At 39.8% G+C, this 62,236-nt stretch overlaps 7 protein-coding genes across 9 annotated transcripts; 2 read left to right on the top strand and 5 right to left on the bottom strand.

The window, feature by feature from the left end:
- Positions 1–2,213: 2,213 nt before the first annotated feature.
- On the bottom strand, positions 2,214–17,469 carry LOC136355338 (ABC transporter G family member 41). 2 transcript variants are annotated; one of them, XM_066307802.1, is made up of 22 exons: positions 16,856–17,469; positions 16,692–16,776; positions 16,363–16,522; positions 16,199–16,275; positions 10,650–10,703; positions 10,458–10,548; positions 9,713–10,014; positions 8,865–9,146; positions 8,009–8,322; positions 7,514–7,674; positions 7,275–7,378; positions 7,025–7,178; positions 6,746–6,883; positions 6,599–6,627; positions 6,070–6,402; positions 5,637–5,927; positions 4,945–5,028; positions 3,805–3,938; positions 3,351–3,584; positions 3,048–3,219; positions 2,675–2,929; positions 2,214–2,570 (listed from the first exon to the last, which is right to left on the bottom strand). In XM_066307802.1, the coding sequence occupies exons 1-22, from the start codon at positions 17,434–17,436 to the stop codon at positions 2,301–2,303; spliced, it is 4,305 nt and encodes a 1,434-aa protein (XP_066163899.1). In that variant the 5' UTR covers positions 17,437–17,469; the 3' UTR covers positions 2,214–2,300. The 2 variants fall into 2 exon arrangements, with proteins under 2 accessions (XP_066163899.1, XP_066163898.1); XM_066307801.1 differs by having other exon boundaries at positions 6,599–6,672.
- A 2,310-nt stretch (positions 17,470–19,779) lies between these two features.
- On the bottom strand, positions 19,780–20,484 carry LOC107276566 (autophagy-related protein 8D-like). Its single transcript, XM_026023463.2, has 3 exons — positions 20,295–20,484; positions 20,106–20,224; positions 19,780–20,016 (listed from the first exon to the last, which is right to left on the bottom strand). The coding sequence occupies exons 1-3, from the start codon at positions 20,372–20,374 to the stop codon at positions 19,925–19,927; spliced, it is 291 nt and encodes a 96-aa protein (XP_025879248.1). The 5' UTR covers positions 20,375–20,484; the 3' UTR covers positions 19,780–19,924.
- Positions 20,485–34,420: 13,936 nt separating this feature from the next.
- On the top strand, positions 34,421–38,744 carry LOC4329537 (neutral/alkaline invertase 3, chloroplastic-like). Its single transcript, NM_001416633.1, has 7 exons — positions 34,421–34,518; positions 34,756–35,376; positions 35,842–36,007; positions 36,100–36,311; positions 37,387–37,880; positions 37,966–38,014; positions 38,170–38,744. The coding sequence occupies exons 2-7, from the start codon at positions 34,786–34,788 to the stop codon at positions 38,476–38,478; spliced, it is 1,821 nt and encodes a 606-aa protein (NP_001403562.1). The 5' UTR covers positions 34,421–34,518; positions 34,756–34,785; the 3' UTR covers positions 38,479–38,744.
- Positions 38,745–40,712: 1,968 nt separating this feature from the next.
- On the top strand, positions 40,713–43,091 carry LOC4329538 (SNAP25 homologous protein SNAP33). Its single transcript, NM_001416634.1, has 6 exons — positions 40,713–40,824; positions 41,043–41,450; positions 41,892–41,985; positions 42,089–42,210; positions 42,317–42,414; positions 42,745–43,091. Exons 2-6 carry the CDS (start codon positions 41,085–41,087, stop codon positions 42,842–42,844), a joined length of 780 nt encoding a protein of 259 aa, NP_001403563.1. The 5' UTR covers positions 40,713–40,824; positions 41,043–41,084; the 3' UTR covers positions 42,845–43,091.
- Positions 43,092–48,242: 5,151 nt separating this feature from the next.
- On the bottom strand, positions 48,243–50,259 carry LOC4329539 (probable glycosyltransferase 2). The gene has a single exon (NM_001416635.1). The coding sequence runs from the start codon at positions 49,978–49,980 to the stop codon at positions 48,538–48,540; it is 1,443 nt and encodes a 480-aa protein (NP_001403564.1). The 5' UTR covers positions 49,981–50,259; the 3' UTR covers positions 48,243–48,537.
- Positions 50,260–51,799: 1,540 nt separating this feature from the next.
- LOC4329540 (60S acidic ribosomal protein P2A) lies at positions 51,800–55,028 on the bottom strand. 2 transcript variants are annotated; one of them, XM_066307013.1, is made up of 5 exons: positions 54,923–55,026; positions 53,999–54,287; positions 53,646–53,734; positions 52,458–52,684; positions 51,853–52,096 (listed from the first exon to the last, which is right to left on the bottom strand). In XM_066307013.1, exons 3-5 carry the CDS (start codon positions 53,731–53,733, stop codon positions 52,070–52,072), a joined length of 342 nt encoding a protein of 113 aa, XP_066163110.1. In that variant the 5' UTR covers position 53,734; positions 53,999–54,287; positions 54,923–55,026; the 3' UTR covers positions 51,853–52,069. The 2 variants fall into 2 exon arrangements, with proteins under 2 accessions (NP_001403565.1, XP_066163110.1); NM_001416636.1 differs by lacking the exon at positions 53,999–54,287 and having other exon boundaries at positions 51,800–52,096; positions 54,923–55,028.
- A 705-nt stretch (positions 55,029–55,733) lies between these two features.
- On the bottom strand, positions 55,734–60,078 carry LOC4329541 (ent-isokaurene C2/C3-hydroxylase-like). Its single transcript, XM_015768673.3, has 2 exons — positions 59,125–60,078; positions 55,734–56,528 (listed from the first exon to the last, which is right to left on the bottom strand). The coding sequence occupies exons 1-2, from the start codon at positions 60,037–60,039 to the stop codon at positions 55,902–55,904; spliced, it is 1,542 nt and encodes a 513-aa protein (XP_015624159.1). The 5' UTR covers positions 60,040–60,078; the 3' UTR covers positions 55,734–55,901.
- Positions 60,079–62,236: the final 2,158 nt, after the last annotated feature.

Genomic DNA, 62,236 nt, shown 5'->3' on the forward strand with positions numbered 1-62,236 from the left:
ACCTTGTTTAGCAATGTTGGAACCAATTTATAAGGTCTTTTCTCTCCAACTATATTACTCTCAGGTTAACTATTTTACATGAAGCGAGGATGAAAGTGTATATAAGTGGGTGGTATATGTAAGTGGGTCCACCTGTCGGATGGGCTAGCTACGTGGTTATAGAGGGAGGGGCTGAGATTCACACCCCTCTGCGACAATGGTATACACTTTTTTAACTTTGTTCTTCAAGGCAGCAGGTGTCTGCCTAAAAGCATAGAGTAGAGCAGTAGTTTTTAATAATCACTTCAGCGGACGGCCACTCATTTATCATATATCAACTAATAATGTAGGGTTTAGGGTTTATAAAAAAATCAAAAAAATGATACGGTAGACTAATATGTAATATATTGCTCAACAAACAAGTACAAATTGTAATAAAAATAATAATTTTGACTGCGAATATGCATATACCAATTAAAGTTTATTTTGTTATTTTTGTTGTAACATGTAGAAATCGAATTTGACTTTAAATGTTTATGGACTGATATAAAAAAATTTTCATAACTATTTAGTTGACATGCGATAAAAGAGTGGACGTCCACCCAAATGATTAGAATCCCTCTCCGCTCTCAGGGTCCATGTTTCGAAGGGGAAAAGTAAAAACCGGTAAAATTTTGAGATTTCAAGACGGGACATAATCATGTTTCGAAGCAAATTTTAAATATATTTTGAGAAATTAAAATTTAAAATAGTAAATTTTAACAAAATTCCATTGGAATTTGTTAAAAATTGATGGAAATTGATGTACCACCAGGGTCAGTATCCGGCCATCCATGGGAAAGGTAAACTCTCATACTGCTAGAGAATGCTAGGGGTAGAGATACGATGCTGCGGTTTTGGTCATTTTTGTTTATTCACTTTTACTATGCTAATATTATATGGACTTAGAAATTTTATGGGTGTGTTTTGAAACATTAGAAAATTTATGGACTTTTATAGCAATTGGTTTAATTTTTATAGAATTAGAAGAATTCCCATGATCCAATGAGCCCTTAATACTTTACGATTTTCATGACACCCCACTTGTCCACAATATTTTGCCTTTGCTTTACTAGTATGAGATATTACGGCATATCAATCCTACTTTTAATCGTACACACTTCTTAATACGAGTACACTAGTCCAAAAGTTCAAGTAAATACACATGGAAAAAGATACTTCCTCCGTTTCACAATGTAAGTCAATTCTAGCACTTCCCACATTCATATTGATACTAATGAATATAGATAGATATATATGTCTGTCTAGATTCATTAGCATCAATATAAATTTGGGAAATGCTAGAATGACTTACATTGTGAAACAGAGGGAGTATGTATCTATTACATGTCGTCCATGCAAATGTGTGATAGTTAAAAAAGAAAAAAAAATAAGGGAAAGCTCTATATCTATCTCTTAATTAGAGTAAAAAAAATATCTTTACAACATGAAAAATGGGTGTTTTGTAAAATTTTAGGAATTTAACATGTTTGAGTATAGAATTATGATTATCCCTTGGATTTCTTGGTACACCTTTTTCTCAACCCTTCCTAACTTTCTAAACTAGTAAATTTTAGAAAACCCTATATTTTATTGTCAGTGTTGTAGAAAACCACTGGTATGGTCACTTGTCGCATATAACCACAGGTTTTATGGTCTAAATTTTGTAAAACCCCATCTTTATTTAAATCTTGATTAATTTAACCATATCTGAAACGATATCTTTCAAAGTAGCAAACAGTTAAACTATCAACCTTAGTCAAGAACTCAATAATTAAAAACAATTCAAATACACTATGTTTTAAAGTGCATAGAGTAAGGTTTGTGAAACTTTACAACCATAATACCTAGGGTTATGTGCCACTGGTCATAATATCTAGGGTTTTATGCAACTTTGAAATAAAACATGGGGTTTGCTAAGTTTTACTCCTTTTAAATTTATCTGTTTCTTTTTCTCATCAAATGATTGGACCAAAGGTTCATGAACAACTTTCTAAATACTAGCTAATGCCCGTGCTTTGCTACGGATAAAATGAAAAATATCACAATATTTTCTAAAATAAATAAATCATATTTTTCATGAAATGTGTTACCCACATTTTTCCTATAGGAAATAGGGCTATCCATTTAGATTTAGTTGTTATGTAATATTAAGAACTAGGAGAGGTGGTAGGTTCAATGCCACACCATTGGAGTGAGTATAGAATCTTGGTGTGCCCAATTGTATATTTATGTATATGTGCCAAAGGAATGAAGCATGTCATATGCCACTTGTATGCTATTTATCGCCTTTGGAAGTTGAGCTTGGAGATGCTGAGACCAAAAAGGATGGCAAACAGGATGGGAAACATGGCCAAAATTATGGCTGCTAGTGGCAGTAGGTCATGGCGGAAACCGAAGTAATCCTTAATGAAGGCGGCCACAGATTTAGTCTCTCCAAATACAGAAATCTCCTTCTGATGCTCATCCCCAAATTGTGTGGTAAAGAAAACGTTGAGTGTCCACGACAATGGGGAAGTGTAGTACAACCATATCCACCATCTTGGAATTTGCTGCCATATCAGTAAACCATATATTTATGCATTTTGTAATGCTATGTATACATACTTACATTATTAAGCAATAATTATTCAGGTGAGATGATGGTTTTGCTTACTGGTGCAGGCACGATGAAGCCAGACATGAGGTTCTGCAGGGTGTAGAACATGGATGCCAATATAGATGCCACTTGGATATTTGGGGTGAGTGACACTATCATCATTCCAAAGTAGAGGAAGTACAGCAGCGTGCACGCTATGGTGTACATGAACCAAAAGAACTTAGCTGCAGTCCATGCATACCCTATCATGGGATAAGCTATGAACATGATCAACAATATTTGCACCAACACATAAGGGATCTCCATTGCAACCTACTCCAGCCAGCCCCAAGATGCAAAATGAATAACAAATAGAAAGTCATATTAAGCCCAAGCATAATACAACTAAGTCTTTTACATATAAGGTTAAGGTCTTGAGGACATAAGATACCTGTGCCAAGGAGTAGGCCCAAGGAGAGTACATTCCTGCAAACCTCTCCCTATAAACGACAGAGCGCTCAATGGATATGAACGGTATCACCGATTGGCAGTTATTGATGCCAGTAAAAAGAGTGGTGCCGTACATGCACCCTAGTATGGTGAATAGGCCTTGTTGGTCATTTCTACCCACCAAGGAAACAAAAAAAGAAATGAAAAAAGGATCAATGCAAATCATATCAATCATATGCATATGAACATGCTTCCTCTATATCTATTTACAAGGATGGACATAGTGATGGTTCACAATACATACATGTGGTTGATGTCACCTTGCTGCCAGAACAATACACCGAAGACAATGCAGGAGATTGTTATGAATAAAATTCGCACTAGGTTGTAGGAAGGACTTCTCCAATATGACAAACACTGCTTCCAGATGCAAGCCTTTAGTTGCTCCCTAAACTTCTGTGGAAACCGTGTTGGGAAATGGAGATCACTCGTGCCTAGAGCTGGTTTGCTCAAACTCTTCACTAGAGCATCCTTGTCCCTTCAATAACCAATTACTTACCATCATACCAAGTTTGTTTTTCCCACAGGTAAGAGTATTGTTAATTACAAGTGGCGTGATGACACACGTAAGTATCATTTGGTCAATTATTTTATCAAGACCACTCTTGGCACCCAAGCCCCATTGCATTTTATGTGTAACTTGTTTTGGATATATAAATGGCACTAGATCCAAATGTGATGGGTTTTTAAAAACTTACTTGCACATGGTTGATTCCCTGTAAATTTGGGCAAAATCTACCCCCAATTGAGCTTCCATAGATGCACAAGTAACTTCGAGCATCCATGTTGATGGGTTGTAATTATCCTTGATCTTGGGTACCCCGGGAATTGTCTGAAAAATCAAAGAGAAAAGGTTAGGTACTCCTCCCTTTTCAAAAGGGTGGCTCTTTGCTTTCATATCTTATCTTTTGGCAATGTACTGGGGTTTATCCCCTAAACTCTGTTCTTGCTTAATAATATGTTTGTGTGTTAAAAAAAAGATATATTCTTATTCTACGGTTCAAAAGAAGTGTGTTTATGATTATATTGCACGTCCCATCATCTACTACAGACATTAGAAATCATGACATCCAGAGAATAAATTTTTAATGACACGTAATATATATGTAATGTACAATGTACATTGGAAATAGTGATGCTTGGAGAAGGGAATTGTAAGAATAATGTGACATAAATAAATTAATTATTGAAAATACAAAAAAACATATATTTATCAAGGAAATCAAAATATCCACATTGCTTGCTTCATCATATGCAATGTACATTGGAAATGCAACATCTGGAGAATGGATTTATACGAATAACGCGCTCTACATATACAATACCCAATTATATATATACGTAGAGAGAGTTGAGGGTGATGATATGTTCTTCACCCACGCCCATTTAAAAACCTTTATGGCTGTAAATATGTAGGAATATGTGTATTGTTGTAAAACTTTTGTAGGAAAGTATTGCATCTTTGCATATGTACATACATTTCTGGTCAACTTGCCTCATAATTATGCACACATGTTAAGGATTTAATGGAATATAATTTTGTAGTTTAGACTTAATATATATTAGTTTGGATCCGTTAATTATAGCACATGCACATGATGCTAGATAGAAAATAATGGACTGGAAATGCAGACAAAAATCATAACTAGTGATTAGTTTGTAACTTCTTAAAAACATATAGGTCATGAAAATAATGAAATCAGATGTAGCTAGCTAGGTCAACTTTAATTGGTTTTCATCACATAATATGAATGGTGATACGAAACAAATTTTATTTATAGCTAGATACTTTTGTACAAGCAATATACAATGAACAAGTTCAAGTTATTAATTGATACCTCGAAATAGTGGATGACGTTACATGAATGGAGTCCAAGAGGCCCAGCATATATCAACTCTCCACCCCTTTTCATTAGCATAAGCTAAATACATATTTAAGATAATTAGTTATAAGGTACTTCACTTTTATTTTACTCATGCAAACTAAAGAATTTTAATATCACTAATGCACATTAAATATACACAAAATATCTCCCGTTATTATTGAAAAAAATATGGAAATTTCATGCTTAACTTCTCCAACACCATGAATGCTTAAAAAGGTTACAGTTGTATGCTCTTAGCCCAGTAAATTAAGCCGTAAAGATCTATGTACTATAGCAAATTAAGAAACTTTTGGTAATGAAGACATGTAGAGTTATCAACATGATGTTTTTGTCTAGAAAAGTAAATGAATACTCCATAGAAGTTGTAACTTGAAATACCCCTATATTGTAATCATGTTACATGTATTGTTGACGTAGTAAGTTTACGTACAAATATGTATCATTATTTTTTTCTTCATATCTAATATAGTAATAGAGGGTGTGTGTAGTTGAACAAGTCTGCTAAAATTCCTATGAATAATTAATGTAATGTATGACCACTTTAAAGCGTATTTTTTATTCCATGAGAGCTATCCTTTACACTTCATAGTTAGTCCTAGATAAGACTATTGAGCTATATATGTAACACAATAACTTGAAAGTACCTCATCAAAGGCCTCAAATATTTCAATACTTGGTTGGTGAATGGTGCACACAACTGTTCGACCTGTGTCTGCGACATTCTTCACCGCACGCATGACAATAGCAGCTGCTCGTGCATCCAAGCCTGATGTTGGCTCATCCATGAATATGACTGAAGGATTGGACACAAGCTCCACTGCAATAGTGAGACGTTTCCTTTGCTCTGTAGATAGCCCACTTACCCCTGGTAGTCCTACTAAAGCATCTCTAATATCATCCAACTCAATTGTTTGAATAACTTCATCAACAAATTCCTATGATGGCAAAAAAATATGTATGTGTTAGGTCATAGTTCCATCTCAATTATGCAATTTACACTGTAATAATATTTTTGTATTGATTTACACATGTATATTTCATTTTTTTATAATTTGTTTCAACAATGAAATAACTCACTCTTCTTGTTTTTGAATCGACTTCTGTTGGTAGCCGCAACCAAGCTGAATATGCAACAGACTCCTCCACTGTGATTTGTGGGGAATGGACATCGGTTTGTTCACAGTAGCCTGATATCCTTGCAAAAGTTTGTTGAATTTTAGGATAACCTCCTACTCGTATATCTCCTTCAATAACACCACCAGTTTTCCTTCCAGCAAGAACATCAAGTAGAGTTGTTTTTCCTGCTCCAGTAACTCCCATGAGTGCTGAGAGAACCCCTGGTTGGAAAGCTCCTGTGATGTTGTGCAATAGTTGTAGCTTTCGCTCCTTGTAACCTTGCTCCCTCATTTCCTAAAAATTGAGAATACACTCAACATTGATTTCAGCCTATTATACTTCTAAATATATGGGAATAACCATGAAGCACATGCTAATAGAACAAGTGAATATATTGCTCTCTTTGACTACTGAAATTCATAACAGTCAACAACTAAGCATGATTTTCTTCCACTAGTAATTGTCTTGACTATTAGGAGTTTAGAATTACCACGGGGGTGTCTACATAGTAGTTCACATCTTGAAATGATATTGTAAGTGGTGAGAAAGGTAACACCATCGTCCCTGCACAAGATCACATTATTGATGTATTTAATATGAGATGCATTTAGTCATAGAATGTATATATTGAACTAACCAGTCTTGTTAGGTGCCAAAGCATTTCCTACTTGTAACTTAGGCATCCTATTGTCCATGTCCTTGGACATGTCTTTGCCTCTTCTATCAAATGTGGAAAACTTATCACGAGATATAATTGCTCGGGAAGTTCCTGTAGCTGAGGTCCATATGGTATCAGAATAACGCTTGAGAGAATGGAACTATTTAAAAACATCAACATGAACATATGCTTTGATAAATATGGATAGTGAAGTGCTCGGGATGTATTATTTAATGGTATTTCACATATCATACTTACGTTTCTTAATGGTCAAGCCAATGGCATAACCTACATTAAGCAACAAAATAAACCCAATCAATGCACTGGCGGAAATCCAATAAAAGTAGCTAGAGAAGTCTAGTCCTCGATCCATTAGTACCCTCCTTCCAAGTGTTACACCAGACGTTGTGGTCTAATAACATAGAAAAAATAGTCTTTTAATGTTGGAATCTAAGTAGAAGGTACTCACCTTATCTAAAAGATAGGCTAAGGATGCAACAACACGTACCTTTAGCCATCGTGGTGCCAAAAACTCATTTCCAGTCAACCCTATCTCAGCATATGACAATGGAGAGATCCAAAATCCCCATTTTAGCCAATTAGGCATAGATACTGTAAAATATGACACACATGGTTTTAATTAGCAATGATTGTTTAATACATAACCATGTACACAAGAATTAGTAGAAATTCTGAACGATGTCTTGTTAGCATAGTAGGGCTTATGGAAAAGAGACAGCGGCTTACGCCGAGGAATGATAAAGCCCCCAAATAGAAGGATGACTAGAAATGACATGGTACCACCAACTGAACTAGCCACCATTGTTTGACAGTATGAGGCGACACATCGAAACAACGATAATGCTCCAGTGTGGACGAGGAATAGAATGAGGAGCTGGCAAAAAAACCTAACACAGAAATTGAGTATGTTAACACACAACATAGTCATTGCATCTTAAAGATGAGGTAATACGAATAAACACTAAAATAGAGTCTAGATAGTTTTATATAAAGAAATCCTGTAGTCTTATTTTGGTAGCCAACATCATTGAAACCCAAATAGTAAAAATAAATACACCTATGCATATCTTGAATAGACTGGAAAAATGTTTGCCCTATATATGGTGGCCCTCGTAGGTATGAAAGGTTCACACATAAGAACAACCGGAAAGAGTTGATAATATATACAGTCAAATGCGTACTTCATGTGTACAATACTTTTACAATAGAGTGTAATTTAACCTGGATGCTTCTGGAGTATAGCCAATGAGGTAGTAAGATATTGATGTCCAAGTTATTGACTCAACTAAAGAAAGTGGAATCTTTAGTATAAAAGAAGGTATTGCATAAGCCCACGCCGGATAGAAATAGTAGTCTCTTTGTTTGTAAAAGACGGGAAGTCTGCTAACTGCAATAGCCAACTCAGGGAAACCATTAACTAAAAGAAGAATGAGCGCATAGAAGAGGGAACCCATATAATAGTCAGCATGGGCCCTATCGACCCCCATATGTGTCCGTAGAAACACTGTCCCAGTAATAACAGCAAGTAATCCAAGCTGAAAAAAATGTAATATGTTAATTTGTTGAGAAAATGCAAAAACTAAAGTTTTGGCTCATCCGAATTCTAAACAACTATATTATATACTACTATGTCCCATAAAAGGACCAATCCTAGCTACGAACCTAGACACAAGGTTCATAGCTAGGATTTGATTTTTTTATGGAACGGAGGAGGGTATTATGCAAGATACACTCTTCTAACAAAAACCTCAATTCCTTGAAAAAAATAATAATGCCAAAGTTAATATAATTCATGTGTCAATTGAAATATAGGAAGCATTTTAAAGATATCAAATTTCAACTGGAAACCTTGATATATTACAACCTCCATTGTTTTTGGTGTTGATATAGTACTATATGTAGCCTAAATTGTACATAGTAAACATGAGAAAACTTAGCTACGTGACAATGAGTGTAACATCATAAATCAGGTGTCAAAAACCGGATGTTTTGTATCATAGAATGCATTCATCTATTCTCAAAACTATGAACATTTGAACTGAAATTTTCTCCAAAAGAGATATTTCTACTTCCTTACCTGAACAACTTTTGTTATGTAGATGAAGGCATTTCTTCTCATGAGAAGAATTTCCCTTGCAAAACATGCCTTGAGGAGATCCCACTTGGTTAGAGAGTAGATATTTAAGGACAAAGCATTATTGTATACTTCTGATTTATCAAAGGGATTCGCAAGCTCTTCAACAAGATTTTGACCAACTTGAGATGCTTTAAATTTCTCACAGAAGTGATCAATAGTAACAAAGTTGTATGTTTCCTCAGTACGACTCCAGTATTGTTGTTGGTCTTTCTTAGATAAAACCTATACGCAAGTTTAGAAGAGAAATAATAATAAGAAAGTCAAAGACACATCATACTAACCAATACTTAACTGCTTAATATTAAAAAGTTGTATCTTGAACTTGTACCAACATTGTAAGTACATTATACAAAATGCAGAGACTAAGTAAAAGAGCATGTCTCTATAAAACAATGGCTATTTGGAATACTATAGAACCTAAAATGTCCAATTTAGTTTATCCATATTGCATCGAACGAAATCCCTAAGTAGGACAATTGACATGGTAGATTCTATTAGAATTATGAAAGCTCAAATATGCACTTCTTATCATGCCTGACTAATTTAGATAAAATGCATGGCTCAAGTGTCTTGTATTTCTCCTTTTCTTTCTCCAATATCTTATCAAATAAACCATTAACTCATGTTGTTTCAAGTTGGGAGCTATACACACCAACTCAAATACACACACTTAAACTTCAAGTCATTAATTTCCAACAAGTACTTGATGCTGATAGTGTTCATTTTAAACAATCTCACTTCGCTGTTTAGTCAAGACTTTTTGAACTAATAATACTTTTCTCATGTACCTCCTGTAGAAAATCAGCTGCTCCTTTTCTTTCCGGGCACTTGAACCCGCATGATTCAAAAAAATTCATAATGCAACTCTTAGACCCATGGTATACAATTTTTCCTTCAGCCATCAAGATAATATCATCAAAAAGATCATAAGTCTCTGGTGCTGGTTGAAGGAGAGAGACCAGTATGGTAGACTCTGAGATATGAGCCACTTGTTGGAGGCAAGAAACAATTTGGAAGGTGGTAGAGCTGTCCAACCCAGTTGATATTTCATCCATGAATAGTGCTCTTGAAGGTCCAACTATCATCTCCCCTGGTTCCAAGATGATGTTTCGATATAAATAAAAGGAAAACCAAGCATCTTGCATTGAATTAACAACTTGACTTGTCCCAAAAAAATTGAGTTTGTATGGCATAAATGAAGATAACCCTATTCCTTTTGTTTTTTGTTTGGAAAAAACTTGCTAGCCTGATACCTTTAGTTAGGTGGCTAGCATACATGTTTTTGTGAATAGAAAGTATACATTACCTATATTTGTTTTTTTATTGGAACACTACCTGTATTTGTTGGTTAGCTAGAGTGTAGTTCTATAGTATTATGTTTAGCATTGGAATTTACAAGGGTGTAGATCCTCCCATACATAATTGCGGAATTTTAGTTGTTGAATTGAGTGTTTTAATTTAATTACAACTATATTTCAATTGAGATGATACAAACGCCATCCTGGTATTGGTATATATACACGGTTAAATCACCTGTGGTTAGTCTCTTCTTTTCACCACCTGAAATACCTCTTCTCATTATATCTCCGACTATTATGTCAGCGCAAATGTCAAGTCCCATAATCTATTAAGCAAGAGATAGATTATACATAAGGTTAAAAAGTTATGTACTAAGATCCCTGAGCATTGATCATTGGACTGAGCATTCTTCATTGGACCAGTTACCTTCATAATGTAATCTGTCTGCATGCTCCTTTCTAAGCCTTCCACAGATATTGCCTACAAAAATACAAAAATACCTAATTGAATTGTAATGGTAGAGCTTATGCCATTTAGATTACAAATGGCTAAACACCAAACTATTTTTTCCAACACCAAACTGAATGAGGAAAATGAGACAAGTTTTCACTGTTGTTTAGATACACTATCCAAATACCAATGTGTTGCAATGAAATTTAAAAAGTATGTTATAAGTTTTAAATTTGAAATGTCTTATATAATTCCTAATCAAATATCAGTTCATAACATATTAAGCTACACACACAAATATGTATTTGTCCTCAAAAGGTCCCTTCAACTCGAGAGGTGGTGGGAGTGGCAGAGTCACCACCATCACTATTGGCTTCTTTTACACAACTAGCTAGGTGGCCCGCGCAATTGCGCGGCTAGCACCCAAACAAAATCATATCTTTAACGGTCATAGTGCTTTCAGGCGATATAGCAAAACAGCCATAAAGACTGTTCATTGTCATTTTATGAATGAATTCTAAGGCTTTTATGTTTCAGTTCGCCAGGTTGTCTCTTGCCTGCTCATGGATTCAGCAGGCAGTTCAAAAGGTTGACCTATTTGGGAATCTCCGGATCTATGCTTATTTTCAACTCCCCGAAGCATTTCGTCGCTTGCTACGCCCTTCCTCGTAACCCTTTTGCTTTTCCAGCAATATGTACATATCTAAGTAATTGTCGTTCTGTCATACCATCATGAAAACGAAATTTCCGTTTTTCTTCTAGACGACTGTATCAGCACCTAGTTCATTACTCTTGATGGAGGGGGAGGATCTACCTTCTTAGATTTCTTTTTCTATTTATTTTTCCATCTAGGATTAGAACCGTATACTTGGTAGATTATTTTTCCATCTAGGATTAGAACCGTATACTTGGTAGATAGTAGGAACGGCACATTATGGCAAAAAAAAAAGTTTGATTCAGAGAGAGAGGAAGCGGCAGAAATTAGAACAGAAATATCATTTGATTCGTCGATCTTCAAAAAAAAAGATAAGAAGCAAAGTTTACCCTTTGAGTTTGAGTGAAAAAACGAAAATGCGGCCTGACTATTCTAGAGGATTGTGCGATATTATTGCGGAATACTGAGCAGAGGCTGGAACAACCCATAGAAGTGTAGGGGCTGCTTTTACTTCCGCACTTAGCTACTCTAGGTTGGGGAGTAGGGCCCGGGGGAGAAGTTCTAGATACTTTTCCATACTTTGTATCTGGAGTACTTCATCTAATTTCCTCCGCAGTCACTAATCTAAAGAAAAACAAAAAAAGAATTCCATTGAATTGTATTTTTATTGATCAATTAGAACTGCCTTCTAGAACGTATAATTGTCTCAAAAGGGAAATGGGAAAGGAATTATTCCTTTAGAACCATGGAACCCCCGAGCGGTTGTGGTTGTACCTGTACTTGCAGAAATCCGTGTCCCGCCCAGCAAGAAAACGGCTGCGCATTATTTTACTAACGCGCGACGGAGCAAGAAAACGTATGCGCGTGTACGGAAGCGCAACGGCTTTCGCGCTCATCCCTTGCTTCAAAACTACAGGTTTTAGCCCAGAGTTTGCTGGTCGCCAAAGACGAGAGCTTCGCCTTTGGAAGCGCCAGTAGCGTGCTTGATAAAAAGGATCTAGTGTCTATGCCAGGTTGGTAAACCATATAGATCTTTCCCAAACAAGGAGTAGGGGCTAGCTTGTAAGCCACGACTTAGTACTACAAGGATTCGGGCGTTGGAGGGACCGTTTTGTCTTTTGTGCCGAAGCTATTTATAAATCACAGGCCGAAACCGGTGAACTTTGACTCGTCATTCAACACTGCATGTAGACTGAATTCTTCACCATATACAAATGGAGAAGAGACAATAGGGTTACTTATCTCTTATTTATGTAGATTTACACCACATTCCGTGTAGATTTACCTTTGGTATCTATGTGCGTAGCGGCACAAAATCGACGAAGATTACCATATTGATATTCGGGCGCATGATAAACATCGGTACTCCAGTGCATTTCCCCATCTGATTCGGAATAAATATGTTTTTGTACCTTTTCTTTAAAATGCAAAGTGGGCGTTCCAGCACGAATCTCCGAGTTCTCTCTCCTCCGACTTTCCTAGAGCCTCCGGTAGCACAGCCGAGACAGCGACGGGTTCTCCACCCATACGGGGATGGAGCGACAGAAGCATGCTTCGTTTGCTTTTTCCTCTCCATGGACTAAGATAAGACTAGTTGTTGGTCGTAAATCTGGGAATAGTCCAGACTGAGAATATGCATCATCTCGTTAGAGAAGGAAACTCACTCTAGTAAGATCAGGCAAGGCAGCATATGATCCAAACATTCACTCGCTCTAAGCACGGGAATAGAATAAAGGTATGGGTCCCCCACCTTACCATCCGTTCTGTCAGACCAATTGCTAAAGAGTTTTATTCGATTTGAGAGTTTTTACTACTCAAAGAACTTCCCTATGCAATGGTGCTTTCTAGTTCTTATCTGCACCTACATTTAGGATTAACCCTATTCTTGATAATGGGAATCACGAACATTTCAGTATGATTTTACTTAAGATTTATTAAATAGCTATCCCCGTATTTCTAATTATATAGTTTTTAAAAGTCACACCAGCTGCTACCCCTTACTTCTGTCATATCCTTCTTTATTTTCTTGCTCGGTCTACCACTATTTCTATTCATTCTCCTTGAAACCTTTAAAATTTGGATCTTATATAGTTTTTTGAGTTTATTATCTCGTTGGGTTTCGTTTTTATAATTTCTAGAAGTCCCGTCAAACGAATTATACTCCTCTACGGCCCGTCCGCTGTCTTTTCTCTTTATTATCATTGGGATTTTATAAATCGAACATAATTATCATTCCGGTTCATTTTTTACTTTCTATAAGTCTCGCCAAACCTTCAGCAATTTTGCCATTGTACTCCTTTATGGCTCGTCCGCTGCCTCCCTTCTTTATTGTCATTGAGATTTTAAAATCGAACATGATTAGCATTGTTTTTTTTACTTTTTAGTAGTTCCGAATATTTAAAAATTGGACCTTGTAGTTTTTATTGGGTTTCATTTTTTATAATTTTTAGAAGCCCCGTCAAACGATGCCACTATACTTCTCTACGGCCCATCCGCCGCCTATTATTTATTGTCATTGGGATTCTAAAAATCGAACATAACTATCATTAGAATTCATTTTTTATTTTCTAGAAGTCCCACCAACCATCGGCGGCTCTGCAACTGTACTCCTATACACGCTGCACGCTACTTCTCCTTTTTGCTGTCATTAAGATTTTAAAAATCGAATATGATTATCAATGGGTTTTTTTTACTTTCTACAAGTCCCGGCAACTGCCTTACCCGTTTGCTTCACGGCCTGCCTGTCGTCCCTTCTTTTAATCATCATTAGGATTCAATTTGGTGCTTTACTAACAGTTTTTATATGTCGTATCAACCGCCACCACTCTATTCTTTTATAGGCCTGTTACTTAATTTATCTCGTCATGTGTTTTAGATGGTCATTTTTTTTTCAATAGTCTTTATTTTTTATCATCAATTTTTGTTATTTATAAATTGTATTCCTAATTGAAATCTTTTTTATTTTTTAATTTCAGAATTTATTTTTTTCAAATTTTAATTAATACCGTATAGTGTTCTTTTTAATATTTTTATTTTTTGAAGTCCAGTTGTTTCAAAATTGTATTCCTACTTGAAACCTCTTTTCATTTTTCTAATTTTGGATATTATTTTATTATGAATTTTAATTAATGTCGTATTGGCTTCTTATATGGACTTTCAATATTGCTTATTTTTAATTATGAATTTCAGTTGATTTTAAATTGTATTCCTACTTGAACTCTTCTTTTCTTTTTGCTAATTTCAGATTTTATTTTTATTTTTATTCCGAATATTAACTAATCTCGTATTGGATTCTTATATGGATACTTCTTTTAATATTGCTTATTTTTAATTCCGAATTTCAGCTATTTTTGAATTGTATTTCTACTTGGACTCTCCTTTTCTTTTTCTCCGATTAATGTGAGAATTTCTAGCCCCCACAGCGAACGTGGTGCCTCTTTTCAAAGCTGTCTTAATAATATAATTAGCATGGTGGCCCGCGAAGATTACGCGGCTAGCATCGTTATATTTTCTCTTATATAATAGCATATATGTTTTATCATTTTATTATTCAAATATATTAAAATGACAACATAATTTTAAATTTTGCAATAACTTTACAAAACTACTAATGTGTAATATTTATATTTTATTTTATATACGTGTTAGTTATTAATTATTTTTAATATCAAATTTTAGTTATTTGTAAATTATATATATTCCTGTATGGACTCTAGACTCGTCTTTTAATATTTCTTTTCTTTAATTCCGAATTTTCTGTAAATTTTATTTCTATATAGACTCTATGCTCTTCTTTCAATATTATTTATTATTATTTCTAAATTTTCATTATTTCTAATTGTATTTCTATGTGGACTCTAAACTCATATTTCAATATTCTTTAATTTTTAATTTCGAATTTCAGTTACTTCTAAATTGTATTCCTATATTGACTTTAAACTCTTCTTCCCATGTTTTTCTTAATTTCGAATTTTAGTTATTTGTAAATTATTTTTTTATACGGACTCTAAACTCTACTTTTAATTTTATTATGTTTATTCCAAATTTTAGTTAGTTTTAAATTCCTATATGGACTCTATACTCTACTTCTAATATTCCTTATTTTTAATTCCGAATTTCTATTATTTCCTAATTTTATTTCTATATGGACTCTATACTCCACTTCTAATATTTCTTATTTTTAATTCCGAATTTCAGTTATTTCCTAATTGTATTTCTATATGGCTCTATACTTTACTTCTAATATTCCTTATTTTTAATTCCGAATTTCAGTTATTTACTAATTGTATTTCTATATGGACTCTGTACTCTACTTCTAGTATTCCTTATTTTTAATTCCGAATTTCAGTTATTTTCTAATTGTATTTCTATATGGACTCTATACTCTACTTCTAATATTCCTTATTTTTAATTCCGAATTTTAGTTATTTCCTAATTGTATTTCTATATGGACTCTAGTCTCCTCTTCTAATATTCCTTATTTTTTAATTCTGAATTTTAGTTATTTCCTAATTGTATTTCTATATGGACTCTAGTCTCCTCTTCTAATATTCCTTATTTTTTAATTCCGAATTTGAACTATTTCTAAATTGTATTTCTATATGGACTCTAGTCTCCTCTTCTAATATTCCTTATTTTTTAATTCCGAAATTCAGCTATTTCTAAATTGTATTTCTATATGGACTCTGCTTTTTCTTTTTCTCCGATTAATGTGAGAATTTCTAGGCCATGAGAGCGAACGTGGAGGTTTCTTTTTCTATTCCTTTAATAATATAATAGATAGATAGAGATGACAAAAGAAAGCATTCCTATAACAGAGACAAGGGGAAAGAAAAAAAAAAGAATACATAAATGGGTGGTTAATGTTTACCTTCATATATGTATCTATGTCAGGGTCAGGGGTAATCCCGGCCTCCTTCTCCCTCCTAATGACTTCCTTCATGATCTCTAGTTTGCACAAGAAAAATAACGACACTTGGTTAAGTTGAGTAAGTAAACAAACATGAGACAGATAATTAAATGTGCTATATATACCTGCTCTAGTGCCAACGCCCTGAAACCTTGCAGAGAAGTCAAGTGTCTCTCTGACAGTCATCTCAGGGACATGAAGATCATACTGAGAAATATAAGCTGATGTCTTCTCTGGAACAAAGGTATTCAGATTGGCACCATTATACTCAACTTCACCGGTCACCTGCAATGCAAAATGCATTATGCAATGCGATGATATGATAATACAGTGAGTAGCCGATTATTGATGATCAAAATATGTCGCTGCAGCTAGTAGGCTGGTTACTTGTGATTAGATACTTAATTGGTGGAAGGATCACATGCAATTGGCTGGGAATGAAGAAGTAAATAACCTTGAGATTTTTGTCGAGCTTTCCTGCAAGGGCGAGCAAGAGGGTGGTTTTGCCGCAGCCGGGAGGTCCAAGGAGGAGGGTCAGCCTGCACACAACACATACATCTCGATGGATGATCGATCACCTCGCGATGACCATGCATGAGAGGCTAATATCAATAGTACCTGGAAGGCTTGAGGATTCCGGTGACGTCGTTGAGAATGGGGATCCTCGCGTGCGGCCGGCGGCTCAACCCCCGCGCGGTGGCGAGCACGGTGTTGAGGAGCGTGGGCAGCGGCTTGCCGGAAACCACCTGGCAGTCCGCCTCCACGCGCACGTTGCGCCACCGCACCTCCACCGTCGGCTGCCGGACGCCCACCCTCTCCATCCTCCGCCGCTGCTTGCGGAGCAGCCTCAGGTTGTCGCGCTGGATGTCGGCCACCAGCCTCTCCACCAGCACCCGCCGCTGCGCCGCCCCCAGCCGCCGCACGTCCACCGCCTCCGACGACAGCACCGACGTGCGCATCCTGTCCAAGGTGGGCAGCCTCTCGATGGCCGCCCATCTCAGCTCAGCTTCCTCTTCGTCGTCGTCCCCACGATGATCCCACCGCAACGACGACGACAAGGACGACAGGCTCCTGCAGGTTGCCGCAGCTCGCAACGATGAAGGCACTACTGGTGCTTCTTCTTCTGCTTCTGCTTCTTCTCGTTGCTGCTGCTGCTGCTGCTTCTTGTCCTCCATCTCAACCACCTCTAATTGGCTCATCTTAATTTCTGGATGCTGCTGCCGCTAAACGTTGAGGAGAAATTTCAGTTGTACTGAATTATTTATACTGATGATTGTTGTTGACAGCCAGCATCGATCGACGTCATCCAACCATACATAAAAAAACGAGCAATTCTACTATGTTTGAGGATGTACCATGAGATACCAAAAATTTAGTGTAAAAATTTAGTGTAAAAATTTGGTACCTTATGATAACTCATACTCTCTCTGTTTCAAAATGTTTGACACTGTTGACTTCTTAGTACGTGTTTGACCATTCGTCTTATTCAAAAAATTTAAGTAATTATTTATTCTTTTCATATCATTTGATTCATTGTTAAATATACTTTCACGTACACATATAATTTTACATATTTCATAATTTTTTTTAATAAGACGAACGGTCAAACATGTGTTAAAAAGTCAACGGTGTCAAACATTTTGAAACGGAGGGAGTAGTACCTAGATACCAAGAGATACCAAATTAATTTACAATAGAAAAAGTGCTATCTCATGATACCGCCTCGAGGACCGTAAAAAAGCTCTAAAAAAAACATGTGTTGCTTGCTCCAGAGCAACTTCCATTTTTTTTCCTTCTTTGTTGACAAAACGACAATTAATTGATAACATATACTATATATCATTATTATGGGCATATACATATTGCGTGGACAAAATACAAACAACTCGATCGATCGATTTGTACATGATGGGGCTACAGGTCAAATTAACAAGTTGTGTCGTCGTCATGACACTTGCATCGATCTTCATCTGGATGTGTTGTTCCTGGATTTTTCTAATCGATGCTATTGCTAAGCTAAGCAATGACGCCATCCGCACATGCATGACTCCTACTACGAAGTATTTCCGTATATATATACAGTATATTTCAGGACCGGCTAGATGCATGCATGATCTAAGACTAGATCCATCCGGTCATATATCTCAAATTAGCACATGCATGCACGCCTTGCATTGTTCGTTCCTGAAAATTAAATCAAACTTATGAGATCAGTGGACTATTCAAATTAAACTAGAGTACTTATTACTAGTATATAAAACATGGGGATTGCTAGTTGGCGCACGCGCCAGCTGCTCCCGGGCCTCCCGGCCCATCAGCCATTTTTTCTTTTTTTTCGCGATTTGTTTTTTCTTTTTTCTTTTGCGTTTTTTTCGGTATTTTTCATTTTTTTTCTTATTACTTTTTTTAATCTTTAGCACACTTATTTTTTTCAAAATATTTTGAGTTGAAAGTTTTCGAATCTGAGTGGAAAGTTTTTGAATCTTGAGTCGAAAGTTTTCGAATTCGAGTCGAAAGTTTTTGAATCTCGAGTCGAAAGTTTTCGAATTCGAGTTGAAAGTTTTCGAATCCGAGTCAAAAGTTTTCGAATTTGAGTCAAAAGTTTTCGAATCTGAGTCGAAAGTTTTTGAATCAGAGTCGAAAGTTTTCATATTTTTTCAAATCTTAACTTAAAAAATTTTCAAATCTGTACTTGAAAGTTTTCAAATCTTGAGATGAAAGTTTTCAAATCTGGGTTGAAAGTTTTCAAAATTTATCTTACACATTTAAATTTCGAGTTAAAAATTTTCAAATTGAGTTTTGAAAGTTTTTAAAATTTGCTTCAAAAGTTTTCAATCGGTTAGTAAAAAAATCTTCCGGACAAAAGAAAATCATATCTTAATTACCGTCATTATCTACTAATCACTTAGTTAATTAAGCTAAACTATCGGAAACTCTCGCCGCCAACGCGCACGCGCGCGTTCGCTTTTCCGATAAAACATACACATATATACATGGATGCCATTTTCCAAGTTGAAGTCAAGCATTGTATGTACAAGCAAGCTTATGATAGAGTGCTCGCCTGCTCGGACAAAGCTCTTTGGAAATTTAAACTCTTAAATTCTCTGTATCCTGCTTTGAAAATGAGTGATCTATGCCTGTGTTTTTAGTTCCCTTCAAACTTCCAAAAATTTCATCACATCAAATATTTGGACACATGCATGGAGCATTAAATATGGACGGAAAAAAAACCAATTGCACAGTTTGCATGTAAATTGTGATACGAATTTTTTGAGCCTAATTATGCCATGATTTGACAATGTGGTGCTACAGTAAACATTTGCTAATAACAGATTAATTAGGCTTAATAGATTCGTCTCGCAGTTTACATGCGGAATCTGTAATTTATTTTGTTATTAGTCTATGTTTAATATTTTAAATATATATCCGTATACTTTAAAATTTTTACACCTAATCAACTAAACACGGCCTATGTTCTTCTTAATTTGCCTCACAAATTTAGGTGGGATAATTAAGTTCGGTATGAACCTTTTCTCCTCCTCCTTGTAACACTTCATTCACATCAATCAATGTACAGTATATAAAACACATCATTGTAATTTCTAATCATACTAATATATATACATGCATATATTATTGACGCCCGAGGTAAACCTACAGCAAAGCAGATCTCCACGGAGGAGTTGGTCAACCGAATGTCTTCTCGCTGCTGTAGCACAAGTAGAGGAAGCCATCGCCCTCATCTTTGTATGACTCATACACACTGCCCATCAGCTGAGCTGCAGCCACAACAAAATTGTATGTCTGAAGCTTCAACAGAGGTTCAAGCGGGACAAAAAAAAAACACTACTTCATATGCAAAACTCACCAGTCTGGGGCAAAGTGTTGTTGACAAACACAAACAACGCTGTTCCTGGAGGCAAATGTAGCCTGGAATGAAGTATGAAAATAAAGTGCCCAACTGGCATGTTACATGGAACCAGGTACCTGCAATTACCACTGCTTTTCAGGCTTCCAAATTCAACCAGCTTCTGAGAACAGGAGACTGGCTACTTACTTGCGCTTCTCCATTTCTGGAAGATTACTCCTCGAAAATTTATCAACAGAATGACCTGACAACATGGATACTACTAGCATGTTAGCATAAAATTCAAGCAACACATAAACAAACTAAATATGGGTTAATTGGATCAATGTCATTAAAAATATGTTGGTTTCAAAATAGTATTTGGAACCGTGCCATTGAAATTTTACACATATTTGAGATATGCCACTACTTACCCCTTATAGCCACTACTTACCCCTTGGATTCATTTAAAAAAAAATGAACCAACCTGTGGCTTTTCCCCTTCTTCCTTCTTTCCCTTTTTCCTTCCTCCTCTCTTCCATGGCGTGAGAGACAGGCGATAGTTTAGCAACGGCAGCGGCAAGCGTGACCAACGATGGACAAGGCCACCGCACCCGCCATCTCCTTCCTCTCCGGTGCTCCTTAAGCCAGGATGTCCGTGTCTCCCTGCACCTCGTGCCGCCACTGGCGTCCTCCTACGCAGAGCTCCACACAAACGACAACGTTGCCATGGGGCCCTCAGTCCCCATCGCCGATGGCATCTTCCTCCAACTACTCCGACAATGTGGCTCCTCCCTCCCCTAGTCCCTCTCTGCGGCTAGCAAGGTGGAAACGGGGAAGATGGAGGCCGATGCTTGATGGAGATGGTGATGATGGTATCCTAGATCCGTCCGCCTCTCCTCGCAGCAAGGAGCCCTGGGCGATGGCCACGACAATGCCGAAGCAGCAAAGGACCAAGGAAAGAGCGGTGAAGAGTGGCCACTTCTCCTCTCTGACGAGCTCCTGCACCTCCCTCACCACGCTCGCAGCTGCCCGATGCGCCATCATTGCCTTCTCTGGTCCAGCAACTGCCTCTTGATCCACCTCGTCACCGATGGCCACCTCGATGCCCGAGCCCGACGCAGTGAGGACGGCCTTCGTGAAGAGCACCGGTGGACCTGCACGGTGTTGTCCAGTGCCGCGAGCTCCGGCGGCGGATGCAGACGGGTCGACCCAATCAGAGAGCAGTAGAGAAGCATCGCCAACAACAGGAGCAGAGGAGCATGAGCAGAGAAAGAGGAGAGGACAAGGGGAGAGAGAGGTAGAAGATGAGGGTATTTTTGTTTAATACATGCAAAAATACGTATCTTAGTGGCATCACTGAGATTACAAACCAGCATCAATGGCATCGGTACAAATACATAAATAGTAATGATATATTTCCAAACCGACAATTTTTAATGTTACGAATCTAATTAACCCGAATAAATATGGCCTTCAATTAATGGCCGAACGAAAAGTAGTCGACTAGTCGGTGATTTAGTCTCACGTCTCATCAGTTTCAGTGTATTTCCGTGGAATTCAATGATCCATAAGGTCCATCTAGTACTTAACAAACCAATTCAGAACAGAGTTGACTGAAGCTAACTTTGCTGAAAAGAAAAAAAGGCCGGCAGTGAAACTTAAACTATTTATATATAGGATATAGGAATACCGCAAGAATGGTGTTCCATATATACGATTTGACCCTGAATCCTAATTCACTGCAACATAAAACAGCTAAGAAATATAATGGCCAAGGTCAACAACTCGCAAATAATAGAAGCCACCTACCTACCCTTTTTCATTTTGTACAATGGTATCAAAATAGAAAGTGTGTGATCACAGCCTTGTTGATAGATGAATAAAAATAGAATATGTAATGAAGCAGCACATCCATCCTCTTATTAAAAGCTAGATAATATTACCCAAAACCGTGGATCGCATTCGCATATACGCTCTGCCATGAAACTGCCACACGCAAATGTGCACTTGTGTTGGCAAGAACTACTAACTGACACAAGGGAGAACCATATACAGGCCTGGTTTAGTTCTTAACTTTTTCTTCAAACTTTCAACTTTTTTATCACATCAAAACTTTCCTACACACACAAACTTTCAACTTTTCCATCACATCATTCCAATTTCAATCAAATTTTCAATTTTGACGCGAACTAAACACACCCTGTATGTCTGATTTTTTGAGCAATCATCATCAGTACGGTAAGGGTAAAGCTCCTATCCTGAGTTTCTTGTGCCGCTCAGGAGAAGCTTGAACGAATTTGAATAACATCTTGAACAATCACATGATTATATGATACGCTATTGTGGCACAATGATGAGTCTCATACTCCAATGATATGTTTATAGAAGTGCATGTGAAGAAGAAAACATACAACAAAAGAATAACATGCCGCCATAGCAGTCGGCTGGCACGGATGAAGGGAATAAGCAGGTCAGGTGTTTGTGTGTGTGTGTGTGTGTTTTTCTGTATGTAGGGGTAGCAGCAAGCACGAGGAATTTGCAGTGAAAATTGATAGCAGTGATGAAGCACTCCTTGAAGGGCTTGGGCTTCATCTCTATAGAGGCAGGGAATGAAGGAGTTTATTGCCGAGGTGGTTAGTACTAACTCCGTCCCAAAATAAGTGCAGCCGTGGAAATCCGTGTCCAACGTTTGACCATCCGTCTTATTTGTAAAATTTATGAAAAAATTTTAAAAAATTAGTCACACATAAAGTACTATTCATATTTTATCATCTAATAGTAATAAAAATAGTAATCATAAAAATTTTTCAAATAAAACGAACGGTCAAATATTAGAGATGAATAATGCAAAACTACACTTATTTTGGGACGGAGGGAGTATTGGTCAACTTCGGCACCGGAACCTTGTGCAGTTGCTTGGATATTGCTGGCGGATGGGTAAGCTACTGTTAGTCTATAATTATATGCCAAATGATAGTCTTGATAAGTATCTGTATGCTGAGAACAGCAAAATCATGAGTTTGGCTCAAAGGTTTAGAATCATCAAAGGCATCGCATCGAGTATATATTGTATCTCCATGAGGATTGGGAACAAGTCGTTCTACATCGAGACATCAAGACAAGCAACGTGTTGTTGGATGCCGAAATGAACTGTCGACTAGGTAATTTTGGCCTTGCAAGGTTATATGATCGTGGCACCGACCCACACACCACACACACGTGGTCAGCACAATAGGGTACCTAGCCTCCGAGCTAGGGCACACTGGCAGGCCATCAAAGGCATCCGACATCTTCGCCTTCGGTGTGTTCATGCTAGAGGTTACTTGCGGACGGAGGCCTGTCTCACAAGACACGAACACGGCGGTAACCTCTTGTTGGTGGACATGGTGCTGGAGCATTGGCGGCAAGGGACGGTCACTGACGCTGTGGACCCACCGCTGCAAGGCGACTTTGCCGTGGAAGAAGCAAGCCTGGTGCTGAAACTATGCTTGCTTTGTTTACATCCTCTGCCCAGTGCTCGTCCGGGCATACGGCAAGTCGTGCAGTTGCTAGACGGTGCCATGCCACTCCCAGAGCTATCACAAGCTCATCTAAGCTGTAACATGCTGGCTTTGATGCAAAATCAGATGGGCAACTCATGCTCTGTTGGCTGTTGCGTCGTCGGTAGCTGGTAATATCTCTGACACTCCTCGAGCGAGATGACCACAAGGTTTTAGTCTCTTCGCTATAGGATTTGACCATAGTGATAGATTACTCGGTGAAAAGGAAATATTGTAGATTACTCTTATGCAATTTACGATGCAAAAGTTTAGGTAAGACTTGTGAGATGATTCTAATCACTCGGATAGACGTTCATTCGTTTATTACATGTTAACTAAATGATTATAAAAAATTTTAAAAAAATATTCAACATATATATTGACAACAGCTGATTGTAACAACAGACAGAGTCTAGTAGTTATTTATTGTTTGCTTGTCAAGGTAGTGTTTATTTAAAAGAGATTTATCTTCAGTTCAAAGATAAGAATTCGTCCAACTATGTACTGTTATTAAATGTATCTCTCGGATTCGATTATAAATGCGATTGATCACTAGTTCTGAACACCATGGTGAGAGCCCAAGACACTAGACATAGTTTCTATAAAACTTCACATTATCAAAAAATTAATACTAGACACTACTCTTTCAATGCGAACACCATCTTTCCATACTTAAATTTAATGTATTTATTTCATATAATGTCTTGAATGTTGCGTAGAAACCATATCTCATGCAAGACCTGCTTTTTTTCTCTTTCCTCATTTACTCAATTGCCATATCATTTTTTATTTTAGGTGGTAGCTTATTTAATACTATGGATATCATACTAGTCATTGGGTTAGGAATGGAGTATATGACTTTATTCATTAGGTTCATGTTAAAGACGCGGAAAATGTTTCTACTGGTTTGTTGCTGCGTGTGCGTGCACATTTTTTTTTTGGACCAAATGTGCACTACATGCATGCACCTCCTGTTCTCTTTGTGCAAAGCTCACCAGGCCAGCCCCTCCTGCATGCATGAATCTTCGTTAACTTAAGGCTGTGTTCGGATATGGGAAGTTGGGAACTAAACTCCTCGCACGGAGAACTGAGCAGTCCATTAGCGCGTGATTAATTAAGTATTTGCTAATTTGTTTAAAAAATGGATCAATATGATTTTTTAAGCAACTTTCGTATAGAAACTCTTTGTAAGAAACGCACATTTTAGTAGTTTAAAAAGCGTGCGCGCGAAAAACAAAAGAGGGATTGGGAACATGGGATTGCAAACACAGCTTTATCCGGTACATAATTAGTTTACACTATTGTATACATTGTAATTAAATATTTAAGATATCATATAATGGTATTTTGATAGAAAAAATATTCAACATATATGTTACTGTGTTTCACATATTTTTCAAATATTTATATGACTATTTTATTTTAACAATGTATAACTTGATGTTCCACTAATGGTCAGCCGCAATATTTTAAACATCCAATTTTTTTGCACTAGATTAGACACCGGGCATCTAGTCACGTCCTAAACTTACACGTGTGTTTTCAGTAGGATTTTAGTGGGGCTAAATTTTACCGTTCGCTTCTATCATTTTGAATGAATACTAATAAGTGGGTGTACATCGTTGTAATCGGAAAAACAGAATGTGAATATACGGTGCTTCGTAAGCAGCATTATCAAATAGTTTTCTTGACTAGTTACCGGTATGCAGCGTGAGCACGACTGTAGAAAAATTTAATTTGTTGTATTTTTTATGTTTTTTTATATATTATATCAACCCTTTTAAGAGGTATATACAGGAGTATATAGAAGATAAAGACTTAGACTATAATACAAGTAATAGTAGATTTATCTCTAGGATTCTATCTCTAGGACTCTATTTTATCTCTAGAATATATCTTATCTTTACATTGTATTTGACTATTTTCTCTAACTAATATATCTATACTTCTATTAACGACATTGTTGAACATCCTTGCACATGCAAGTATGCTTTTTTTTTCTCGAACGTACAAAAGGATTGCACGTCAATATATTAGAAGAAAAGAATATTTGTTATACAACACATTAAAGGGGTGTTTTGATGGGACTGGAACTTTTTAGTCCATATCACATCGGAAGTTTATACACTAATTTGGAGTATTAAACATAGACTATTTACAAAACTAATTACACAAATGAGAGCAAATTCGCGAGACAATTTTTAAGCCTAATTAATCTATAATTAGATAATGTTTACTGTAGTATTACATAGGCTAATCATAGATTAATTAGGCTCAATAGATTCGTCTCGCGAATTAGTTCAGGGTTATGGAATAAATTTTGTCATTAGTCTACGTTTAATACTTCTAATTAGTGTTAAACATCCGATGTGACAGGGACTAAAAAGGTTTAGGGACAAAGTAGTACGTAAGAAATATTGCCAAAATTTGGTAAGATTTATTTTGGTTACAAACATGCCCCTCGAACCTTAACTGAACGATGGTTTTTTGATAAAATTTCAATACAAATTTTTGTAAAGTTTACTGTTTCAAACTTGAATACTCGGAAATCGTTCGAAATGGTATTAGGAAACTGCTTTCGTCCCGCGTGGAAAAGCACACCGAGTGGTGGCCTTTTGGCCTCGAAATGCTTTCTGCTGATTCCAGTTCACTGTATTTTTAACTGAACTTTAGGAGCTTTTGAACGACTCTACGCCTACGATCTACGAGCTTACTCCTAATTGGCACTGCATTATTGCCAAGATGCTGCTAGCTGACAGCCTGATTCGTAATTTAACTCCAAATGGTTGAGCGGATCGACGACGACGCTGATGGTGGAGTAAAGAAAAGAAAGGGAGCTGCGATCTTTTTAAACAAATCAGTTTAATTATTTTAGCATCACAAGAACAGAGACCGAAAGAGGAGTTCAGGCTACGTACGCGGCTACGTGCACCCGTGCCAATCACTTGCCGCGGCAGTCCGTGATAAGGAGGAGATCGATCGATCGATCGATTGATCGATAGGATTAGCTATCAATCGCGTGATGACAGTGACGCTGCGGATGGATAAAGGGGAAGGAGATAGTCGGAATCTGGAAGACGTGATGTTAAGGTTCGTGGCCTCAGTATCGCTGGTCCCTATGTTTTTTTTTGGATAAAAACTCGAGCACTATTGGCTGGGACCTCACTACTATCAAAGAGGTTTTCACAGGCGTGCTAAACCTGTTTTCGCTGGTAGACTAGTTGTCCGCATGTAAATGAACGCCTGTGAAAATATGCGTATAACTAGTCTGCCTGCGAAAAGAGCTCCTAGCATTAAAAAAATTGGCATCCATTCCCCCATCTAATCTAGTTTCCATTCCCCATCAATCCAAATCAAATTCACAAAGCATCACAAATTGTTTACAATCAAAACAAGCACATCACAAATTAACATTCATCGTCACAAATCTAGAAGGAGGGAGGACAGACGCCACCGCCTCCACCATTCTCGCCGTCACCGCCAGATCTGGGAGGGAAGGAGGGCAGCCGCCGCCGTCCGCCCCGGCCCGCTGCGCCCCGCCGCCGTCCGCCTGCCATGTCGCGAGGGATGGGAGCGCCGCCGCCATGTCGCGATGGAGGGGAGCGTCGCCGGCCCTGCCCTCCTCCGACCAGATCTGGGAGGGAGGGGGGAGGGGCCGGGAGTTGCCGCCGCCCGCCGCTGGGAGCCGCCACCGCCTCCGGCTGGTGACCGGGGAGAGGAGGAGAGGTGAGGGGAGGGGAGAGGTGAGGGGGAAGGGAGGGATGCGCGCGGGAGAGGACTGAGGAGTGAGGGAGGAGGACTTAGAAAAAAGTCGCCCCTGGGTTGGCTCTATTTATATTCCAAATCTATTTTCGTAGGCAGACCACATAATTGGTCCGCGTGCAAAAATGAAGGGTATTTTTGCGGTATTTTTGCAGGTGGATAGATTTTCGTAGGCGGACAGCGAGCATCACCCTAGTTTACATTTTTGTAGGTAGCTATTTGGCTCCCAGGGTCATGTCCACCTGCGAAAATAAATACCCAACATCAGCGAAAATGCTTTTTCTAGTAGTGCCTGGGGTCATTCTTTTGTTTTTCCTGTCATTTTTGTACTATCTAAGCGCTTAAACAGAAATTTAGATGACTGATCTGTATGTTCTTTTCACGTTATTTATACATATAAACAAATCGTATAGTGGCTTATATGTTCAATGATTAACAGCTAATAATCAATAATTTGACTATATATTTTTTTAAGGAAAACCTCAAAAGAGGTTAGGAAGTTCATGTGTTCATTAAGAAAAAGAGACTTGCTCAGTTTATGAGGAGCACTAGGCTCAAAAATCTTATACCCACACGGTTAATCGAGAAAAACCGACAAAAACCCATGCAGAGAACAAGTCATCATTGCCTAGCTAAACAAGTAGCTCCAACTTTTCATAACGAACAACAGTCTTAAAAACCCGAACACACGAGGCAGGGCTTTTTGGGCGAACACTCCGAGGAGGAAAGTATCTTCTAAGATACTTACAAAGCCCGTCTGAACACCGGAACTAAATTTTCACCTAAAGAAAAGTGAAAAGCAAAAAAATAACGACTTTGAGAAGGGAAACGATGCCCATAGACGTTGACATCGTCGACACCAGTCCTAGACTAAGCAAGGTTTTTGGCCAAAACTCCTACTACATGCCTACTACAGATCTTGACAACCATTGCCAAGATAAAAGTAGTTGAAGGTTATTGTTACTTGTCATTGCCATCCCCGGTAAGTAGCTCCGACTCCACCATAACAAGTCAGTGCACAGCCACCGAAGAAACCACTTGCACCGCAACTTCTTAGCGTCCCCAAAACTAGAATAATTGAGGGTTATCATTGTCGAGCTTGCCACACTCAGCTAAATAACTGACTCTACTCTAACACACCAATGCATGGTTGAGCCATGGAAGCCTCGTGCACCGCATCTCCACCAAATGGGTTAGCTCGCTACCACAAGACCTTTCAAAGCATTGTCGATGCTAACATCTACTCATCCTCCACCAAGCATAATACCTCAAGCCAGACCAAACATCACCATGGAGCTCCCCGTGACCAGAGTCCGGAAGTAGACCGACCATTAGAGAGGAGGAGCTCCAAGGAGGGTAAAAGTGGTCCAATCTATCAAAAGAAACTTGCTAGCCATCATCCAAGCCGTTGTCCATGCCATTGCTTACCGTGTCCTCATTGCTTGAGCCACTACTTGGCCTTTCGCCCAACAAGAAGCACCAGCAATCGTGCGCATCCGAGTCACCCTTCTACGGTGTCTTCTCCAAGCGCCCCTCTTATCTCTCCATGCAACCTCTTCATGTTGCCTCTCCAGCTCTCTGCCAGCTATGTCTATGACCGTGCCCCACCTGCCAACCATGTGTCCATGCCGACTCCACCCTACTCCAGTTCCACTCCTCCGCAGCCACCTTGTGTCGACGCCACCTGCACCGCCACCTTACCACGCCTACATAGCCATACTTGTGCCACTTTCGCCCCCATCGCTGCCACACCTGACGCATAGAGATGGTCAACATTGCCAGATCTGGTTTCCTTGACCATATTTGGCCTAGGAAAACTAGATCCAACTATCCCCTCGCCTCTGGATGCACACACCTTAGTCGTTGCCACCACCTCTAGCCTACGCCACCGCCATGTACCTAGGCGGTTGACCTTCTCACGCACGCTAGATCCACTCCCTATCCTCACCATGCTAGTCCTAGGGCACCGGGGAAGGGAGGAAGCCCTACTACCGCCATTCTTGCCGTTGCTCAATTTTCAGTGTCCAACTCCGACGACGGTGAGGAGGAAAGGGAGGACTGTGGGGGAGGTGGCGTGGTGCCCTAGGTTGCCACCCATTTAGCCACTTAGGAGCGATGTAAGGGACCAAGCAACATGGAGTCCTGCTGAAATTATGGTTCTTTTTGATAATTTGATTCCATAAAAGGGCATATATAATTGTCAGGGTTATGGATACCACATACCTAATAGTAGTTGACTAAATCTCGGCATGACCCACCACATACCATGTCCTATACGGAAATAACCTGCGGATATAGGAGGAGTTCCGGATAAGGAAAGACAACCAGAGTTCTACGTGGAAACGACAAGGACTACTCGGATTGTATCCATATTGGTTTCCCTAGTTCTACTTGGACAAGGGGACACCTATGGGTATAAATACAAGCTCCCCTAGGAGGAGAGGGGGAGGATCAACACCCAACACAATCGACATAGAAGCCACAACATAGAAGCCTACATATGCCAAGACACGCCGCCGGATATCGACTTCAGGGATAAGCACGGCTAGTACCCTACGGTGTCTCCGGATACTGTCAGGAGAGACGAAAGCGCTATCTCTGATCTCGCCGGGCACGGATTCGAGGTGGAAGGCTACCCTGTTGTTGACTACGAGTCAGATCGTCAGACCGCCATGTCGACAATAGTTAGATAGGCTACCCCAAATATTATACTGGTGTGATTATCATGAATAAGAGCAATACCGGCTTCGGCCAACAGGATGTAGGGTTATTACTTGACAATTCGGGGGCCTGAACCTGTATAAAAATCCCTGTCTCCGTCTCTTTTACCTCAGTCTCGCGTATATCCTAGCACCGACGATCCCCATACTATGCAAATACCAGAATTGCGACATCAAATGTCGACAGTGGCGCGCCAGGTAGGGGGATTTTGGTGCTTCAGGATTTCGACGAGATGGGTTTAAGAGATGGACTCTCCGACAACAAGCTACTCGACGACTTCGGCTGTGGGGAGATCCAACCTGTCCAAGTACATCTTCCGACTAGATCGGAACCATCATCGTCATCGACAACTTGGTCTATCGAGATCATCCAAGCCTCAAGCTCCGCGGCGTAACAAAAGATGTCAGATTGCCTGATATCGAACGAGTACGCAGCAAGGTAATTGGTAGATTGGTTTTTTAAATTGATCTACTAATTTCGTAGATACATCCGGCATGTATCTATAAAGGTACGCAATATTTTATCTGCAATTTATCGTACCTATTCAGATCATACAGTATTGTCAGATCCATAATTTATTATGTTTACCCAGAGCATGCTTTTTATACAATAATACCTGTTGTGCGGGTGTCCCCGATGTTAAATCGACTACGATCTAACGCTGGGGGCTCGCTCTGTCTTCTTCTGTATAAGTCATGCTTGTTTACGGTTTACATAATACCTGATATTTACATCTGCTCGTTATATCCTAATAATACTAGAAGATCCATGCAGTTTTTGAGTACATACTCGATATTCTCTGCTATATGTCTTGCCTTCTAGAAAATATTTTTCAGAAACATTTGAGCACTCGAGTAGGTTGTGGTCGAGTACACCCCACTATCGAGAACATTCTCGACAAATGCGGAGTCGTCGCACCCAACTTACCAACGAAGACCGACGACCTATCTCATAGCACCGGCCATAGCTGGACTACTCGAGAAAAGGTTGTTAACGGATAATTCCTCGTAAACGCCGTCGGTTTGATCACCCGACATGATTGCGAGCGGACATCCGGATATGCTATAAGTTAGGTATGTGAGTCATGCTGGCCACATGATATGCACATGTAATAAACTAACTTTAGCGCCCCTATAGGTGATTAAAAGACTCCTACTTCTGGTTCCCGAACCAGTAAAACGTAGTGATCTCTCTCGCCTCACTTTAAGTGGTCGAGTCACGACTACTGTCTGGTCCTCGACCAGCGATGTGGCGTTTCTCCCACTACTTCCACTTTAAGTGGTCGAGTTACGACTACTGCCTGGTCCTCGACCAGCGATGTAGCGATTCTCCCATTACCCCTGCTTCAACAAAGTTGATATCAGGTGCACAAGATTGCCAAGTGTTTTACCCAGAGATCCCTTACCACAAAAGACACCTAGCGTTGAAACCTATCCTACTGTCCCTTTACGCCGTCTTGACAAGGCCTCCGAGGAACCTGAGGGAACTTCGGCTGGGGACGCCCAGAGCCAATAAGGCCTTGTCGGATCCTTCAGAGACGAAAGACCATGTAAGATCTGGTCGTGTAAGAGTTCTCGCCGTGCGTATTAACCAAGCCGTGTAATCGGAAATTGAGTTTTCTAACTTCACGGCTGGGGGCTAGGATCAGTGCTTGTTCAACCAAGGCAGGTCAAAGGTCCAAGAGCCCTGTCATCCGAGAACGATTCTCCGACGATAAGGCTGGGAGCTAGGGAGAGTGTATAACTCTACAAACTGACTGATCGGAGTCGGTAAGAGAGAAGACGCTCATATACAAAACACTGGTCTGTACATTCAATTCACTAGTCTGTCATATTATAACATGTCACCCTTTGAGCATTCGCTCGAGGGCTATTTCTATCTAATATTCTTTTCTGAGTATTGATTTCAAGAAAATTCTATTCGACATTGTCGAAAACTTCATGTCTCTATGGTTCTACACCAAGATCGACTAAGGCGAGTACGACAAATGTTGACAAAGCTCCGTCGTAGACTCTACGCCTTCTCAATCGCTCGAGAACGGTTGCTAGATCTCGACAAGGAATACGGAATGAAGAGATGGTGTACCCGCCGAGATAAAATTTCTTGACTTCAATCCAAATTCTCGATTACGGCAAGACAGGAGACTTAGTCGTATGCTCTGTACCTTCTTGGTTGACATCGGAGATTGACTTAGAAAACCCTTTAGGTGCCCGCACGAGGCTAACAAAGGAAGTCTAATGTTATCTCTGAATTCACTAAGAACGGTCACTTGAGCTCGATAACAGTCACTCCATGGTCAGCGGTTGAGAATATGAATTCGTACATTTGCATTGAAGTCGGGAGCTACTGTCAGGGTTATGGATACCACATATCTAATAGTAGTTGACTAAATCTCGGCAGGACCCACCACATACCATGTCCTACATGGAAACAACCTACGGATATAGGAGGAGTTCCGGATAAGGAAAGACAACCAGAGTTCTACGTGGAAATGACAAGGACTACTCGGATTGTATCCATATTGGTTTCCCTAGTTCTACTTGGACAAGGGGACACCTATGGGTATAAATACAAGCTCCCCTAGGAGGAGAGGGGGGAGGATCAACACCCAACACAATCGACATAGAAGCCACAACAATAGAAGCCTACATACGCCAAGACACGCCGCCGGATATCGACTTCAGGGATAAGCACGGCTAGTACCCTACGGTGTCTCCGGATACTGTCAGGAGAGACGAAAGCGCTATCTCTGATCTCGTCGGGCACGGATTCGAGGTGGAAGGTTACCTTGTTGTCGACTACGAGTCAGATCGTCAGACTGCTATGTCGACAACAGTTAGATAGGCTACCCCAAATATTGTACTGGTGTGATTATCATGAATAAGAGCAATACCGGCTTCGGCCAATAGGATGTAGGGTTATTACCTGACAATTCGAGAGCCCGAACCTGTATAAAAATCCCTGTCTCCGTCTCTTTTACCTCATTCTCGCGTATATCCTAGCACCGACGATCCCCATACTATGCAAATACCAGAATTGCGACATCAAACGTCGACAATAATAGGATTAATTGGATTCGTGCCATAATAAATTTCGTGGTTTAGAAATATACCATCACTATTGACCTATTTACAACCATGCCATTACGATTTTACAATTATTACATATATACCACTGCATACCCTTCACAACATTTTCTAATTTATTAGGATCAAATTACCCTTTTCTTCCCCTTCCTCCTTCCCCCTTTCTACTATCCTCCAGGATCCAGCCGACTAACTCCGACGAGCTTACGTGCCAGCAACACGTTAATGCCGCTCTCTTTCGCATTGCTTCCTTTCCTCCACTACCACCGCCTGTACTTCCAGCTCAACCTTTGGTTGTCACTCGTTCTTCGTCCCCAGACGCTTGCTCCTACACTCGCTACTGCTGTCCTTCCCACCATTGCTCTGCAACCTGCCGTCACCGCCACTACTCAACTCCCTTTGCCGTGTCCGTTGCCGTGTTGCGTCCCACCCGTCACTCTATAGCTCCTCGGTCTCCTCCACAAGCACAACTTCCTCCCAAACATCGCGTCCTACTCACACCTCCTCATGTTGCTACTCGACACGCTGGACTTGCTCGACGCTGCACTCCTAGTAGCGATACGAACCCTGATTCTCCTCCAACGATTGCTTCTTCGAGCTCAACGCCACCCTCTTCGGCTGCTATTCTTAAGTCCGAGCGATGAGATGAAGATAAAGACAGGAGAGAAGGGGTGAGGAGAGTTTAGGGGTGGAGAGATTATTCATCACTCTTATTATTAGATGTTAGCCAAAAACAATAGAATAGAAACGACTCGGTGGATTCGGATGACAAATGATCAGAAGTCACTTGAGAGAATGACATTTGAGAATAATCATCAAAGTGGATGAAAAACTCAAAGAAAAAAGAAACCTGCCTATACGTCACAAAATTCAAACGATGCGATTTCGGACCTTGGGATATTTGTTGTTGCCGGTGCGTGTTCGCGTTGAACTCGAAAAGATTCCTACTACGCATGTGTAAAAAAAAAAAGGAAAGAAAAGAAGAAAGGAGATGTGAAAAACGGAAAATAGGATGCGTGGCGAGACTTGCGAGAGATGGGATGGTTGGCGTTGAGGCCCCGGGCGGCCAGGCCTCCCCCGTTTCGTCTCCGGTCTTCGTTTTATCCCCTTCCTTCGTCTTCCTCTCCTCCCTATTCTTTTCCTTTCCTCTCCTTTCCTTTCTCTCCTCTTCCCCCCCCCCCCCCCCCCCCCCCTCCGCGGCGCGGCCTTCTCCTCCGCGGAGGCCACTCCACCCAGTCCCCCTCCCCCCCGCCCTTCGCCGCCGCCTTCTCCGGCGAACCGGTGGCCACTCGCGCTTCCCAACGTACCGTGGCGGTCCGGCCGGTGAGTTGCTCCCCCCCCCCCCGCCTCCTCTCCTCCTCGCGCTAATCATTTGCGCCACTTGTTCATGTGATCCCTCGCGCGCGGCTGTTCTTGCCATGCTGAGCGTAGCGAACATGGAATTTGGGTTTGGTTTTTTTTTCTTTCGATTATCGCGGAATTCGTTTCGGTTTGGGATCTTCGTTTCTGGTGGTTGTTAGCTTTTATCTAACACATGGCCGTGCGCGGTGCTTCTTGCAGTCACCCATTTGAGTTGGGAGCACGGTGGCAATGGGGATTGCGGAGGTGGCCCTCCACAGTATGCCGGGGGCATTCGCCGCCCACTCCCCGGCATCCAATTTGCCCCTCGCGGCCGACGCCGCGAGGGGCAGGAGGAGGAGGAGCGCCAATTCGTTGCACAGCTCCAGGGCGCTCCAAGGTCCGGTCAGGTTTCCGGGGCTGCGGGCCGCCGTGGAGTGCCAGTGCCAGCGCATCGATGACCTTGCGAGGGTCACGGAAGGGAACGGGGCGTGGGTTAAGGATGCGGTGGACAAGGCAAGCCATGCTCTCGGTGATGTGAGGGTGCCTGGTCAGGCTGTAGGTGGCAATGGGAGCGTAAACGGGAGCGCCGCCAAGCCTCCGCCCCAGCGGCGGAAGGCGTCTTCTGTGGAGGATGAAGCTTGGGAGCTCTTGCGGGAGTCCGTGGTTTACTATTGTGGTAGTCCGGTCGGGACGATTGCTGCCAACGACCCGAATGATGCCAATCCGATGAATTATGATCAGGTGTTTATTCGGGATTTCATACCATCTGGCATCGCGTTTCTATTGAAGGGAGAGTACGAAATTGTGCGCAATTTCATTTTGCACACCCTTCAGCTTCAGGTACTTGCTTCGTTGCTTCCTCATTGTTGCATCGTGTTTTAGATCCAGGCCTTGTATTGATCGTGACAGTGTAAATGAACATTCCGGTAATAAAATTATTTCACATGAGCCAGCTTTGATAATTTCAATTCATGTTGTGACCATCTGAATATGTTGCTCTAGGTTTTTTTCTTTAGACATATAATAGCTTGATCTCTTGAGGAAGTGCGCACGATGGTAAGGCCTGTTTCTTATGAGCTGCTTTGGTCCACATAAAATTGTTGACAGAAAGTTGGCTGTGTGCTTGCTTTCTCATGTAAAAGTCGATGCACAATGATACAATTACACATCTTAAATGTGTTGGCTTACTGAGATTGCCATCCTTAAAGTTCTTGGCAAATATCTCTTCTAGTTACCGTAGCAACAAAATGAATTTGTATGCCCTATCCAAGGTGTAACAAGTTCTGCTGTCATTTTGTTATGTAGAGCTGGGAGAAGACAATGGACTGCCATAGTCCAGGACAGGGCTTAATGCCTGCTAGCTTCAAGGTGCGAACAATTCCACTCGATGGAGATGAAGATGCAACTGAGGAGGTCTTGGATCCTGATTTTGGGGAGGCAGCAATAGGCCGTGTGGCACCTGTTGATTCAGGTAGAGCTACTAATGGAGATAGCTAGCACATCCTCTTTTTTGCTACTCTGCTTCTACTAACTCTTAACTGGATATGTGATTGATGGTTTCAGGTCTATGGTGGATCATATTACTTAGGGCGTATGGAAAGTGTTCAGGAGATCTGACAGTTCAGGAGAGAATTGATGTTCAGACTGGAATTAAAATGATATTAAAGCTTTGTTTAGCTGATGGGTTTGACATGTTCCCTACATTACTGGTAACTGATGGATCATGCATGATTGATCGTCGAATGGGAATTCATGGGCATCCACTTGAAATTCAGGTTTTTTACGATACTCCTGTCAATTCTGTGTCTTTTGTGAATGGATTTTATCCCATTCAATCAAAAGCATGTGTACCCTCAAAAGTTAAACCTATCTTTTCCAATCCCCTGAGTTTTTTCAGCGATCTCCATATGAAAGTGGCTCGCTAAGATAACTGAAAGCTGACTTGACTCAAAACGCACAAAATGGTCATTTTCATAGCCACTTAACAGTCAACTCACAAAATGGGCATGGAAATGATAGAAGTTTAAAGTCAGGAGCATGTAGAGCAAGGAACTTAATTTTAAAACTGAAGCAAGATTCATCAATTAGAAAAATCTTGTAACATCATAATATCTAACTTTTAACACACAGAAGATTTATATAGTTTTTTTTTCATTTAATTTTCCAATTCCAGTATTTCCATTTCAATGATTTGCAAAAACTATATGGAAACATGTAATTTTCTTGTTCAGTTCCTGCTGTATCATGTGTCACCCACATGGCAGTGAGGTATGAGTACTAATTAATCTGGGTTACTGTTGGCATATCAGAAATTTCAGCTAAGGTAGTTATTTGGATGATTAACAAATATAAACTTTTGAAATTGGACACTTCCTACAAGTTTCTCACGATCAAAATTAAAAACAATTGCAATTAGCCATAGTAAATTTCTGTTGCAATAGAGTATATTTTCTATTTAAGTTTCGTAATAAGATATAAGGACCAAAGTCAATCTTGAAAAAGTTTGAATGCAACAAGATGATAGGAATAACTGTGATGTCGTCCTCAACAATGTTAGTTCATAGGTGTGCACATTGAATAATCAGCATCAATGATGAAGAGGATGGCCTGCTTCTCCTGCTGATGCTCCTAATAACTTTCCTCTGCCTTATCCTAGTTTAAGTGAACTGAATACATTCATCACCTTAATCCAAGGCCTCACTTACATTTTATATTCAGACGTAACTTTACAAGGTAAGGGCTATAATAATATTTTTCAAAAAAAGGGGCTGACATTGAGTATTCCTGTATTTTTCATTACAGCTTCTCTTTTGTGATAAAGCAAACTCACGTAAATATTGTTTTATGTAGGCACTGTTCTATTCAGCTCTCCTGTGCGCGCGTGAAATGTTAACCCCAGAAGATGGATCAGCTGATTTAATACGTGCTCTAAACAATAGGCTTATCGCACTGTCCTTTCATATTAGAGAGTACTATTGGGTTGACATGCAGAAGCTGAATGAGATTTATCGATATAAAACAGAAGAATATTCCTATGATGCTGTGAACAAGTTCAACATATATCCTGATCAGGTTTCTCCGTGGCTTGTTGAGTGGATACCTCCTAAAGGAGGTTACTTCATTGGGAACCTGCAGCCAGCTCACATGGACTTCCGGTTCTTTTCTCTGGGGAATTTATGGTCCATAGTAAGCAGCTTGGCAACAACTCATCAATCCCATGCCATTTTGGATCTGATTGAATCCAAATGGTCTGATTTAGTGGCAGAGATGCCATTGAAGATATGCTATCCTGCTCTAGAGAACCAGGAATGGAAGATCATTACTGGAAGTGACCCAAAGAATACGTGAGTTTTCGGAATAATTATCTTTGCATCTATGTACATGTTCAAGTTCCAATGAGCATCTTCTTAGTAATATCTATTGATTCAGGCCTTGGTCATATCATAATGGAGGATCCTGGCCAACATTGTTATGGCAGGTTCGTTATTCTGTAACAAAGTTTTTTTTTTTTGTGGTTGAAATTGCTGACTTTGTTTTTACCTGATGCAGACAGTTTGTAGTAACAATTGACAATTCACTATGATTTGTTTGCTCAACATATAGTTGCTGAGAAATTACTTTCTTTGCGTGCAGCTCACAGTAGCATCTATCAAGATGAACAGACCAGAGATTGCTGCAAAAGCTGTAGAGGTAGCTGAGAGGCGAATTGCTATCGACAAATGGCCTGAATACTATGACACCAAACGAGCACGCTTCATTGGGAAACAGTCTCGTCTTTACCAAACCTGGTCTATTGCTGGGTACCTTGTGGCCAAGCAACTGCTGGACAAACCTGATGCTGCTAGAATTCTTTCGAACGACGAGGATTCAGAAATTCTTAATGCTTTGAGCACAAACAGGAAAAGAGGCAAGAAAGTGTTAAAGAAGACATTCATTGTATGAGTTCTTGAAGCAAAAGATCCATCACTTGGTTCTTTAAGTTAGCATTTAAGTTATAGGAAATATCTTCCTGTATATATACACGAAAGGATATGTTTGGACGGAGAGATGCCTGCTGTTGGATGCTGTTATTGTAGATGCATCTGGCTTTTGCAAGAAAGCACTTGCCTGGGCATTTCTCAATTGTATCCCTTTCATCAATTTTTGTACACTAGACTTGCCTCTTGTAGTTTACCATATACTCCATTTGACATGACAAATTCTGTGCCAAGCAGTATGATCCCATACTATTGACTTACAGTTATATGCTTGTTTTGCTGACGGTGATGGATAGTGTTTTAAATTGTCGGAATCACTATAGTTGGGACTGAGATTCCGCCCAAGTTCGATCTGGGTAGCTGAATGGATACTGATGTTATGAATTTCTACACACTGATTCCAAAGCCTATGGGAGTATCTTTGCAGTACCTAATATTGCAATAGGGTTGAGGTTCCAAAATGTTTTAAAAAAAACAACTTACTGTTAAAGTGAGAGTATATTGCCAAGGATCCGGCGCTGGTGAAAATGAGAGACTATACAAGAGAAGATCTCCGAGACTCCGATGCCCCACATTTGAACCTTAACCTAGTTAGTATTCTCACCACTTCTATTTATACGTATTTTCTGGATAAAGCAAAGGCGGGAATAAATTCTATCATTCAAAGGAGTACCTATTTTTGGACAACAGAATGAAATCGTAATACTTGTCTCGTTAACAGTTCAAGCTTTGGAAACCTTTTTCTTTCACATTTTGGCAAGAAAAACAATACACAAGACATTAGTTATACATGGTAATATATGATCAAATAACCAGAGAATTTTCCAGAAATTCCGTTTCTCATCATAGATGAAACACAATAACACAATTCCTTTTATATAAACGCACTATAAACACATATACTTACAACACACACACTCATCTCTACGAACATACATACAAACAACCTATCTCAATGAGCACATGCATCCGAAAGAGTGAGCCGATATATCTTGAGATTAGCGAAGTCACCACAGATGCCTCAATATCGATGGGTATTCTATCCTAGTATAAAGTTATCCTCCACTAACTCCTTAGGCTTAACATGCAAAGATGACACATCATCATCCACTAATAAGATACCACATCATCTCCACTAATTAACAAGATGCCACATCATCATCCACTAACAATCATCACATTTAAACATCATGCAAACATGCTATATCTTTATAGTTTTTATAATTTAAGAGCTTTTCAAATACAAACATGTTAAATTATCACCCAACATAATTCACATAATGTTTCAATGTATATCTTTATTATGTTTTATGATATCCTATATACTCATATAGTTCATCCTCACTTAGTTAGTGCTTAAATGATTAATCTATGGTACAAATTATCTTTCTCCTTTTTTCCTCTAATTAAATCATATCACATCAATTGTTTTTAGTCTTTAGATGATTAATCTACGGTCCAAACTATCTCCCTACTTTTCTTCTTCCATAAAGTCATACCACCTTACTTTTTTACGTTTGAATCACCATTCTACACACTATTTAGATTTAAATTATCATGAACCACATTAATCTACTTAATATGATATTATCTAGCTATCTTACACATTATTTTTTTTATTATTATCATACTAAATTCTCACAGCAATGCGCGGGGTTTCACCTAGTATCTTAAATTAATGTGAGCGCTCGTGAAATCTAAAACTTGAACTTAGAAGAAGATGTTTTTACCATAAGAAACGTAACCAGTTGACACCAGCACACTTCTCATGCTCAGGTAGTCTGGTCCAGCACCACCCATGCATGCAACCATGAGTTAATAGAATGTTCTAAATCAGCTATATCTACCCCTGAATATTTGCTAAGCTCAAGTTAAGGATACCACGAGTAAACATAATCATGGACAGTAGTACCTTCTCTGCATAAAATCGGCATCAACTTATACTCTTAAGAATGCAATCTTTTGCTCCGCTATATCTTGAAAATGCATGCTCACAATCTTATTGTCGCCTACATTCTTGCACGTCATTAATTGGACTAATTAATTAGCATGTGATAAATTAAAGAAGCACGTTCTTTCTAAAACCCCCGAATATAGTCGTGTCTCCAGCACCGATGGACCATGAGAGTTTCCCAAAAATAACACCTCGTTTGGTAAACGAGGCCACTATATAAGAGAGAAGGATTTGCATTGCTAAAAAGAAGTTCAGTTTCTAATAAAGGGAGATCTATTGCCTCCTCTTTTGCCCTCCAAGGGGGAGGAGGATCAGGGAGAAAGGGAGGGCCAAACAATACAAAAAGAATTACTGCAGGTTTAATTTGGCCGATCTCTCATGCCAATTTCTCGTCTTGTAATTAATATCTCCAGCAGTTCATGTATTTGCTTTGTTTAATCGTTCGTGCTGTGATGGTTCCTTCCTCTTTAATTTTATCCATTTTTTTTGTATGGGAAAATTTCTTCATCTTTGGAGTCTTTTTTTTTTTTTTGCAAATTTGCAGTGTGACATGCATGGGCTGTTTGGTTTTGCAGGAACCCTAGGGATTATAATTAGCGAGTTAACGGCAAATTAAGATGCCGGTGTCACGTGGCGGCAAGGCCGCTTCGTCGAAGGCCGACCCCTTCGACTCGGACTCGGACTCGGACCTGGTCCCGAAGAAGAAGCCGGGGGCGTACACGGCGCCCAGCGGCGCGGCGAAGGCGCGGTACAAGGACGACTTCCGCGACTCGGGCGGGCTGGAGCAGCAGTCGGTGCAGGAGCTGGAGAACTACGCGGCGTACAAGGCCGAGGAGACGACCGACGCGCTGGGCGGCTGCCTCCGCATCGCCGAGAACATCAGGGAGGACGCCGCCAACACGCTCGTCACCCTCAACAAGCAGGGCCAGCAGATCAGCCGCACCCACGAGAAGGCCGTCGAAATCGACCAGGACCTCTCCAAGGTCAATAGCTTGATTTTGAATCTTTTTTTCCCTTCTGAAAAAATGATCATGCTATGTACTTCATCCGTTTCATATTATAAGTCGTTTGATTTTTTTCTTAATCAAACTTAATTTTTAAAGTTTGATCAAGTTTGTTGAAAAATATAGTAGTATTTTTAACGCAAAACAAACATATTATGAAAATATATTCAATGTTAGATTTAATGAAACTAATTTGATATTTTAGATATGCTACTATATTTTTCTATAAGTTTAGTCAAACTTAAAAAAATTTGAAAACAAAGTCAAACGATTATAATATGAAACGGAGTGAGAAGTATAATGCATTGCCGTCTTGATTCCTGACAAAATTCAGTTAGCATTGCCAATGTCGTGCCAAAGTTGAGGATTTCATGTGAGAATGTATGATGGTTTTGATGATGGCTTTGCTCTTGTGTATAGGGCGAGTCGCTTCTGGGGAGCCTTGGAGGGTTCTTCTCCAAGCCATGGAAGCCCAAGAAAACAAGGCAGATCAAGGGTCCAGCCCATGTCTCGGGTACGAACTCAAACATATATCTGCATCGAAAAATTCAATTCCCAGTTCGATCATGTGCTCTCACTGTTCTTTGGCATATAAATGGCGATATGATATGTTTCAGATGATTCCTTCAAAAAGAAGGCGAGCCACATCGAGCAGAGGGAGAAGCTAGGGCTGAGCCCTAGTGGGAAGTCGGCTAATCGCAGCTACGCCGAGCCTACCACCGCCATGGAGAAAGTTCAGGTTTAATCTCGATCTCTCTGCCGCCATCGCAAAAAAAATAAAAAAAATCAGAGATTTGTCTAGCATAGCTAGCATCCATTATCTTCAATTCTTTTTGGTTTTGCAGGTGGAGAAACAAAAGCAGGATGATGCCCTAGATGATCTCAGTGGTGTGCTTGGGCAGCTCAAGGGCATGGCTTGTGACATGGGTTCAGAGCTTGATAGGTGAGTTAACTCCTTAATTTATTCAGAAAAAGACAGATTTTTTTTTTACCGGTGAAATATATATTTTTTTCAAGAACACAAAGGCAGAAGCTCTGCCTCATTTTATTGATAAAGAAAAGATACACATAGACTTAAGAAAAGATTCACACTAAAAACACTATCCTATAAGCATAAAGATCATTCCCCAAAGCTACACTAAACCCCTGATAATAACAAAGCAACCAAAACACCTGTAACACCCAACACCTAATAGTTCAAGATAGGATAATACTCCTGTTCTGCTAGTGGTTTCAAATGGAGTTTCACTATGTTAACCAACATACATTTCAGGCAAAACAAAGCGCTGGATGATCTGCAAGGCGATGTGGATGAACTCAACTCGAGGGTGAAAGGAGCAAACCAACGTGCACGCAAGCTAATCGAGAAGTAGGCTGGAAACATGGGACGATCAGCTTTGCCTAATTGCCTTGATCTGCAGTGCATTGGGGAAAATGTTAAAAGAGTCGTCCTCGCTGGCACAGCTTCTGCTTATCAATTAACTGGGTTTTGTTTTGTATTACCGGGGGCATATATATTTTTTCTGTTTCTTAATTTTCACGATGGCTGTTTTCTTGACGATCAAAGTTGTATACTGTATGTACATATATGAGAAAGAGAAATTACATATTGTTGACATCAAAAGATGCTGTCTTACTGAAGTTCTTCAGTGTATGTTCTCCAGCCTCCAGGACAATAAAAGGCATTTCTATATCCTCAACGGAATTACCTTTGGAAGAAATTAGAGAATACTGCAATCTTGCATAAGATTTTAATAGACAAGTAATATCCTCAAGAGTGTTACTTGAACTTATGTAAAAAAAAAGAAAAGAGTGTTACTTGAACTAATACGAATACTCTCACCGCTTTTTCGGTTTTATAATAACTAGCTGGGTGGCCCGCGCAATTGCGTGGCTAGCCCCCAAACTAAATCATATATTTTTCAGTATGATTTTACTTAAAATTTATTAAATAGCTATCTCGTTGTCTTAAAACTTTGAAAGACCAAACCTTATCATCCCCGTATTTCTAATTATATAGTTTTCAAAAGTCATATCAGCTGCTACCCCTTACTTCCGTCATATCCTTTTTATTTGCTTGCTCGATCTACCACTATTTCTATTCATTCTCTTTGAAACCTTTAAAAATTGGATCTTATAGTTTTTAGAGTTTCTCGTTGGGTTTCGTTTTTATAATTTCTAGAAGTCCCATCAAACGCTGTCATTATACTCCTCTACGACCCGTCCACTGTCTTTTCTCTTTATTGTCATTGGGATTTTAAAAATCGAACATAATTATCGTTCAGGTTCATTTTTTTACTTTCTAGAAGTCCCACCAAACCGTCAGCGGCTTTACAATTGTACTCCTTCATGGCTCGCATGCTGCCTCCCTTTTTTATTGTAATTGACATTTTAAAATCAAACATGATTTTAGAAGTTCGGAACCTTTAAAAATTGGGCCTTGTAGTTTTTAGAGTTTATTGTCTTGTTAGGTTTTATTTTTTATAATTTTTAGAAGTCCCGTCAAACGATGCTGCTATACTCCTCTACGGCCCATCCACCGCCTACTCTTTATTATCATTGGGATTCCAAAATCGAACACAACTATCGTTCGAATTCATTTTTTATTTTTTAGAAGTCCCGCCAACCGTCGGCGGCTCTGCAACTATACTACTATACACCCCGCCCGCTGCTTCTCCTTTTTATTGTCATTGAGATTTTAAAAGTCGGATATGATTATCAATGAGGTCTATTTTCTTTACTTTCTAGGTCCCGGCAACCGCATTGTCCGTTTGCTTTCACGGCCTGCCTGTCGCCCCACCTTTTAATCGTTATTAGGATTCTAATTGGTGTTTTATTAACAGTTTTTATATGTCGTATCAACTGCCACTACTCTACTCCTTTATAATTACTTAATTTATCTCGTCATGTGTTTTAGATGGTCTTTTTTTCCAATAGTCTTTATTTTTTATCACCATTTTTAGTTATTTATAAATTATATTCCTAACGGAAATACTTTTTTCTTTTTCTAATTTTAGAATTTTTTTTTCAAATTTTAATTAATACCGTATAGTGTTCTTTTAATATTTTTATTTTTTATTTTTGAATTTCAGTTATTTCAAAATTGTATCCTACTTGAACTCTCTTTTAATTTTTCTAATTTTGGATATTATTTTATTTTTTATTTTAAATTTTAATTAATCTCGTATTGGGTTTCTTACATCGATTCTTCTTTCAATATTGCTTATTTTTAATTCCGAATTTCAGTTAATTTAAAATTGTATTCTTACTTGAACTCTTCTTTCCTTTTTACTAATTTCAGATTTATTTTTATATTTATTCCGAATATTAATTAATCTCGTATTGGGTTACTATATGGACTGTTCTCTCAATATTTCTTATTTTTAATTTCGAATTTCAGTTATTTTAAATTATATTGCTACTTAGACTCTCCTTTTCTTTTCTAATTTTAGATTTTATTTTATTTTTATTCTGAATTTGATTAATCTCGTATTGGGTTCTTATATGGACTCTTCTTTCAATATTGCTTATTTTTAATTTCGAATTTCAAGCAATTTTTAAATTGTATTTCTACTTGGACTCTTCTTTTCTTTTTCTCCGATTAATGTGGGAATTTCTAGCCCCCACAGCGAACGTGGTGTCTTCTTTCAAAGCTGTTTTAATAATATAATAGATAGACGACGTCTTGACTTTTTCATATCCGTTTAACCATTCATCTCATTCAAATATTTTGTGCAAACAGTTAGTTTATGTTGGTGTAGGCCATATTATACTCCATCCGTTTTTAAATATTTAATATTGTTTACTTTTTAGCACGTGTTTGACCGTTCGTCTTATTCAAAAACTTTTGTGAAATATGTAAAACTATATGTATACATATAAATATATTTAACAATAAATTAAATGATAGGAAAATAATTAATAATTACTTAAATTTTTTTAATAAGACAAACGGTCAAACAAATTTTAAAAAGTCAACGGCGTCAAATATTTAGAAACGAAGGGATTATATCAGATGATTACTTGTAAACAGACGTCTATCACTGCTTACCGGCTAACCAATGGTGTATAAATAAACAGTTTAATTCAACTGAATGTTATCCATCAATATCCTGAAGCTCCTACTCCTACCTACTATTAATAAGATACTACTACCTCCATTTCAGATTATAAGACTTTCTAGCATTGCCCATATTCATATAGATGTTAATGAATCTAGGCATGTGCGTCAAATAAGAGTTGGATGAAGATTAAGATTTTCGTAGCACGCTTTTCAAACTGCAAAACGGTGTGTTTCGTGCGAAAAATATTTATATGAAAGTTGCTCTAAAATATCATATTAACCTATTTTTCAAGTTTGTAATAATTAAAACTCAATCAATCGTATATTAATGCCACCTCGTTTTGAGTAAAAAACTTAATCTTCATCTTCAGGAAAAAAGAACCCAAAGTATTGTCTCTGCTAAAAATATGAGATTTACCTTTTCTTTATGGTTTTTGAGATGCGATTTTGACCATATTTTTTCTGTTAGATTAAGTTCATAAAACCTAACAAGTTTATAGATTATGGAAGCCTTTTTCAAGACAAATATATTTACATCATTTTTATGTTTTCAAACTAAGCATTTTAAAATACAGTTAATGTTTGAAAAGTTTGACCGGATGTTGACCTCTCGGATTCTGAATTTTGATTGGAGATTCAAAACCCTTTTGTATGGGGGCGTTTTGGCTTTCATAGGACAGATGATGCACATGCTCGGGTCTTCTTCTCAGATCGTTGCTGGCAGTTTCTTGAGATCCATGTCCCAAATCTCCATGACATCGAGTATCTAGCAGCAGTCGAATTAAGGCTGTGTTTAGATCAAAATTTGGATCTAAACTTCAGTCATTTTCCATCACATCAACCTGTCATACACACACAACTTTTCAGTCACATCATCTCTAATTTCAACCAAAATCCAAACTTTGCGCTGAACTAAACACAGCCTAACCCAAATCGAACAAATCACAGCTGAAGTCTCCAGCTAGAAATAGCTGCTTTGCATGATCAGATCCTGAGCTAGCATAATTAGCGAATTAGTAAATATTGATCAGTGGTTTAGTTGGACCGTTGACTTGCTTGCTGTCCATGATCAAATCAGCATCTTGGGTTGATTAAATTATTAACCCATCTAAAAAAAAAAACAGGTACATAGCAGGCACCGCTCAGGCCTGAGGGAGCCAGCAATTCCACTATTCCAGGGGCCAAAACAAGTAGAACTCCAGAAGAGTTTGATAAAATTCATAGGAGGCCAGAATAATGCTGAAAGCATCTTAAATTGTTTTTCTGCACAGAGCACTGTCTAGTCGCAAGATTAACTAGATGCATGAACTGAGTAACATACCACAGCAGCAGTAATGAGGCTTTCACCAAAAGTTACAAGAACAAAAATGGACTGAGATTTTTAAAACAGGGGCATTACTGAGATGACCCAACTCCAAGGCAAGCAATTTGTTGTTCCCAGCATTAGCAAGAGCTAAAGCACTAGAACAGCAGCAACTGATACAGAGAGTACATGAAGAATATAAGCAACTCAGAGTAAGCAGTATGCCTGTTACATAACAACTTGCACTTATATGGTCCAGACAGAAAATGGACATTATGCAATTCAAAGGGTATCAACTCTAGATTCTTGATTGTTTTTCTCAAGAGCTCCGGAAAATAATGGCAACTATTGGAATTCCCAGCCTTAAGTTTTACATTAAGAAATGTTGGGACGCATTTCATCAACTCGGATTAATTCCATCTGCATCATAATTTAAAACAAAATGACAAAAAGAGTGAAGCCTGATTTTTAGCAGTCAGAACAAGTAATTTCCTAACAGCTAGCCAGTTTTGAACAATTTAAGGGAGATAAAATATCCAGATGCCTAAAAAAAAGTAAACTCCAGGATCATAGATTGGACATAGATGTACGCAACACAATGAATTGGCAAATCGAGAGGAAACCAAACCGGTAGCATACCTCTGAAAGTTTGGGGGAAACCCAAAAGCTTGATAATTCACTAACCAGGTATGAATGAACCATCACTGTTAAGTAATTTTGTACAATAATAATACACCAGAGACATCAGATCCATAAATAAAACTAAGATGCCACACTTTCCTGCTTAAAAGTCAAAACCATGGTTTTAGGACTTATGGGAATGATGCGTCAGGCAGAAAAAAAACGTGGCACTTGAGCAAAATCAGTAAAAAAAAAAAAACAACAACACCATGCTATATTTTCTTGTATATCTATTAAAAAACAAGTACGAATTATAAAATATTATATTTCCATTGGTAGTTACTCTTTGGTAATGCAAGTTCCATAACAATGGAATATGTCTTCTTTTTTTTCCTCACTAAACCAACTAAATTGCAAATGTGAGATATAAAGTTCTGCGTATAACTTATTTGAATGTTATACATTTCAAATTAGCCATGCAATATGTTTTGCTTCATATCCTCACTTAAATGCACTATGGTTTAAAGATAGATGAAGTGATGAACTCAAGCAAAAACCAGTACAAAATCAGTATATTGGTGATGCTGGTTGAACTAGAAAGCTAGCATTGAAGTGCAATGCAATACACAAGGTGAGGCTACTTCCTTCTGACCTGAGTTCCTAGCCTCCTGTCAAGTTTTAGAATCATATTTTTCTTCAGTTAGCCATACTAAAATTTTACTTCATATCTTCACTTAAATATAGCATTGAAGATGAGATAGATAAACTCAAGCCACCACCACGTACGAAATCAGTATATGCTTGTTGCACTAGAAGCTAGCATAGTAGCATTGAGATGTAACGCAGTATAAAAGGCAAGTCTATTTCTGCTGATTTGAGCCCCTATCACATTTAACTCCATGATAAACATTAGATTGCAACCTCTAACTGTTACATAACAATAACAATTCCATGAACAAAAAGAATAGAAAAAAAGAGTGGAAAATAAAACAACACCATCCCCAAGTCACAAAATGCTCTGACCTTGAAGAGAGCCAAAGCAAGTATGCTATTGCCATACCAACTCTCATCAGGACTTTTCAAGAAGTGGTCGATATCTTGGCCTTCACATCAAGATTCTCCTTGTCATCAATAGGCTTTGTGGTCTGATTCCTGACCCTCTTGATCTTGGGGCTTTCGAGCCCCTTGTGAGCAAACCCATAGAGCCGCAGCACCTGGTTATCGGCAAAATTAAATGCTCGCTCCATACTCCTGAGACACCGCTCCACAGGATAATCCCCATAGCTTCCACATGGCTTGCACCCGACAAAATGAGTCACGAATGGCCACCGCTCATCCCCGAGCCCCGGATGGTGGTTCTCCATCATCTCCTCGTACTTATCTACTAGACCAGCCCAGAAGCCATGTAAGTAGTACGAATTCTCTATGAACACCTTGTTCATCCACTTCTCCTTTTGCGAGAGCAAGAGGTAAATCAAAGCAGACTGATCATCAGCCTCAAATGCCGGGCGTCCCTTGAGGTTGGCAGTAAGTATCTTCCCGGCTTCATCTCGGATGAATCCCTTGGGACCCATAGGCGCCCACGCATCAAGAAGATCAAGCGACCACTGGCAATTCCGGAAGAGGAAGCTGCCGGTGTTGAGCGCGATCCATGAGTGCTTCTCAAAGAGGAGATCCTGGTATCCATGGATGATGAGGTTGCGGTCTTGGTAGCGCGAGAGGGGCAGCTCGAAAGCCATGTCGGTGAAGAGCGCGTCGCTGTCCATCCACCAGATCCACTCGACCTCCGGGTGGGAGAGCATGAGGCGGCGGAGCAGAGGCAGCTTGGCCCAGTACCCGGCGAGCTCGGTGTCGAGGTGGGCGAGGTTGTGGACGATCTCGATGCCGTGGAGGCGGCAGTAGTCGATCTTGTTCTTGGTGGTCTTGAGCAGGTAGTGGTCGCCGAGCGGGTTGTCGCAGGGCCCCGGCTGCGAGCCCGTGACGAGCAGGATCCTGGGCTTGCCGCCGGCGACGGTGGACGGGAACCCAGGGTTCTGCCTGAGCCAGCGGCGGCGCTGACCGTCCCAGTCGGAGATCTTGGGGCCGAGCGCGTAGCGTTCGACAGCGGAGGCGTAGGCCGCCGCCGCCTCCGTGGCGTTGAGCGCGGTGGCGTTGAAGGAGCCGGCGAGGTCCCCGGCGGCGGCGGCGTCGTCGTCGGCGCCGCCGTCGGAGCGGATCTCGCGGAGGATGCGGTCGATGTCCTCGACGGCCTTGGCGCCGGCGAGCGCGTCGGCGTCGGTGGGCTGGTTGGGGAGGGAGAGGTTGAGGCCGATGGTGCCGCGGAGGACGAGGATGGTGACGAGGCCGCAGAGCACGGTGATCTTGACGTTGTTGAAGGTGCGGTGGATCTTGCGCGAGCGGTGGTGGTGGCCGTGGCTGCTCAGCGGCGACGCCCCACGCGGCCGCGGCGCCGTCATCGGCAGCCCGCCGCCACCGCCTCCTCCCCCCTTGCCGTTGTTGTACCCCATCCCTTCCTGCCCCATTCCACCCCCAACCCTAGCCGCCTCGGATTTATCAGCCGCGCGGGAGGGATCGGGGCGGCTCGCGAATCGGGGGCGCGGCGATAGAGAGGGGGAGTGTGAGTGGCTCACTCACATCACATGGGCGAGGCGCTGGCGCGGGCGCGGTGAGGCGGTGAGAATTGAGATGGGATCGGTGAGGTGGGTTGGGATTTGGAGGAGAGGAGGCGACGGGGAGTCCCCTTCCGGCCTTCCGCGGCTCAATTTTTTTTCTTTTCTCCCGTTATTGTTGGCTTCTGGGGCAGAGGGCTGTCGGCCGTTGACTCGCGCGGCTGAATCCCTCCCTGGGTGGCTTCGGCTTCGGCGGTTCGGCCGGCGCGGTGTCGCAGCCAGCCAGGCCGCGTTTCCTGTTTCCTGGGCCGTGCGGTGCGCACGCGCTCGCTCGCTCTCCGGGTGTGTGTGGGTGTCGTCTGTTTTTGGACTTGACTGATGCTGAATTGCCGAGAACGGAGTTGGTGTTTTAGGTGTGTTTAGTGAGAGGGCTCGGGATTCGGAACGGAATTAATTGCGGAACGTGCGGTTTGCCCTCCCGCGAGTGGCGAGCGCTCGTCGGTGCCTAAAAATCGAGCGTTTACAGGGGTGCCGTTCGCTAAGGTAACAAATGGAAATAATACTAATCCCTCTGTACTAAAAAAAATTAGTAAAAATGAGACACAACCCAGTAAATATCCATATTGGACATAATCTAATAGCATGAATATAGACAAATATGTTATGAATCTGGACAGAGATTAGACACAACCTAATACTATGGATCTGAATAAAACCACAGTACTATGATTCTGAACATACCAGGTTATATCTTATCTAATACTACACATGTCCCAAAATATAACCAGCTTTAAATAGATGGGATACATCCTAGTATTACGAATATAGACAAATGCATGTCTAGATTCATAGTACTACGATGTGTCGCATCCGCTTAAAGATAGTTATATTTTAGGACAGGGGAAGTATTAGAAACTGCTTTGGTCTGACGTCAAAACTTACTCTACCAAATATTTGGTAATTTTCGAATACCGTATTTCATATGTTTGGATCACTTCCAATTTTTGCGATATCAATACAATTGATACTATTCTACTCTACCAAAAAAATATATAGCGCCTCCAAATTTAGCATTACCAATAGATTGGTAAAAATATATAAGATGCCCAGTTTTTCGGAGGTGATCATAGGGGTACCGGAGGTGATGGTATGCGTGTGCGTATTTATAGAGACGAGTGTATGCGCATTGTGGAAGCCTACCTTTATAGAGTGTTTCTTAAAAAGAAATGGTAAGATGTTGCTATATATATATTTTGTGTTGGAGGGAATAACCCATTTGGAGGGGACCTTTTTAATTCGGGAAAATATTCTACCTCTCATGCCATATATTCCTAAACCAAACTCGCAATGTCTGAAATCCAAACTCGTATCATCGTTTGCATCTACTGCAGACGTTCAACCACGAGTAAACGACAGTACACCTCTCCTTGCGGTCTTGGAGCTTTCTTACAATCTTTCAAGTTTCAACTAGCAACAGCAACTTGTTCCTCTTTCCGTTGGATGATCAACTACGGTGGGAATTCCATCGCCGTAGGCGCAGCTGTTTACGGCAGAAATTCCAATCCCATTGCATCTGCTTCAGGTCAGACAACGTTGGCTGACCACAGTCCAATTTGACGAAAGCAGCACACGCAGGCTCCGCATGTATCTAGGCATAGAACGGAATAATTTGCTAAATTCACCCGTCATTTGTGCACAAACGGAAACTACTCCAGATATCATATAAGCATTTGCTAAACATGGCAACTAAAAACGTGAATTCTTCAGTAGTAAAGAGCAGCGAGGGAAGCATATAAACTCAACATATCATGGTCGGTGCTGATTTTGCTGAAACAAATCATTGGTAATGAAACCTTCTAACAAATCTATGGTTCGACAGATAGTCATCAGTGCAATATCCTGCATCTGAATTGTTATAGAACAAAATGGAGTAATTCAAAAAGCGTGTTTAGGTTGCCGTTTCCCAAGTTAACCAAAAATGGGTATAATCCAAGGAATGGTCCTAGTCAAACAAACTGAAGCCCATGTCCTGCACACACAAGATTAAAAAGAAATAATCAGTCATCAATCCGTCAGATGCTAGTACCATGCCAAAAACAATATGATACGTATGCTGGAAAGTATACTATATGGAAACAAGTACTACCATCATAATGGAATGGCACGATGCAGCCTAGACATTGATGGGAGTAAAATTATCTATAGATGAAAACTGATACAAGTATGTACCATTCCAATTTCATGACATGATTTGATCGCGTATATAGAAAACCCAAAAGGAATACTACTGCAGTGTATAGTGCAAATAAAATAGATGAACAAGCAATTCGAAGAAACTCATGCTGATCAACAGGATACCATGAACTCAAGCATAGAGCAATGTATCTTACATCATCAGATTCTTCTTTCTCCTCCACCTTCTCTTCTTTCTTAGCCTCAGATTGAGGAGCAGCTCCACCACCAGCAGCCGGAGCAGCTGCTGCAACAGCTACGCCACCTCCGCCACATGGAACAGAAGCAAACTTCTCCCGACCGGAAGCAATAATCTCAGTGATATCCTTACCAGCCAGTTGAGACAAGAGTAACTCCATCTTGCCATGGTCAACTTCAGCTCCAACTGTTAACATCAGAAAAGAAGAAATAATCATGATTGTACATGCAGGCATGCAGCTACCTAACTTTATCTTTTATGCACATAAACTGGCATGCCTAACATGACAAACACATAGTATAACCTATAGAATGTGAAATGCATATTAGACCACTGAAATTCTCCAAGAAAAGGCCCTAACATACACACATTGGATAATTAGTATCAGCAAATTTTCTAGCATTCCAAAAAAAAAGCTATTGTTACATGATCATGTCAGAAGAGCAAATAAATTTCAGACAATGCATCCTTCATAGGACGCTACTGAAAGATATAAATTGTTGAAAGAAACGTCCAAATGGCAAAACTACATGAAAATGTAAGGCCATAACAAAAGATACAAAATCCCCATGTAGAATGGTTAGAACTTAGAATTCATACTTATGATTGTATCATATCATAGGAAACAAAATAAAATTCGAACAATGCCACAAAACACATGAACACTTAGATAATACTCATATCAAGGCAGAACCCACTTATTTTTCAGACATCTCAGAGCAGCCAGTTCTATTTCACTAATATCATTGATTGCATGCCCTTACTGCTGCAAGGACAGGACAGCATGTGGTTCTTACATAGAATTTTCTACTGCATTACAGTTTTATACCTGCTGCAATATTTTTTTACCCTTTCTGAAATACGTAGTTTCTTTAGTTCGAAAAAGGGTGTTACAAACCTCAAAATGTTCAACATTAACACTAAACATTATCTGGAAAACGAAGACAACAACCTTTCATAAGCAAGCAAATCTTAGCCTCTTAACATATGACAAGGAGTAATGAATCCCTTGACATCACGGAAGCACCATCTAAAACCCCAAACCACTTTTGCAAGCAGGCTAAATATTCATGGGGGCATTACCATCATTTGAAAATAACGATCATGACAACATGTGACAATTGAGGGGATTATCCAGTAAAACTACCTGACTCCAGAATAGTTGTAAGATCCTCCGCAGATGGGTTAGGGTTACCAGCAAGAGTGGCAAGGAGATAGGCAGAAATGAACTTCATTCTGAGTAGATCACAAAAAAAAATTAAAAAGGGGTAAAAGAGCATAACTATAAAAATGAAAAAACAGCTACAGTACAAACTAAGCTTGTACTCCCTCCAGTCACAATTGATCATCACATTACCAAAACGAAAATAGTCATATTTGATTGTCACCCAACATCTACAGTCATCAAATTTCCTTTTTTTTTTATTGTGTGCATGCGTGCAAGAATTTAATTGCGAGATTCGTTAAATCCTGCTCCATATTTATCGCTTGCATGCATACATGATTTAATGAGTGATTTTCGCCAGATTATTTAAATCCTTCCGCAACTTTGGTTGGTCTTGTGCCATGCGCCATGCGCAGCATGCACAGGCAACTGAACAGGCACTGCGACACTATGGCTTTGGCCTTTGATTGATGCTGCTGCTACGGGTTCACGTCCTCTACTATAATGGCACCACCATTACAGAAGGGACCTGCATATCACTGACTGTAATGGTAGTGACATTATGGTAGACGATCCTCGCCTGCTGCTACATGATTTATTTTTCCTTGGTATTGCTGCACATACCTAATAGGATGATCAATTGTGAATGGAGGGAATGGAGGGAGTATCGAGAAAACAACAATGCATTTAAAATCATTTCAAACATTTAGTGAGCATCTTCATCAAATTCATCAAGCGAAGACAACATTTATTGGACGTTTGTTTTTCTATCCAGAACTATTCTTTCCATACACCGTCACCACATCTAAACAAGCATACGCAGAAATTAAGTTTAACCTAGGCGAGCAAAATCCTGAAGATAATAGTACTATTGTTTCAGCACACAGTTTTGGTACCAAATTCTAACGCCTTTCCAAATCTTGCATGTTCTGTCCATGGCTCGAACGGCTACAAGACATCTACACTCCCCAGTTACCACAAAAATTCATGGACAAGGGCTCAAGGAAAAAAAAATGAAATGGGTAACCCATAGAACCCTATTTGGAAAAACACACGCAGATCTAATGCAAGGCTTAAGGCCTACCCCCATCAATGCTCTACGCAAGAACAACCGATCCCACATTCCCACCTACCCCTAAACATCGCCTCCGCCTACACGACGCTCGCAGCTTAAAATCGGCGAGCACGCAGCAAGCGAGAGGAGACCGGCGCCAGCATTGCAACAAGAAATCGGGAGGAGGATGGGTAGAGGCCCTTACTTGGACGACGGCGGGGGGCGGTGTGGATCCGGGAGCCGAAGAGTGTGCGGGGAGAAGGTGACGGCGGCGAGGTCCCGGCTCTAGTGCTTCTCGCTAGGGTTTCCAGGAGACCAGGAGGGAGATGGGCGAGGAATAAATCGTCCTCCGGTTCGGAGGGTGCCGGGTTGGGCCGGGCCTCGAGAAAGTTGTTCGGGAGGAGATACGGGCCAGGCCTGAAGCCAGTACGGGTATAGTTTCATTCGCGTCCTCCAACTATAAAGCCGGGTGGAGACCATGTGCTCTAACTATCGAACCAGTACAAACCAGTGTTTGAAACCGATTGAAGATAAAGAGTAAATTGACTCACGTAAAACGAAAAAACCATTATCACATAATTAATTATGTTTTAGTTATTATTACAAATTTAACAAATGGATATATTTGATATTTTAAAGCAACTTCTATATAGAAAATGTAATGCATTGTGCATGTTCTTTTCTCATTAAGATTAATATTTTACCTCGATTTTCGTTAGTTTTTCAAACGACAAAAGGTGCATTTGCAAGCACTTAACAGTAGAATTTTCCATAAACTATTTTTCCTAGATGCATTACATTTTTCCAATGGTAGATCATATATAAAATGTACTCCATCCGTTTCACAATATAAGTCATTCTAGCATTTCCCATATTCATATTGATATTAATGAATCTAGATAGATAGATAATGAATCTAGACATATATATCTATCTAGATTCATTAACATCAATATGAATATGGGAAATGCTAGAATGACTCACATTATGAAATGGAGGAAGTAACAACAGTAAGTACACAAATAACCATTCTGAATAGAAAAACAAACTGAGAATACATAATAGACATATAAATCCCATTTTATGACAGCACCTTGTTTGATATGTATACACATTAAACCAGGGAGTATAAATATTAAGAGTATGCGATGTCTTGGAGGATGCATTATCTACTAGGTTGGACTTCACGCACTGATTAGTGGAGCAACACGAGTGATAGGGCACACACATAGGCTAGTGAGTTTAGCTGCAACCATTCCAGGTGCCTCTTGCATATCAAGGTCCTTGGATGCCATTTCGTCGGGCAATTTCCAATCAAAATGGTAAAGGAGGCTAGCTAGGGGTAGCTCTATGTTGGCTATCCCAAGGTTTATACCTGGACAAATTCTACGACCGGAACCAAATGGAAGGTACTCAAAAGTATTCCCTTTGTAGTCCATATCACTATTTTCAAACCTCTCTGGCATGAACTCCTCAGGGTCTTCCCAATACTTAGGGTCCCTGCCCAATGCCCACACATTAACAAACACACATGTACCTTTCAACACATCATAGCCCATAACCTTGCATGTCTCACGGCATCTATGGGGCACTAGGAGGGGTCCAGGGCAATGCAATCGTAAGGTCTCCTTGATCACCATTTTTAGATAGTTTAGCCTAACAATATCATCCTCAGTGACTGTGACCTTCCCTTGGAGGGCTTGGCGCACCTCGGCTTGTACTTTTGTCATTACTCTTGGCCACCGAATAAGCTCTGCCATGATCCAGATCATCACTGTGGCTGATGTCTCGCTACCCCCTGAAAACATGTCCTGTAATAGTTTTTTTGTTTGTTAGGTATATGATAGTTTTTCAACTCATAGGTCATAGATAGTTGCACAATGTATAACCTAATCTTTTAGTGATAAGTATCATGAAATTTAATTCTACTAAAGCACAATGTATAACTAAATTTACAGAAATTTGTTGTGACTTTGAATAGATTGTTTCTATATTTGTCATTTTACCAATATGTGCTTTTCGTTTGGTTTATGTCAAATTTTTAAGTCAAATCTACCATACCAATTTTATGTATAACTAAGTACTTTAAATTTAATTGGTAGTTAAGATTTTGAAAGTTTGACTAGAGATTATCTATAACACCATGACCGTAATTTTTTATTTCATAGGTTTTCTGCCTTCTAGTTATCTAGATATATCCGACACCCTAGTCGCATATATACACGATGGAATTATATATAGTAGATAGTATATCAATCTTTACTTTAACTCAGATGCAGCGAAATGTTGCACCGACATTTATGATAGCCACTGGATCCCTCTCGTGCTTGATCTATATCATAACTGTTTATTACTCATGCACATGTGAACTTCTATATCAATGGTTATAGAACTCAAAATATGGACCTTTCATAAACTGTAAGTACATGATTTTGAAATTGTTTTCTCAAGCTTTTTTTTAATTATGCCAAAGTTTCCTGCTGCAACGTGCAAGATATTCACAAGTTTATAAGAGGCTGTTTGGTTGAAGGGACTAAAATTTAATCCCTGTCATATCGGATATTTGGACACTAATTAGAAGTATTAAACGTAGACTATTGACAAAACTCATTCCATAACCCCGGACTAATTCGCGAGACGAATCTATTGAGCCTAATTAATCCATGATTAGCCTATATGATGCTACAGTAAACATGTGCTAATTATGGATTAATTAGGCTTAAAAAATTACCTCGCGAATTAGCTCTCATTTATGCAATTAGTTTTGTAGTTAGTCTTTGTTTAATGCTCTAAATTAGCGTCCAAACATCCGATGTAACAGTGACTAAAGTTTAGTCCTTGGATCCAAACACCACCTAAATTCTTATCCAACAACAAAAAAAGACTCATGTAGACTAGAAGATTATGTTATGATCCAAACTTTTGAAGTATCACAAGAAAATAATTAATGATATGGGCCTAATTTAGTAATAAATACATAAAGTATGTTCTATTTATGTGGAACCTAGTCAGCAGCATGTTCGTTCGCACATGATACATATTTTTAAAAATAATAACTGATATTTATTAACTTGAGTTTACAAATATCAAACAAATGTTATTGAGACTCAAAACTGACCACAATATAATTCGTTATTACTTAGTTTCAAATTTTCGAAATTGTTAAATCACCAAAACAGAACTAAGTGAGGTTTATGATTCATCAAACCTAGTCACCAACTCAATGTTATTTGGCTGTTCAGTTTATTAATTCTGCCTTTCAGATTTAATCAATAAAGAAAATAACATAATCAAAACTACAGACTGAGTACCACTTAATTTTCGTTAATTATAAATTTCAGAATTATTAAATCTAAAAAAAGACTACGATTGTGATTTCAAACGATGTGCAGCTTGATATTCATTAGTTCTGGAATTTTGTAATTATTCAAATCATCAAACTATAATTGAGATTCTAGACTATGTATAACTATTAATTAATCTAAAATTTTAGAATTATGTTCAGATAATATATTCCACTCATCAGATTTATAATATTCAATGTTTATGAAAATATTTGGTCAAATTTTTAACTTTTACCAAAAAATTTCCTTAAAGGGGAAGTTTTAATAAAATGGTACACATAGATTTTCTCAAAAAATATTATCGTAATATCTTAGACTTAACTTCGAATATAGAATTGATGGTCACACTTTTATTATAAGTGCAATGTATTTATGACTAAATGGGATATAACTAAGAGTACGAACTTGTACGGCTTGGTATTTATTAATTCATATATAGATATATCGATATATTCTTTGGTGGAAGGCCTTGATCATACATTTGATAGATGGACATGTATGATTTTTTTCTTTCTAGGTTAACATGATAATTTATATATTTTATTATTATGATTGATGCTAGATTTTCTAGCTTTTTTGAGGAATTTTTTCTAGCCTTTTTACCTTCTAGGATTGATGTGGGCCTCAAATCTATCTATGATATGTATATCTATCTATCTATTACAATGATGATAAAAAAATTACACTTGTTGTTGTGGAGAGGTTATAAATTCTCGCATTATTCAAAGAAAAAGAGAATGATAATTGGCACTCCAATTGGATAAATCTAAATTATGCTTCATCTGTTTCATATTATAAATCATTTTGACTTTTTTTCACTTAAACTTAGTTAAGATTGACTAAATTTATAGAAAAAGTAAACAACATATAAAATACCTTATTAGATTCATTAAATCTAGCATTGAATATATTTTGATAATATGTTTGTTTTCGACTATAAATGCTATTATATTTTTCTATAAACTTAGTTAAATTTAAAAAATTAACTAAGAAGAGATTCTAAATGATTTATAATATGAACTAATATAACATAAAAGAACATATAATGTGAGGGCAATCTTACAAACAGAAGCACGACGATGATTTCATTTGTGATCGGGATCGGCGTGCCGCCTTCCTTCTGCAGCCCTAGCAGGACGCTGAGGAAGCAGTCTTTCCCTGCAGCTGCAGCAGCTGCCTCGTCGCCGCCGTCGCCGCCGCTCCCCATGTACCCCTCGTGCTCCCGGACGATGTCTGCTATGATCCGCTCTATCCTCTTCCGGCTCGCGAGACCCCTCCGCGGGGCCGCGCCCAGCATCCGCGCGAGCCTGGACGACGGGAAGAGGTCGGCGACGGTGAGCCAGGTCAGCTGGTTCTTGGCCTCGTGGAGCGCGCCCAGGAACTCGTCCCGGTACCTGCACCGGCCGCCGACGGAGCACCTCATCACGACGTCGTTGACGAGCCTCCCGAGCCTCTCGGTGAGGTCCACGGCGGCGCCGCCGCCGCCGGCCAGCTCCCGCACGAGGCGCGCCACCTCGTCCTCGCGGACGCGGCTGAACGACCTCACCCGGGTGGCCGTCAGGAGCTCCTGCGTGCACAGCTTGCGCAGCTGCCGCCACCGCTCGCCGTACGGGGAGAAGAAGATGTCGCTGGCGTCGAAGGAGACCGTCGCGACGGTGCTGGTGACGTGGCGGTCGGCGAACCTGAGGTCCTGGTTCCTGAGGATCTCCCGCGCGGCCTCCGGCGTCGACGCCACCACCGCGGGCACCTCGCCCAGCCACAGCTGCATCAGGGGCCCGTGCTTCTGCGACAGAGCGCGCAGCGCCCTGTGGGTGTTCGGGTTGCTGGCGAGATGGTGGATGCTGCCGATCACCGGCAGCGTCCATGGCCCCGGGGGAAGGTTCAGCCTGGGCTTCTTGGAAATCGAGACCAGCTTGGAGAGGAGGATGGCGAGGAGCATAGACAAGGCCAGAGATAGTAGTATCGTCTTGTCCTCCATGTTTACTGGTAGGAGAGGTAACTGCTTAACTTGGGGAGACAGCTCAATTTTGTGAAGGATTGTGTCTTGTATTTATAGTCCACGACACTAGAATCTACAGGTCAAACAGGATAAAGCCATAAAGGTTATGTACTAATCAAATCTATCAACATCGATTACTTCTATATCAATATATACCAGATTAACATCAATTACTTCGATATCAATACCAGAGACTTAAGTAAAAAAATTTGCCTCTCGCATCGTCCTCCTCACGGGCCGGTGGCTCGGGAGGTGACAACACCATCACCACCTCCCTCCCCCTCCCCCCTTTTCTGCCTCGCCGCAGCCGCCTGAGCGGGCGCCAGCAAAACCGTGCGGCCATAGGGATGGGGGGCTTCTTCCTTCTCTCACTCTGCACTTGGACAGCTAGGGGAGCTGATCGGGGCAGCGGCGGCGGCGGCAGCTAGCTAGATCCGCACCGTTCCAGAACGAATCTGACGGGGTGGCGGTGGGCGGCAGGGCTAAGTGGTGGTGACGGCGGCGACGACTAAGGTTGGCGGCGACAGAGCCCTTGCCCAGATCCACGTCGTTTCCGACCAGGTCTGGCGGGGTGGCGGCGGCGACGACTGGTGGTGGCAGCGGGAGTGCGCTGGGACGCAAGGCCGGCTGGAGCAGTGTCAGCACCGGCGGGCCGGCGAGGCAATGACAGCGGTGCGGCGTCGGTGAAATAGTCAATAGGAAAAAAAACCATAGAAAAAAACAATTTTTGTAACAGCTTTCTCGCATAAAATCATTTCTGGCGGCCTATTTCTATTGGTGTGATGAACAGAAAAAAATCATGTTGGCACCAAATCAGAAATAACCATCGGTCTTCTCAAAAAGAAATAACCATCGATGTGCTGTGTGCACCATCATAAAATTTGGCTTTCAAGAAGAAAAATAACCGAGTTCAAATTGAGTACAAATTAATATTTACTAATTTTAAATTTTATTAAATCATCATAAAACTATGATTGAGACTCCAAACTAGATACAATTTCCTATTTATAAACTCTAATTGTTTTGGAATTACCAACTCATCAAAAACTATAATTGTGACTTGTGAGGCTCTAGGCTGAGTAGAACTCAATATTCATTAAATCGAAAATTTAGAATTGTTAAATCATGGAAATACTATATTTGAGAGTTCACACCAAGTATAACTTAATCCATTAATTTTGAACATGATAAATCTACACATTAATTTTAAGACGTTCTCAGCTAGCCATAGATTTGATAGATGGATTCATATAATTTTACCTTTTTAAATTAATGTGAGAATTTGGAGTTTTTGTTATTAATGTTTCATGCAACTGTCAGTATTTTCAAATTTGATAGTGTCTAAGCCTCGTCACTGGTGAATTCCGGAAGAATATTATACTGTGACATTGGCGAGCTAAACTAAGTCCGTATTGTCAATTTTGTCATCCCTCGTGGGTTTACCTTGGGGACAAGGCTGCTAACGGCCATTTCAGTCCCTAATGGTGTTGTTGAGACAAATATTAAAATATCCTGGTCAGACGCCAATGTCCATTTCTCTATGACAATATTTGACTTGAACCGGTTAACAAGCTGGAAAGTTCTTTCACAAAAATGTAGACCTCACTTAAAACAAATTGTTAACCTAAAGTGACGGTCAAGTCATGCTTTCAGTGACATCTGACTCGCCGGCTAGCCCTCGTCTCTGATGTTAGAAGAAGCAAGCTAGCTAGATGTAAAATATAATCTGGCCTAAATTAAACGTTAGTTTGATGACCGTAACAAAAGCTCAATAGTCAATAGTCAATAAACGTGGTATGAATATCTAATGCTAAGGGCGTTGTTACGCCGCAAAAAAAAATTTTATGACGACAGGAATGATTCCATACGGATTCGCGACTATTTGTCTGTACTCTGTACTAGGTCCAACATGCATCTATTCCTCACGCAGAGGATTCCTAATTTCCTGTTTGGATTTTGGAGCTCTCAGATTCTACACGATCGAATTCCAAATAAATTACTTCAAGCTAAACAGAATTTATTTACTACAAAGAAAGCCCGAGTGATCGCTGAGTTGTGATCACACCAAAGCCTAAGCTTTTACTTTTCTTTTTACGAACAAGCGACAACGTACCAATTTCATTGAATATAGCGAAAAAAGCCAATAATTGCGAGTGAAGGAAATAAACTGAAAAGG

The sequence above is a fragment of the Oryza sativa genome, chromosome 2 (genome assembly GCF_034140825.1).
Source record: "Oryza sativa Japonica Group chromosome 2, ASM3414082v1".
In the NCBI taxonomy this organism is placed as follows: domain Eukaryota; kingdom Viridiplantae; phylum Streptophyta; class Magnoliopsida; order Poales; family Poaceae; genus Oryza; species Oryza sativa.

Excerpts from the sequence above, each read along its gene's own strand:
- LOC136355338 (XM_066307801.1), bottom strand. The coding sequence starts at position 17,436 with ATGAGCCAATTAGAGGTGGTTGAGATGGAGGACAAGAAGCAGCAGCAG. Across the intron at positions 5,029-5,636 it reads TATTTGAGGCCTTTGATGAG|CTTATGCTAATGAAAAGGGG; the intron begins GTACTTTCAAGT and ends ATATGTATTTAG. Across the intron at positions 3,585-3,804 it reads AGGGAATCAACCATGTGCAA|GGACAAGGATGCTCTAGTGA; the intron begins GTAAGTTTTTAA and ends TGGTTATTGAAG.
- LOC4329537 (NM_001416633.1), top strand. The coding sequence starts at position 34,786 with ATGGGGATTGCGGAGGTGGCCCTCCACAGTATGCCGGGGGCATTCGCC. Across the intron at positions 36,312-37,386 it reads GGCATCCACTTGAAATTCAG|GCACTGTTCTATTCAGCTCT; the intron begins GTTTTTTACGAT and ends TGTTTTATGTAG. Across the intron at positions 38,015-38,169 it reads GGCCAACATTGTTATGGCAG|CTCACAGTAGCATCTATCAA; the intron begins GTTCGTTATTCT and ends CTTTGCGTGCAG.
- LOC4329539 (NM_001416635.1), bottom strand. The coding sequence starts at position 49,980 with ATGGGGCAGGAAGGGATGGGGTACAACAACGGCAAGGGGGGAGGAGGC.
- LOC4329538 (NM_001416634.1), top strand. The coding sequence starts at position 41,085 with ATGCCGGTGTCACGTGGCGGCAAGGCCGCTTCGTCGAAGGCCGACCCC. Across the intron at positions 41,451-41,891 it reads TCGACCAGGACCTCTCCAAG|GGCGAGTCGCTTCTGGGGAG; the intron begins GTCAATAGCTTG and ends TCTTGTGTATAG. Across the intron at positions 42,211-42,316 it reads CCGCCATGGAGAAAGTTCAG|GTGGAGAAACAAAAGCAGGA; the intron begins GTTTAATCTCGA and ends TTGGTTTTGCAG.
- LOC4329540 (NM_001416636.1), bottom strand. The coding sequence starts at position 53,733 with ATGAAGTTCATTTCTGCCTATCTCCTTGCCACTCTTGCTGGTAACCCT. Across the intron at positions 52,685-53,645 it reads TACAACTATTCTGGAGTCAG|TTGGAGCTGAAGTTGACCAT; the intron begins GTAGTTTTACTG and ends TGATGTTAACAG. Across the intron at positions 52,097-52,457 it reads AGAAAGAAGAATCTGATGAT|GACATGGGCTTCAGTTTGTT; the intron begins GTAAGATACATT and ends TTGTGTGTGCAG.
- LOC4329541 (XM_015768673.3), bottom strand. The coding sequence starts at position 60,039 with ATGGAGGACAAGACGATACTACTATCTCTGGCCTTGTCTATGCTCCTC. Across the intron at positions 56,529-59,124 it reads TCATCGTCGTGCTTCTGTTT|GACATGTTTTCAGGGGGTAG; the intron begins GTAAGATTGCCC and ends AAACTATTACAG.
- LOC107276566 (XM_026023463.2), bottom strand. The coding sequence starts at position 20,374 with ATGCTAGTAGTATCCATGTTGTCAGGTCATTCTGTTGATAAATTTTCG. Across the intron at positions 20,225-20,294 it reads CCAGAAATGGAGAAGCGCAA|GTACCTGGTTCCATGTAACA; the intron begins GTAAGTAGCCAG and ends TGGTAATTGCAG. Across the intron at positions 20,017-20,105 it reads CAACACTTTGCCCCAGACTG|CTCAGCTGATGGGCAGTGTG; the intron begins GTGAGTTTTGCA and ends TTGTGGCTGCAG.